Source organism: Neomonachus schauinslandi, chromosome 7, assembly GCF_002201575.2.
Source record: "Neomonachus schauinslandi chromosome 7, ASM220157v2, whole genome shotgun sequence".
Classification (NCBI taxonomy): domain Eukaryota; kingdom Metazoa; phylum Chordata; class Mammalia; order Carnivora; family Phocidae; genus Neomonachus; species Neomonachus schauinslandi.
Window position 1 is genome coordinate 49,954,182 of NC_058409.1, and position 72,089 is coordinate 50,026,270.

Genomic DNA, 72,089 nt, shown 5'->3' on the forward strand with positions numbered 1-72,089 from the left:
GTCTGCTTCTCCTTCTCCCTCTGCCCCCCCTTCCCATTTGTGCTCTGTCTCTCACTCACTCTCTCTCTCTATTGTATGGTGACTAACATAATAAAATTAATTAATTAATTAATTAAGATAAAATTAAAAATTTGATAAGCCACAAAAAAAATCAAATGAATAAATAAAATCTTTAAAAAAAAGAAACATAACATAATATTTTTGACGATGGTGGGTTTTGGAAGACTCAGGCATTTCTTGGTTGGTCAGAATTAATGTCCTTTCCTGTTATGGTACCAATTCCCAGCTATCCCCTGAAACATCTCTCTTCACAGCCCAAGAGTCCAATGGTTCACCGTAGAACCAATATACACCCAACTATAACAACAACCACAAAATATTAGCAGTGGCTGATTATTTGCTAACAAGTCATGTGCTGAAGCAGTGACAGCCAGTGGCCACTTAGAAATGTATCTAAATGTCAAGAAAGCAAAAAAAAGAAGCCCTCTACTCAAGCCTGCTTTTGATTAGTTGAGCACCATTTGTGTGAACAGGAGAGGCAACAATAATTTTGAGGAGGGTGAGAAAGGCAGGCAGGGAGGAAGAAACCAAACACGAATTGAAAGCAGATGACACAAAGGCCCTGGCTCATGTAGTTCCACAAGAATGAGCATTAAGTTTCTTGCAGAAGGGCGACTATCAGAAAGGGAAAAAAACGGTTGTAATAAATCCTGACAAGAGCCAACAAAAGAAAATGTTGGACAATTTGCTGGACAAATATTCAGTAAGGCTGATCCACCTCACTGCGTTGTTGTAAAGAACAGCTAATAAAAAAAATTGTCAAGGACACTACAAGCATAGAAGAACTAACCAATAATAAGAACATTAATAATAAGGGAGGGCCTAGGAATGAAACCAGTTCCATCAAGACCAAAGATGTTGAGCAACCCACACAGAAATAAAGAAAACAGATATGACCACCTGGAGGTGGTCCAAACAAACAAGAACCAAAATATTTTTTGCTCTTAATTTTTAAAAAGAAGACAAGTTTACAGGGTATAAGACTATAAATAAACATTGGCCAATGGGCTCTTGCTTTTCCCCGGAGGCAGCTCCCTTTGAAATGACTTCCTGGACAGAGGGCATGAGGGAGTTGAAGGCTCCTACTCTCCTCCCTAGAGCTCATGGTCCAGGACAGGAAGGCTTTCCTCCCTAGTCTCGACGATTTGGGATTGGAAAAAACACTGGAAGGAATCCAAAACTGTGGTTCATTTCATTCTTTCATTTCCTGCCTTTGCCAAATGCTAACAATTACAAACAAATGTTGTCTTCACAAATACTTTCTTCTAGATGAACATTCTGCTCATTTTGGTTGCTTATGTGTATGTGACTTGAGAAACACTTTCTAAATCCCCAAGGTGACAGGATTTCCACGTAATGATAATGATTATTTAATGTCATCATCACAATGGGCTGCCTGGGCAAATGAAATGCTTGCTGGGTCTAAAGCATTCACTCAAGTGAAGTAAATTTAACACTTTCCAGGGTACCAGATTTCCCATTGGGACCCTAAAGAAGGTAATTCATTATCCAGGCATTCTCCATCCTCAACACAAATTCTTCATTTGCTTAACAGACTTCTCAGCCAGGGTGGGGACGTCCAAGAGAGATAAGAATATGCTGAGAAGGTCCGGACTGGGTGGATATTTTTAGTCATCTGAAGATAGTCCAGGGTGATAATAATCCTCCTAATATAACCCACATGAATGTGGCCCATCTTACTCAAAGCACTTTGGTGGCATAAATCACCCCCTTTGATCCTCACAATAATCCCTGAGGTATGCAAAGCAGGTATTATTATAGTCAGCACCTGGCCATGGCAGCAACAAGGGCATAGACAAATGGCATACAGTAAGCCGAGAAGACACAGGGAATCGAGAAAGGGTATACTGGGAAGAGGGGCTAAACCCAAAAACCAAAAGCCTCAAAAGCATTGAGTGTCTGGGACCAGGGGCCAGGTAGAATGAGGACACACATTGGCACCTGCGTGGAGAAATGTGAAGAGGCTCAGGTGTCCAATTGGGCAGCCGAGGTTTAAAAGACTACTGTTTGTAAGACCAAAATTAAGAAAGATGGTAACTAAAAAGAACCAAGAGTCTGCTATTTGCCAGGTGTTTTTCCATAAGATATTAATAGATTTAATCTTCACAACTAATCTATGCAACATAGATATTATGAACCCATTCTTTCCAGATGAGAAAACTGAGGCTCAAAACAGTGATGTTATTTGCCCAAGGGGCCACATTTGCTAACAGAGAAGATGAGGTTCAGGGTCCAGGAGAAGGAGACAGCAACTGCTCTGGCCAGGAATGACCAGCGATATGTTTAGGGCAGCAACAATCAGAGTATCAAGAAGAAGGAACAAAGGCTTCGGGAGCCCTGGATTCTCTGTGTACTTCCCACCCTGGAGGTTTATCAGAGGCTGGGCTCACTGTGCCTGCTAAGGTGGGAGAGCTGGGGTAACAAGCGAGATGACTCCTGGCAATTATCCCCCTTTTGCAGATGAGGAAACTAAGTCCCACAGAGGAAAGGTCACAAAGAAGCTGGGGAGAAGTTGCTTTTTTTCTGTAGGACCAAGAGGAAGGGACAATGTCTGAAAACACAGAAGTCTGGGAGGATCACAGAAGCTGGCAAGAAGTCTGCTGCCGGTGAAAGCTCCGGACGATGGAGGGAAGTAAAACAGGCAGAGCCCAAGGAACAAAAAAGGGACTTGGGGTAGTGGAAAGGAATATTCTCTCACTTCTTTGCTGCAGCACATTGGACAAGATACTTCTCTGACTTTCACCTGTGAAATGGAGTGATTCTGTGAGGATTAAACACTTATAAAAGTCTGAATGCTATTTTTAAGCATTTGAAAGAAGTTTTGATGTTGAGAGAGATAGGATGGTCTCTGGGGACAGTAATGCAACAGACAAGAATAGCATTTGGATTGGGAATGATCCCCTTCTTTGCATTTCATAAGATATTTTTATTCAAAACCTACGTTCTCCAATCCTCATGAATTCACCCTATGTCATAGGCAAGACTTTCGATTCTAGGAAGCACACAGAAAGCCATTTCAGTGACCTTTTACTTCTGTAAGACTTATATAACATGTTTCTTCTGACAAACCATGAACCATTCTGCTTTAAACAAAGAAGATTCCTCCTGGAGGGAGAATTACTCAAGGGCAATAACATTCTCCCTGAACCTTATTACCACATAAGGGGTCACATCCAGTAATAGTGCATGAAGACTTCAACCAAACTGCCTAAAGCCCCTCTAAAATTGATTTGCCCAAGAGGGCCCATATGCGTTCATCTCTGCAGTGACTCCAGGCAGCCAAGAGAGCCATTTCCAAGGAGGAGTTGTGCCCAGTTGTGGGCAGTGTCACTGGGAGAATGACCTGCACAGGTGCTTAGAAGTTTTCACCTGACAAGGCTGGGATAATTCAGAGAATCTTCAAGTTAGCAAGAACCTTGCAGGCCCCTGGTCTAACTCCCAACTCTAACCCCCCTGGTCAGTGTCCTCCCAGAGCTAACAGGACTTCTTTATACAGATCTGGGTTTGGGTAAATTATTTCAAGAAGTGCCCACAGGACTCTTGGATATAAATTCAATAGTACCAGGAGCCACTAAATGACTCATGCAAAACGTCTTCAACTTCTCTAATCCTCCTATTCTATTATTATTTTTGAATGCCCATATTTTATAATAATGTGTTCTTATACACACCATGTGCCAGCACCACCACAAGCCACTTAGCCTCCTGAATAGTCACTGGGCTGCGCATCCTCTTCTCCATCTTCCTCTCCCACAGGCCCCCTCCACAGGCCACAGCACTGGCTCACCTTCCACACACAGACCCAGTGTGGGCTGAGGACACTGGCCACAGAGATGACCTCTCCTCCTGGCCCTCCCCACTTGCCAAGTGAAGACAGGGCAGGGCTGAAGTCTAAAATCAGACCAGCTAGACCTGCACTTAGCCCTGGCCCTGCCCGTCAGCCTCAAACCCATCTGGCAGCATTGCTCCATCACAGGGCATAACAAGTGGACATTAGTTTACTTTAGATTTGCAATGGAAGGTCCCCACCAGCTGGGGACAAAAGGAAGACCCCAACAGTTATAACCAGGCTGCAGCAAAGCCCAAGAACCTGAAAGGGGCTCCGAAATGAAACTTCTGACCTCCCCACTTTGCAGTTGCCTGTGTGATGCGTGGTGCTTCCGTCATGGAGTTAGGTGGGTCTCCATGCTGCTGTTAAAGTGGGAAGCAGACCATGTGCTCTGACTCCATCTCATAGGTTGGCCAGGAAAAGGTCACTAAAAACATACAGATTTGTCTTAGCATTTCAGGTCAGGGGCGCCTGGGTGGCTCAGTCAGTTAAGCGTCTGACTCTTGATTTCTGCTCTGGTCATGATCTCAGGGTCGTGAGTTCAAGCCCTGCATCAGGCTCCACACTCAGCGGGGAGTCCACTTGGGATTCTCTCTCTCCCTCTGCTCCTCTCCCCCCAACCCTGCTCACTCTCGCTGTCTCTCAAATAAATAAATAAATCTTTAAGAAAAAAAAAAGGTTCCAGGTCAGCACAAGCTATTAAAATCAAACAAAGCCGGGCGCCTGGGTGGCTCAGTCATTAGGCGTCTGCCTTCAGCTCAGGTCATGATCCCGGGGTCCTGGCATCGAGCCCCGCATCAGGCTTCCTGCTCCATGGGAGGCCTGCTTCTCCCTCTCCCACTCCCCTTGGTTGTGTTCCATCTCTCACTGTGTCTCTCTCTGTCACATAAATAAATAAAATCTTTGAAAAAAAAAAAAATGAAACAAAGCCAGAGCTTGCTCCTCAGTGAGTTTTCTCTTTCTGTATCTCAGAATTAGAATAAGTCTTAGTTAACATTTGCTTCAGGTGACTTAGTTGTCATTAAAGTGGAGAAGGGGGGAAACTTGGGGGTTATCTCTGCCTAAATGCCCCCAAAGCAGCCATTGTTTGGCTGGGCTTAACTGACAACTGGAACAGTGTTTTTCTTCCTTTCAGGAGGAGTGGTTCTCCACACGAGAAACGGGGAGAAAGGCCCAGAGAGGCTGGGGCCGCGGGAGCTGAGAGAGCCCAGCAGCAGAGACCATCCTCCTTGGTTTTACCGCAAACAAGAGGTAGTTTTCAGAACACAACCTTAGAATAAGCTGTATCAGATCTCCAGGTTGCAGGGAACTGGAAGGCCTGGCTGGAACTCTCCCCAGCAGAATGAGCAGCTGGCTAAGTTGGTAACCTGCAGTTCTCTCCTGCCCCCCAGTGCCCTTGGCTGCCCAAAGTCCCCACTGTGCCCCAGACTCCAGATCTTTCCTCCAAGTCACCTTCTTCTGTGTCCTATTCCCTCAGGGCAAAGCACTGTATTTTCCAAGGTAACACCTAGCTAATCTAATATAATCTAATCTGAAAGAGTTAGTGAGTATTATTGGATTAATGTGCTATTACTCCTAGAAAATACAATTTGCATTCTGGAGACACACAGCCTTAAACTGAAGGAGTGGGAATTCCCATCACCCTGGCAGGCTAGGAAGGTAGGCAATTTTGCAAGGGCTGGGAATTTGAACACCAAATTTAAAAATGTGAAACAGCCTTGCCTATTCCTATAGCTGGGAAGGTTTTGAGTTCCATTGTTTAAAAACTACCAACCCTTGGCTCCACGTACTCTTTTTTAACTTTTCCCCACCTCCTCAGTATTGATGTTCAGAGGCCCCAGGCTTTCTTTTGACCTCAGATCATAACAGTGTTTGGTAATGCCTAGACTGTACTTCATTAGTGGGGACTTCAGTACTTCTTTAAAAGAAGAAAAAATACTACCTCCCCAATTATTTAAAGTAATCATGCCTTATATTTAATTCTTTTTATTTTGTTCTATTTTTGGTCAAAATAAGCCTCTTCAGAGATATACAAGAACTCTTAAAAAAAAGAGCTGTGTAGGAGCACCTGGGTGGCTCAGTCGTTAAGCGTCTGCCTTCGGCTCAGGTCATGATCCCAGGGTCCTGGGATCGAGTCCCACATCGGGCTCCCTGCTCCGCGGGAAGCCTGCTTCTCCTCTCCCACTCCCCCTGCTTGTGTTCCCTCTCTCGCTGTGTCTCTCTCTGTCAAAATAAATAAATAAAATCTTTAAAAAAAAAAAAAAGAGCTGTATATATACTACATGTCTGTATAATATAGTATATGTTCCACACATCTGTGTATATATGCTACCTGTGTATATATGTTCTAAACCAATTAGACACATTGTCTCACTCCTCATCACAACCCTATGAATTAGAAGCTATTATCCCCATTTTTTTCAAATGAGAAAACTGAGGCACTAAGTCCAATAAATTAGCCAAAATAACATAGTTGAAAGTGTTGGAGGAAGAATCCAAACACAATTCCAGGCCAAAGCTCTCCCTCTTAATCACTACCTTCTCCTACCAGATATGGGAAGGAGGAGGTAGGTGAGAAGCAACAATATTTCTACCATCTTGAGCTTTCCCATCTTGCAGGGCAGAGTCATTAATTCTAAAAGTATGCTCCCCAGACCAGCAGCATCAGCATCCCCCAAGAAACTTGTTAAAAATTGCCAAATCTGGAGCCTACTCCAGACTTAAAGAATCAGAAACTCAGGGCACCAGGATGGATCAGTTGGTTGAGTGTCTGATTCTTGATCTCAACTCAAGTCTCGATCTCAGGGTTGTGAGTTCAAGGCCCATGTTGGGCTCCACACCGGGCGTGGAGCCTACATTAAAAAAAAAAAAAAATTAGAAACTCTGGGGGCAGGGCCCAGCAATTTAACAAGCATTTGCACATCATTTAGATGCACACTCAAGCTTGAGAACCACTGGACTAAGCCACCACTGTAGAATCTTGAAGTTTGAGGAATGGGTCAGCAGTAACTGCTTTTTAATATATAATCCTTGAATCATTCCTTTTTGTTAGAAATGTGCACATAATTGTATTGTAACTCTAGAGAGATGTGAACAAATAAACATTATTGGCCCGTGCTTGACAGGTGTGTAATACCGTGAACGGAAATGAGGTAATCAATGCAAAAAGTTTCTCAAAATCTATAAGGTAGTCTAATAAGATGGAGTTTAAAAGCAGTGTAAAGAGTACTCTTACGTTTAGAAAGGGGGAAAGGTTTATCTAAATTGGCTACACCAAATTGGCTCCCATGAGTTTGCTCCCTGCTTGTACAAAATTACCAACACCAAGAAAAGCACCTCTAGAGTTCATTTGACTAACATCTATAAACAGCTTGCCTCACCCTTTCTTTTCATTCTGTGCTGCTGATTTCTTTTTTTTTTTAAGATTTTATTTATTTATTTGTCAGAGAGAGTGAGAGAGCACAAACAGGGGGGAGCGGCAGGCAGAGGGAGAAGCAGACTCTCCGCTGAGCAGGGAGCCCGATATGGGGCTCGATCCCAGGACCCTGAGATCATGACCTGAGCCGAAGGCAGACGCTTAACCGACTGAGCCACCCAGGTGCCCCTGTGCTGCTGATTTCTTAAACCAAAATAAGACAGAGAGGCCAGCTTCGGTCTGGGAAAGCCCGCCAGTCTGAGGCCTCCCCACTGCCTGTAGCTGGAAAGCCTCTGCCAGTAGGACAGGAACAGCCGAGCACGCAAGTGCCCCATGCACACCAGCGCTTAATGACTCGGGGCTCAGAAGAGGCCATTCTTGGGGAAGCAAGTTCTAGACTCAGTTTCTCAGATCCCAGGAGTCTTCTGTTTTCTCAGAGCTTATTCAGTATTAGCCTAGGTATGCCCTAAATAAAATAGGAAATGCGGGGACATCAGTATATCTGAACAAGAGAAATTATTTGGATCTGTTCTCAAACTGGGCCAGAAGTCAGCTGTAGAGGGGAAATTTCCACCCCGGGACTGACTCCATGACCCCAGCCTTCTCAGACTGGGGTTAAACCATTCACACCCTGCAGGGACGGCGCTGTTCTGGTAGAAAACAAAGTTTGGAGTCTGTAATGACTGGCAGTGCAATTCCAGCTGGGGAACCTGTTAGCTCCTAAGCAGTCGTTCCTACCTGTGTGACTTTGGCCCTGTACTTCACCTTCTGGAGTCTCAGTTTCCAGAACTGCTTTTTTTTTGTTTATTTTGGGGGGGGTGATTATATGGCCAACAAGAATAATTTCTACCAGGCAAAAATGAAGAGAAATAGGGCATAGTGGCCTCTACTGCCAGGCCTACCTCAGGAGATGCTAAATTAACGTCAGCTCTTTGCCTCTTCCGCTTTAAAGTGCTGAGGTGGATTTTCACCGGACTCCATGGGAGCATTAGCCTCAAAGAGCAGTCACGGGTTATATAAACAGGGCTTTCTAAACAGGGGTTAAGTGCCCTGTTAACAGGTCTCACAAGCATATCCCAGGGAACCTGGTATAGGAGTGAGTGGTTTCTCGTCTAGAAATAGAGAACAAGGCTGGGATGCCTCACATCCTAGAGAGGAAAACTATAATCCCCTAGTGTGGGTCAGATCACAGACCTTCCCCGAAAGCCCCTGGGGAACCCACTTCCTCTCCACAACTCCTCACAATTAAACACACCCAAAAAAGTAACAAAGGCAGCACTAAGTTAATCCCTAAATATTCGGGGAAATGACACATCACCCAACTACACAGAAGGGAAACACCACACTCCGTGTCTGGGTGTTCAGTTGAAAACCTTTCCCAGAGACCTTTTTATTTTTCCCGACAGGAGGGAGCCCTCTACTGGCAAGTTAACACTCTGCTAGGAAAGGGCTTGATTCTGGGAGAGTCCACGGCCGTCAGTCCTTAGAGGTGGTTTCTTCCCTTTAGGTCAGCAAATCTATAAGTTATTACCAAATAGCTAAGTTTGCATCCATGGTATCAACAGATGCAGGTATGAATTAACGATGGCTGACGTATAAAACCCAAATCCCATACGTAAAACTCTCAGCCAACTTGATTACGGTTTACCATAGAAACAGGGGATAAAGAGGTATAAGAACCTTCTGTCCTCTCCTTCCTGGTACATGGATAATTTTCTAGAAGTGGTACATGGCTCTGCCCAGTATTTGGGCTGTAAAGACATCATAACAGTTTGGAAGACACTGCAAACAATCTACATGGCCACAAGAAAAAAAGAAAAGAAAAGAAAAGAAATAAATAAATGGCCACCAAGAGCAGATGAGAAAACAGGTTATCGTCCATTAAAACAATGGAATATTATGCAGCTTAAAAAAAAAAAATGAGGAAGCTCATTCTATACCCCAATGGAAAGATTTCTGTATCTTTATTTTTTTCTCACATCTTTAAGTTTAAAAATAAAAGTCAAAGCATAGAAACAATATATATAATATGCTATCATCTGTGCAAAAGGTATCTATTTGTATTTGCTTCCACATGCATAAAGTAAAATATTTCTAGAAGTTTGAACAAGAAACTAACAACAGTGGTTACATTTTGCAGGGATATGAGACCTATAGGAATGGTGAACAGGAGTGAGGAGAAACTTTCACTTTGTTATACATTTTGACCTTTTTTGTTTTGTTTTGTTTTTTAAAATTTGACAGAGAGAGACAGCCAGAGAGGGAACACAAGCAGGGGGAGTGGGAGAGGGAGAAGCAGGCTTCCCGCAGAGCAGGGAGCCCGATGCGGGGCTCGATCCCAGGACTCTGGGATCATGACCCGAGCCCAAGGCAGACGCTCAACGACTGAGCCACCCAGGCACCCCTACATTTTGACCTTTGATGTGAAAGTAAATAGTTTTCCAAATGCCAGCCTGGGCGGGCATAAGGTTTTCCCTTACTCAACACTTTTGTAATGGTTAACTTTTAGTTATCACCTATTAGGTGCCAGGCGCTGTGCTAAGTCTTACATGTACTCACTCATTCATTTAACCTTCCCAACCGCTCCTTGCGATCGGAAGTGTTCCTGTGATCCACATTCTAGAGACAAGGAAACTAAGGGGCAGAGCGGCTAAGTTTCTTGCCCAAGCTGACACAGACAAGGCTTCCAGGCAGGCAGGTTGCAGAGTTCCTGCACTCAACAGTGGCTGTGCGGCTGCCCCAGGGAAAGTTTCTCCAACACAGTCAAGCTGGTAGCAGGGAGCATTGTTGGTTAAAAATCCAGGAAACATCATTAAAGGTTTGGAGAAGGCCTTTACTTGTGCTCTCAAATATGAGATTTCCTTTGACTGGACAAACACATACACCGTTACTCCCACATCTACACTCATATAGTCTCACGCTTAACACACCCACGACCACAGCCTCATACTCCCATAGTCACTCCCATGTGCATGTGTGACCATTCTCACACGCATACATTCTCACACACTCACGTACACTCTTACATGCTCAAACGCACTCCCACGCATACATTCTCACACACTCATAAGCTCATACGTTTTCTCACACATTTGCACACTCACTCACACTGACACGCATACAGCAATGGCCTTCCCTGGCTCCAGCCTAACCTCTCCTCAGTTGCCTGGCGCAGCCCCAGAATGCTGGTACGCTCCAGTCCAGGCTTTTCTGGACCTCTCCCTTGCCAATTCTCAGGACCTTCTGTCTGCATAAGCCTTTCCCAAATAAAATATGGGGACCCCTTGTTCTATCTCACCCAACCCATTTATAGTCCTGAAGATGCTCCATGCTGTCCAACTCAATTTTTCACTTAGGCCCCCCCCACAAGGAGGATTTCCTCTTCCTCAAGACCTTAAGAAGGAAAGATTGTTTTTCCATTCTACTTAGGCTTCCTCCAGCTCTCCTGCTTGCCCAGTGAGTGAAGAATTTCATACAATTTGATTTTTGACAAGAAAGAGGTACACCCCTCCATCTATCTTAGGAGAGTATGCATCCTCCTAGGACGAGCGTAAGCACATTTCTTCACCAACCCTGGAGGACACACAGCCATGGCAAGACCAATATTTTGTGCTGCCAACAAGCCATTTAGTGTCCCTGGAGCACTGACCTGCAAATGTTCTAGATGCAAAACCATTTCAAAAGGAGAATGAGATACAGCATTTGACATGTACTCTTTTAATTCCTTTTTGGGTTTGCTCCCACTTTAAAGCATAAGTTTTTAAACATTTTACTGCTGCCCCAAAACTCCTTGTTACCCTGCTGTTTCAAATATTGGAGGGCAAGATACTTTCTGTCTATGTGATACATCATCTTACTATACAGTGACTAAAATGATATCCCAATTCCAGGCACCCTTCTGAAATTTTTCCCTTTATAATAATTAATAACATTAGAAAGTCCTTCACAGTCATTATTCCACTTAATCCTCTGTGACAGTGATATTATTCCCACTCTGCAGATAAGAAAGCTGGGATCGCAAGTGGGAAAGTAAGTGGTCCAAGTTCATATTGCTGGTAATTAGTAATATGAACTAGGAGCTGAAGCCAGATTTGTCTCACTATAAATCCACACCACATTTTTTTTGTAGTTTTTAATTTTATTATATTATGTTAGTCACCATACAATACATCATTAGTTTTTGATGCAGTGATCCACGATCCACTGTTTTCATATAACACCCAGTGCTCCATGCAGTACGTGCCCTCCTTAGTACCCATCACCGGGCTAACCAATCCCCCCTCCCCCCTCCCCTCTAAAACCCTGTTTGTTTCTCAGAGTCCATAGTCTCTCATGGTTCATCTCTCCCTCCAATCCCCCCCGCCCATTTTTCCCTTCCTTCTCCTAATGTCCTCCATGCTATTCCTTATGTTCCACAAATAAGTGAAACCATATGATAACTGACTTTCTCTGCTTGACTTATTTCACTTAGCATAATCTCCTCCAGTTCCATCCATGTTGATGTAAAAGTTGGGTATTCATCTTTTCTGATGGCTGAGTAATATTCCATTGTATATATGGACCACATCTTCTTTATCCATTCGTCTGTTGAAGGGCATCTCGGCTCTTTCCACAGTTTGGCTATTGCGGACATTGCTACTATGAACATTGGGGTGCATATGGCCCTTCTTTTCACTACATCTGGGTCTTTGGGGTATATACCCAGGAGTGCAATTGCTGGGTCATAGGGTAGCTCTATTTTTAAATTTTTGAGGCACCTCCACACTGTTTTCCAAAGTGGCTGTACCAACTTGCATTCCCACCAACAGTGTAAGAGGGTTCCCCTTTCTCCACAACCTCTCCACATTTGTTGTTTCTTTCTCTGTCCATTTTGGCCATTCTAATTGGTGTAAGGTGGTATCTCAGTGTGGTTCTGATTTGGATTTCCCTGATGGCTAATGATGATGAACATTTTTTCATGTGTCTGTTAGCCATTTGTATGTCTTCTTCAGAGAAGTGTCTTTTCATATCTTCTGCCCACTTTTTGACTTGATTATTTGTTTTTTGGATGTTGAGTTTGAGAAGTTCTTTATAGATTTTGGATACCAGCCCTTTATCTGTAGTGTCATTTGCAAATATCTTCTTCCCATTCTGTGGGTTGCCTCTTTGTTTTGTTGACTGTTTCCTTTGCTATGCAGAAGCTTTTTATCTTGATGAAGTCCCAAAAGTTCATTTTTGCTTTTGTTTCACTAGCTTTTGGAGATGTGTCTTGAAAGAAGTTGCTGTGGGCGATGTCAAAGAGGTTACTGCCTATGTTCTCCTCTAGGATTTTGATGGATTCCTGTCTCACATTGAGGTCTTTCATCCACTTTGAGTTTATCTTTGTGAGTGGTGTTAGAGAATGGTCGAGTTTCATTCTTCTGCATGTGGCTGTCCAATTTTCCCAGCACCATTTATTGAAGAGACGGTCTTTTTTCCATTGCATGTTTTTTCCTGCTTTGTCAAAGATTATTTGACCATAGAGTTGACGGTCCATATCTGGGTTCTCTATTCTGTTCCATTGGTCTGTATGTCTGTTTTTGTGCCAGTACCATGCTGTCTTGGTGATCACTGATTTGTAATATAGCTTGAAATCGGGCAACGTGATGCCCCCAGCTTTGTTTTTCTTTTTCAACATCTCCTTGGCGATTCGGGGTCTTTTCTGATTCCATGCAAATGTTAGAATTGTTTGTTCCAGCATTTGGAAAAATGTCATTGGAATTTTGATCGGGATGGCATTGAAGGTATAGATTGCTCTGGGTAGCATAGACATTTTAACAATGTTTATTCTTCTGATCCATGAGCATGGAATATTTTTCCATCTTTTTGCGTCTTCTTCAATTTCTTTCATGAGTGTTTTGTAGTTCCTAGAGTATAGATCCTTTACCTCTTTGGTTAGGTTTATTCCGAGGTATCTTATGGTTTTTGGTGCTATTGTAAATGGAATCATTTCTTTAATTTCTCTTTCTACAGTTGTGTTGTTAGTGTATAAGAAAGCAACTGATTTCTGTGCATTGATTTTGTATCCTGCCACATTACTGAATTGCTGGATGAGTTCTAGTAATTTGGGGGTGGAGTCGTTTGGGTTTTCCACATAAAGTATCATGTCATCTGCGAAAAGAGAGAGTTTGACTTCTTCTTTGCCAATTTGAATACCTTTTATTTCTTTTTGTTGTCTGATTGCTATTGCTAGGACTTCTAGTACTATGTTGAACAACAGTGGTCAGAGTGGGCACCCTTGACGTGTTCCTGATCTTAAGGGAAGGCTCTCAGCTTTTCCCCATTGAGGATGATATTCACTGTGGGTTTTTCATAGATGGATTTTATGAGCTTGAGGAATGTTCCCTCTATCCATATACTCTGGAGAGTTTTAATCAGGAAAAGATGTTGTATTTTTGTCAAATGCTTTTTCTGCATCAATTGAGAGGACCATATGGTTCTTCTCCCTCCTCTTATTAATGTGTTCTATCACACTGATTGATTTGCGAATGTTGAACCACCCTTGCATCCCGGGGATAAATCCCACTTGGTCGTGGTAGATGATCCTTTTAATGTATTGTTGGATCCTATTAGCTAGGATTTTGTTGAGGATTTTGGAATCCATATTCATCAGGGATATCGGTCTGAAATTCTCCTTTTTGATGGGGTCTTTGCCTGGTTTGGGGATTAAGGTAATGCTGGCCTCATAGAATGAGTTTGGAAGTTTTCCTTCTGTTTCTATTTTTTGAAACAACTTCAGTAGAATAGGTATTATTTCTTCTTTGAAAGTTTGGTAGAATTCCCCAGGGAATCCATCAGGCCCTGGACTCTTGTGTTTTGGGAGGTTTTTGATCACTGCTTCAATCTCGTTACTGGTTATTGGCCTATTCAGGTTGTCAATTTCTTCCTGTTTCAGTCTTGGCAGCTTATAGGTTTCCAGGAAGGCCTCCATTTCATCCGGATTGCTCAGTTTATTGGCATATAGTTGTTGATAATAATTTCTAATAACTGTTTCTATTTCCTTGGTGTTAGTCGTGATCTCTCCCCTTTCATTCATAATTTTATTAATTTGGGTCCTTTCTCTCTTCTTTTGGATAAGTCTGGCCAGTGGTTTATCGATCTTATTAATTCTTTCAAAGAACCAACTTCTAGTTTCATTGATCTGATCTACTGTGTTTCTGGTTTCTAATTCATTGATTTCTGCTCTAATTTTAATTATTTCTCTTCTAATGCGTGGCTTAGGCATCGTTTGTTGCTTTTTCTCTAGTTCTTTAAGGTGTAGAGTTAGTTGGTGAATTCGGGATTTTTCTATTTTTTTGAGTGAGGTTTGGATGGCTAAGTATTTCCCCCTTAGGACCACCTTTGCAGTATCCCATAGGTTTTGGACCGATGTGTTTTCATTCTCATTGATTTCCATGAATTGTTTAAGTTCTTCTTTGATTTCTTGGTTGACCCAAACATTCTTGAGCAGAGTGGTCTTTAGCTTCCAAGTGTATGAATTTCTGCCAAATTTTTTCTTGTGATTGAGTTCCAGTTTTAGAGCATTGTGGTCTGAGAATATGCAGGGAATAATCTCAATCTTTTGGTATCGGTTGAGACCTGATTTGTGACCCAATATATGGTCTATTCTGGAGAAAGTTCCATGTGCACTCGAGAAGAATGAATATTCTGTTGTTTTAGGGTGGAATGTTCTGTAAATATCTATGAGGTCCATCTGGTCCAATGTATCATTCAAAGCTCTTGTTTCCTTGTTGATTTACTGTTTAGATGATCTGTCCATTGCTGAGAGTGGAGTATTGAGGTCTCCTACAATTAATGTATTGTTATCAATATGACTCTTTATTTTGGTTAACAGTTGGCTTATGTATATGGCTGCTCCCATGTTGGGGGCATAGATATTTACAATTGTTAGATCTTCTTGTTGGATAGACCCTTTAAGAATGATATAGTGTCCTTCTATGTCTCTTATTACAGACTTTAGCTTAAAATCTAATTTGTCTGATATAAGAATTGCTACCCCAGCTTTCTTTTGAGGTCCGCTGGCATGGAAGATGGATCTCCATCCCTTCACTTTCAGTCTGGATGTATCTTTAGGTTCAAAATGAGTCTCTTGTAGACAGCATATGGATGGGTCCTGTCTTTTTATCCAATCTGCAACCCTGTACCGTTTTATGGGAGCATTTAGGCCATTCACATTGAGAGTGATTATTGAAAGATATGAATTAATTGTCATCATGTTGCCTGTGAAGACCTTGTTTTTATAGATTGTCCCTGTAAGTTTCTGTTGTAGATCAATCTTGGGGTCGTTCTCCTTTTATAGAACCCCCCTTAATATTTCTTGCAGGGCCGGCTTAGTGGTCACATATTCTTTCAACTTCTGCCGGTCGTGGAAGCTCTGCATCTCTCCATCCATTCTAAATGAAAGCCTTGCCGGATAAAGTATTCTTGGCTGCAGTGTTCTTCTCATTTAGTACTCTGAATATGTCTTGCCAGGCCTTTCTGGCTTGCCAGGTCTCTGTGGATAGGTCTGACGTTATTCTGATGTTCCTCCCTCTGTACGTAAGGAATCTCTTCCCCCTAACTGCCCTTAAGATGGTTTCCTTGGTTCTAAGATTTGCAAGTTTTACTATTACGTGCTGGGGTGTTGGCCTGTTTTCCTTGATCTTAGGACGGGTCCTCTCTGCCTCTAGGACTCGAATGTTTGTTTCATTCCCCAGATTAGGGAAGTTCTCAGCTACGATTTGCTCAAATACATCTTCTAGTCCTCTCTCTCTCTCCACTCCCTCCGGGATTCCAATTATTCTGCTATTGGAACGCCTCATGGTGTCACTTATTTCTCTGATTCTATTTTCATGGATTCTGAGTTGTTTTTCCCTGGCCTCCTCTCTTCCCTTTTTATTTATTATACTGTCTTCCAGATCACTTATTCTCTCTTCTGTCTCAGTTACCCTAGCTGTTAGATTATCTAGATTGGATTGGATCTCATTGATAGCATTTTTAAGTTCTGCCAATTCACCTTTTATTTCTGCCCTTAGAGACTCTATGTTGCCATTAATTGATTTCTCCATTCTAGCCATTGTCTTCACAATTGCTAGCCTGAATTCCATCTCTGACATCTTGGTTATGTCTGCATCCATTTGTAAATCTGCAGCATAAGTCATAATCTCTGAGTCTTTTCTGTTTTGGGGGCTCCTCCTCCTAGTCATTCTGTTGATGGGTGTTTGAGAGAATGTACAGAGTCCAAATTATTGACCAGAACCCAAGCAAGATGCACCTGTTTTCTTGGGACCTTAGGGTTGCTGGCCTCTTGTTTTCCCAGCCTGTCTTCTGCGGGATGGGCCTGCCGCGCTGTTACTGAGACAACCATTTGGGCAGAGTTTCCCTGCACCCATGTGGCGGGGGATGGGCTCAGGGGGAAACAGTCTTTGGGGCTTTTGTTCTCTGGCACCTCTCCCTGGCGGCTTTCCGTGTCTCTTCCGCGAGTCAGAGCAGAAGAGACGGTTTCCAACCCTCTGCCTCCAAGCAGAGAGATCGCAGTCTGTTCTTCAGTGAGCTCTCCAGGCCACACTGTCTCCGTTTCTGTCCGTGCTGCTATAAACTGCAGCAGCCTGGATTGTGCGCCCCTCTGCAGCGCTCCCAGTCCTGCCTCCAGGTTGGGGCATGTCTCTGCCCTTTGTGCTTCTAAAACCGCCAGCGGCTCCCAGTTGGCTCATGGGCGACTCCACAGCTTGGGGTTTCCACCCCGGGGGGTTGCAGTTCACCAGCACGACCCCGGAGCATCGGGTTTCCGTCGCAACTGTCGCTCCGGCTTCTGTTGGGGTGGGGGGAGGGCTGCAGTTCATGTGCGCGTGACCCCGCCGGTCTGGTTTTCCACCCCCAGGGGCTGCCCTAAAGTTCTTTCCCAACGCTACCGGTCTGCAAGTCTGTGCCCTGTCCGCAGCGCAGGAGGCTGTCACTCACCGGCAGTGTAGGATCCCCACGGCCAGGCACCCTCCCGCCGCCATTTATCCTCCGATATCTGCCCGTGGAATCACGGCTCTCCGCTTCGTACCTCAAAACCAACCGCCTGCGATATTCTGTTTGTAGAGATCCAGATCTTCTTACATCTCAGGCTGGTTTCGTGGGTGCTCAGAGTGGTCTGGTAGTTATCCAGCTCAATTCCGGGGACCAGTTGAAATAGGGTCCCCTACTCCTCCGCCATCTTTCCCCTCCTCCAATCCACACCACACTTAACTGTCCTTTGGGGCCCATCTCAAGTTCTCCATTCTCAGTGGTTCGAACTCTCAGCTCTTGCAAACCAAAACAAAGCAAGCAACATTTTGGAGTATCAGCTCTCTGCACAGCATGACCTTATGTGCTGCTGTTCATTTCATGCCTTTGGGATTTATTTTTGCCTTGTGTTATTACTTCATGTATACTCTAAGTATTAACCAAATGGTTAACTCTTTACGTTCAGAGAGTATGTCTTTTCCATCTCTGGGCCCCCATACTGAGAAGGGTCTTTTGCACATTTCAGGTGATTTCTAGATGCTCGTTGATGGTGACTTGTATCTCTCTAGGATTTCCAAACAATCTCTGCATGAATCAGGCCTCTTTTTCTCTAAAGATGTGTGGACAAACATGTTTCTCACAGCATCCCTTACAAGAGCAGATAGGAAGCAACCCAAATATCTCATAAGGGAAGAGTGGTTAAATAAACTATCTGCACAAGGAAAAGTCACACAACTATTTAAAATCATGTTTTAAGAGACTATTGAATAACATAAGAAAACATTTACCAAACATTATGATATTTTTCACCAAGAGCAAAGAAAAAAACCTTAAAGAAAATACATCAAAAATGTCAGCTTTTGTGGTGATCTTTGGGACCACTCATTTCAATCCTGTGAGCTTCATTTTTATCTATAAAATAGGAGCAACATTGGTTTTCCTCACAAGGCTCTCATAAACAGTTTAAGCTTTTCCAATAAGAAGTGCTTTGTAAATTAATAACAATGGTACTAAATTATGCAATAAATGCTTATGTGATCTTTATGCAGTTTTCATAAAAAAGACTTCAGAGGGAATAATGCCTTGTCAACTAAAAGTTGAAATTTTAGTAGAATTTGTATCTGCTAAAACTCTTCTTTCTTTTAAAACTAAGCCTGTACTTACCTTATATTCAATGAATTATTATGAAATGATTCTCCATCGATGGCTCGAGGAAAGAAGAAACCCATCTACATCAATAACCTAAATAATTCAGCTCTCTTTTCTTTTTCTTTTCTTATTTTTAGTGAATAGGAACTAGACTTATCAGAACAATAGCCTCAGGGCTCCTCTTACTTTGCTATTCACCCAGTCACTGTGGCCCAGAAGGATCAGGCATGGCAAGGAATTCCTCATCAACATGCTGAAGTACCACAGCAGGCTTAGTACAGGGTAGGGGTAGGCCATACAGGCATGGCGACAAGGTCAGCCAGTCGTCTTACCTGGTGGGAGCACCTCCAGGATCCAAACGCCACACAAAACAGCCCTTACACACACAGCATTGGCTATCACAAGCAGGTTCCATTTCAGGAGCCCTTAACTTGGAACCTGGTCCTGCCCAAGCTCCCCAGGCTGACGTACCCCTCTCCGTCCCTCTCCTCTTTCAACCATCCTCCATCATATTCAGCTCCAGGGGTGACCGCCAAAACACCAGGTGAGAGTCAGCCTTCAAAGAAGCTCCCTTCAATTCTACACATATGCAATTCAGCAACTATACTGTGCCCAGCATCATCTGTGCCCAGCATCTCCACACTTTCCTTCAAACTCGGGTCATTTTTACAACGGCTTTCCCCCCCTCCCCACTTCATCTCCTTTCCATCCAAGCCAGTCAAATAGATAACTTCATTGGTAAGTGACCAATATCCACATTTTCCACCAAACACTTAGTTGTTTAAGCTTTATAAACCAGGAGGAAAAGAACCAATCTCAGTCACCTGGTAACACATTAGCCACGCCGAAGCCTTTGGGAAAAGACAAACTTCACAGATGACTACCAGTCCTACTCCTTAAAGAATCAAAATTTTTATGACAGTTTTCAGTGGAAATCCTTCTCCCTATAGTCTACACACTCTGCTTTCTTAAACAGATTACACTGAATTTTTACCATCTTATTGATGGCTCATCCTCATGCACATCAGTGACTGCCTCCACGGAGGCTGTACTTTGGGTAAGACTCTTTATCCATAAGTTTGTGAGCCCCACACTGCTGTCTTCTGAGGTTTTAGTTTTTCTGTTCTTTTCCTTTGGGAAGCTCAGTTTCTGCTTCTCTCCAGCCTTCCCAGCTCCCTTTCCTAACCTACAGCTAATAATCTGTTATGTGTTCAGAATCTACTAATAAAGCTTGTTGGTTTCAGGGCATCTAAGAGTGGGTTCTGGGGGCCTCTCCCACACCTCAGTTCATCAACTTGATGCTGCCTGTTCTGACTGCTCTGGGCCCTTGGGCCACTACCCGATTCTGACCACGTTCTAGGTAGGTGATTCAAGACAGACATTTCCAAGAGTTGAAGCTTTCACAGCATTGTGGTCCACACCTGGGACCTATACTTAAAGTAATAACTCTGCCAGGACCGCTTGAGAAATGAGAGCATGACTTGAGAGGTGAAGACTAGAAATTTTAAAAACAAAAACAAAAAAAAAGCAGAGCAAGAGGAAGATTTTTATATTTACTTTTCTTTTTTTTTTTTTAAGATTTTATTTATTTATTTGAGAGAGAGAGAGAGAGCAGGAGAGGGGGGAGGGTCAGAGGGAGAAGCAGACTCCCTGCCGAGCAGGGAGCCCGATGCGGGACTCGATCCCGGGACTCCGTCCTGGGACTCCAGGATCATGACCTGAGCCGAAGGCAGTCACTTAACCAACTGAGCCACCCAGGCGCCCTTACTTTTCTTTCCTAGGTGACCAGTTGCTCCAAATTTTAAAATATTTACCTCCTCCCTTCAACCCTGGTCCATAACCTCAATCGGAGGGCAAAAAAAGACCACCAAAGTACATGATGGAAAATTGGAAAAGTTCATTTAGAGCTAATGTAATAAAGGGAGATAAAGATGACTCCAGACATAAGAGCGGGCATAATGTATTCTGAACTCATTCAATCATAAAAATAAAATTTTATTTTGTTTCAGGACTAAACCGGCTGAAAGGGCAAGACGTGTTGCTAGGAAACATACCTCCAGGTTTTCAGGCTTCACGAAAACCCTTCTTGAGGGACGCAGGGCTGTGTTTCTCAGTTGTCTCCTCAGACTCTTCAGAGCTATTTGCGTGTTCATCATGCTACCAAAACGCCTGGCGCCAACCCTGACACCTTGTCCGTCTGATAACATTTCCCCAGGTCCTGCTGCGTGCCTGGCTCTCCCCAGGGTATGGTCACCGCAATCCTCCCCCCGGGCTTTCTGTTTCCCCCTGAGTAAAGATAACCAGGGGGTCTCTAGAACTCTGTTGTTACAACTCTTCCTAACTGCAGGTTCGCAAACTGGCCCTCGGCCCCGGGGGCTGGGGAGAGACGGAAGAGAGCGGCCACCACGGCAGGGTGGTAGGTGAGCGGCGTCGCCTCGCCGAGCGAGCTTACTTCCGTGGCCGGTTGGAAGCCGCCGCAAGACCAGGAGCTCTCCGCACCTGCGCACTAGAAGCTCTCAGATTTACATAGAGGACTTCACTGGGTTCGGTCACTTCATATCACCCAAATGGTCTCAGCAACACCTTCCTCTCTCAAGGCCATGTCCTTGAAAAGGGCTCCCACTGTGGGAACGGTGGGGAACATACATTCCAAGGACAGGGGAGGGTGTGGGGAGCCTCCCATTGCCTGGATCCAGGTCTCGGGTCAACCCACGGTCACGTCCTCTCCATGACCTCCAACACTAACAAATGAACAAAAAATACATGTATAAGCTTCTTCACTTCAGTATTGTTTAAAATAGCAGGACTCTGGAAAGAATCTAAATGGTTTAAAACAGAATATTGATACAAAAAAATACGATGTGGATTCCATAGCTACTGACCCAGGAGTATATTTAGTTTATTTTAATAAATGAGAAAAATATATTTTTTAACAGACCAGTAACTACAGCCTAATTTATAGTGAGATATTATTTATAAACATATAAATGCATTCTCAGGCCTACAAGAATATACACCAAAAAAGGTGATAGAATTGTGAATGACTTTTCTTTCAATTTTTGCTCATCTCTGAACAAAAGAAGTAACTGTCTTGTCAGTCACTATAAACCTTCCTGAAGTTTGAAAGAGCCTCTTCCTAAAAGCAACCATAGTTATTGACCCAGGAGTATATTTAGTTTATTTTAATAAATGAGAAAAAAATATATTTTTTAACAGACCAGCAGCTACAGCATAATCATTTTTATAGTGAGATATTATTTATAAACATATAAATGCATTTTCAGGCCTACAAGAATATACACCAAAAAAGGTGATAGAACTGTGAATCAATTTTCTTTCAATTTTTGCTCATCTCTGAGCAAAACCTCTTCCTAAAACCAACCGCATTAAATCCAAGAGACAGAGACAGAGGTCCCTATAAACCAAAAGTCTGTCCCTCTAACCTCTATGCATACTCTCATATAAAACATGAACTGTTGAGGTGTCATGCTACCCAGACTGAAACAATGGAAAGGCTTTTGGAGTATAATTGCAAATGCTACTAGAGAGCAGATTATGAATGCATTGAGTGTACCCTTGAGAGACTTGGCCATAAATTTCCAGCTGCAGAACAATGGGACCTCAAAAGCCCAGAACCTCTCAGAGAAGATGGCACTAACTAAAAAGGATCTACATTATTTAGAAACCTCAGAAATGCCAAGGTAGAAAGTAAAGCACAGATACCCAACTGAATGTAATTGACGTCTATCAGCTGGATATTCCTGTATTATGTCTTATATAAGTATTATAAGTCTCAAATAGGATATAAGTTAAGAAAAAAAAAGACATTAGAATGGGGGCACCTGTGTGGCTCAGTTGGTTAAGTGACTGACTCTTGATTTGGCTCGGATCATGATCTCAGGGTTGTGAAATCGAGCCCCCTGCCGGATTCCGCGCTCAGCACAGTCAGCTTGGGATTCTCTCCCTTGCCCTCTGCCCCTCCCACTCCGCTTACACACACACACACACACACACACACACACACACGCATGCACACATGAGCACGTGCCCTCTTTCTCTTGCTCTGGGGGGAAAAAAGACACTAGAATGGTTGGTAAATAAAATAATAAATATTGACTTCCAGTCAAGATGGTGCAACGAGTTCATGCTTTGATTACCCCCTTTATGCTCCAAATATATGGTAATATGTGGTTAAATATGAAAAGAGAAAAGGTTTCTAGATTTGAAAACAAGATAAACATCTCCGTGGAACAGAAATGCAAAACTGAGAGGTAGGCCGAAGCTATGGCTATGCTGGCCAGAAATTCATCTCTTCAGGAGTCAAAGAGTTTTAAAAGCTCCACAGATGATGAGGAAGAAGGCTCACTACTTAAGGAAGTACACTGAACAAAACATAGCTGACTTCTGTCTTGAGCTATAGTAATGTTTTTCAACTTTTTTCATTATTATCCCCCTAAGAAGAAAAATTTAACTTTTCCCAAAAGAGAGAAATTAAATGCTAAGGAATAAGATTTTTATGGATAAGGTTGAGCTTTGAAGGGCCACTGTAATATCTAAGATTTTTAGGCTTCCAAGAATCAATTTTCACCTTATTGGGGGCAATACTGCCCCTGTTAAAAATACATAAGCTATCTCTTTAAAACCCACAGCCTTGATAAGAACTGAGCCAAAACTGCCGACTGGCCATTTGGCTGGTTCTTTGGTACTCATCCATCACTATAGGACAGAAACCCCAAACAGCGATTTAAAGTCTAATTACAGATTAGGGACCTGGAGAATCGTTGGTGGGAAGGGTACCACAAAAATGCTGGACAGAGAGGCAGATGGTGTGAGTGGGAGAAAGAAAGAGGAATAAGAAACAAAAAAGTCTTATCTAAAATTACTGGTAAACCCAAATTCCAAAAACAATAATTGGTTGCTAAGAAAGAAAACTAACAAAATTAACAATCATGCATCCACTCTGGAAAATTAATTTTATAGAACAGCTTAACAAAGACTTTAAATTAGAAAGATGGGATAGTTGCAAAAAAAGAGAGTGCAGTATAACCTCCACTTAAAAAGGATACAAAATTTTTCAACAAAGACAGGCAAAAATGAAACAAGAATAGGTGGATATTTAATAGAAGCAAGTAGAAATTAAGAAAGGAAATATACAGTGATTGAATTTAAAAATACAATAAACAGGACTGGGTTGTTCTCCCTTCTAGACAGAGATAGATGATAGATTGGTATATAGAGAGATAAGTTTATTTAAATGAGCTGTTAAGAAACATAGAAGTAGAGGGGCGGGGGCACCTGGGTGGCTCAGTTGTTAAGCGTCTGCCTTTGGCTCAGGTCATGATTTCAGGGTTCTGGGATCGAGTCCCACTTCGGGCTCCTTACTCAGCAGGGAACCTGCTTCTCCCTCTGCCTGTTGCTCCCCCCTGCTTGTGCTCTCTCTCTCTCTCTGACAAATAAATAAAATCTTTTTAAAAAAGAAGAAGAAGAAGAAGAAGTAGAGGGGCACCTGGGTGGCTCAGTTGGTTAAGCGTCTGACTTGGCTCAAGTCATGATCCCAGCGTCCTGGGATCAAGCCCCACATCAGGCTCCACCCTCAGTGCAGAGTCTGCTTCTCCTTCTGCCGCACCCCCTGCAAGGCAAGGAAAGCCTAGAATAAATATTATGTTAGTCTAGAAGTTAAGTGTTCATATTGGTGGGAATGAAAACTGGCATAGCCACTATGGAAAACAATATGGAGATTCCTCAAAAAATTAACAAGAGAATTACCATATGACCCCGCAATCCCACTTCTGGGTACATATCTAAAGGAAATGAAATCAGTATCTCAAAGAGATATTTACACTCCCATGTTCACTGCAACATTATTTCCAATAGCCAAAATATGGAAACAACCTAAATGTCCATCTATAGTGGAATATTATTCAGCCATTAAAAAGAAGGAAATCCTGCCATTTGCAACAATGTGGATGAACCTGGAGGGCATTACGCTGAGTGAAATAAGCCAGACAGAAAAATACAAATAGTATGGTCTCACTTATAAGTGGAATCTAAAAACATCAAACTCATAGGAACAGAGAGTAGAATGGTGTTTGCCAGGGCCTGGGAGAAGAGGGAAGGTGTGGGCAGGGTGGAAGAAATGGGGAGATCTAGGTCAAAGTGTACAAACTTTCAGTTTAAGAGGAATAAGTTCTTGGAATCTTATGTACAATATGGTGACTATAAAGTACTGCATTCTATACCTACAATTTACTAAGACTAAATCTTATGTGTTCTCACCAAAAAAAAAAAAAAATGGTAGCTATGTGAGGTGTTGGATGTTTTAATTAACTTGATTGTGGTAATTCTCACAATGTATGGAAATATCAAATGATAATGTTGGACACCTTAAATATATACAATTTTAGTTGTCAGTTAGACCTCAGAAAAAGCTAGGAAAAAAATAACAAAATAAAGGCAAAACTACCAGCAAAGAAATCTTAAACATTACCTATATATTTTAATAAAAATATAGGTATGGTATTTTGGAAACAAATATATCACTATAAAAGGCTTTCTATGTAAGAAAAAATAAATGCAATTATAACACCAAAGAATTTAAATAAAACACTAAAGCCTAAAAGAAAGCACTAAAAAATGATGGAAGGGAAAGGAAAATAGTCTCTTCAACAAATGGTGCTAAGAGACCTGGATATCTGCATGGCAAAGAATGACATTGGACCCCTACATCATACTATATATAAAAAATCAACTTGAAATGTATCAACGATTTGATAGCACTAAATGTGAGAGCAGAAACTACAAAACTCTTAGAAGAAAACAAAGGAGTAAATTTTCATGACAGTGGCAATGGTTTTTTAGATATGACACCAAAAACACAGCAATAAAAAAAAAACAGACAAATTAGACTTGATCAAAATTTAAAACATTTTGGGCATCAAAGAGAGTATCTATCAAAACTAAAAATACAACTTGCAGAATGGGACAAGATATTTGCAAGTCATATATCTGGTAAGGGTCTAGTCTTCAGAATATATAAAGAACTCCTACAATTTAACAATAAAAAGCAAACGACCCAATTTTTAAAATGGGTTTAACAGTCATTTCTCCAAAGAAGATATATAAAGGACCAAACAAACACATGAAAAGATGTTCAATCATTAGTCATTAGGGAAATGCAAATCAAAAACTGCAATTAGATACCACTTCACACTTACTAGGATGGCTATAATTGAAAAAGGAAAATGAGCGTTGGCGAAGATGTGAAGAAAATGGAACCCTCATATACTGCTGATAGAAATGTAAAATGGAGCAGCCACTGTGGAAAACAGTTTGGAGGTTGCTCAACATCATGTTAAACATAAAATTACCATATGACCCAGCAATTCTACTTCTGGGTATATACCTAAAATAATTGAAAATAAGTGTTCAAACAAAAACTTGCATATGCATTTTTATAGCAGCACTATTCATAATAGCCAAAAGGTGCAAGCAACCTGAATGTTCATCAACAGATGGATGAATAAACAAAATGTGGTATATCCATACAACACAACCACTAAAAAATGAAGTACTGATACATGCTACAACATGGATGAATCTTGAAGACATTACGCTAAGTGAAAGTAGCCAGACATAAAAGACTGGCTATTGTATGATTCCATTTCTATGAAATATCCAGAATAGCCAAATCTATTGAGATAGAGAGCAGATTTGTGGTTACCAAGGGCTAGAGGGACAGGGGAATTGGGAACAAATGTCTAATGGGCACGGGGTTTCCACGTCAGGTGATAAAAAAATGTCTGGAACTAGGTGGTGGGGGTAGTTGCACAACATTGTGAATGTACTTAATGCCACTGAATGACACACTTCAAAAAGGTTAAAATGGTAAATTCTACACTTTCTATACTTTGCCACAATATAAAAATTAAATAAGAAAACATTTGCAACCACTTGGATGCATCTAGAAAGTATAATGCTAAGTGAAATAAGTCAGAGAAAGACAGATACCATATGATTTCACTCATGTGGAACTGAAGAAACAAAACAGATGAACAAAGGAATAGAGAGAGAGAGACAGAGACCAAAAAACAGACTCTTAACTATGGAGAACTAATGGTTACCAGAGGGGAGCTATGTAGAGAGATGGCAGAGATAGGTGAAGGGGATTGAGAGCACACTTATGATGAGCCCTGAGTAATGTGTGGAACTGTTGAATCACTATGTTGTACACCTGAAACTACTATAGTACTGTATGCTAACTGCACTGGAATTTTTTATTATTTTTTAAAGATTTTATTTATCTATTTGACAGAGAGAGAGATAGCGAGAGCAGGAACACAAGCAGGGGGGTGGGAGAGGGAGAAGCAGGCTTCCCGCGGAGCGGAGAGCCCAGTGTGGGGCTCGATCCCAGGACCCTGGGATCATGACCTGAGCCGAAGGCAGATGCTTAACTACTGAGCCACCCAGGTGCCCCTGCACTGGAATTTTTTAAAAATTAAATGAGAAAAATAAAATGATGGAGATGCGTCTAAAGGGCACAGGAACCGGCTTGAAGCACCTCCCACTGGCCTATCTGGGACAAATTGAACATGAAAATAAGTAGTAATAGAAATAGATTATACACTTTTGAATAAAAAGGAAATCCATGAGGCCAAACCAATATATGAGCCCAAATGGGGAAAAAAACAAATTAGTTGGCATTTCATTTCCTTACAGCAAAATGCCAACTAATCTTTGCAGAAGGAATGATAGAATTGGAAAAATCACCATGTTGTAACCATCATAGCAATAATTAATTCACACAAGAAACATCAATGGGTAATAGCCAGTAAAATTTGATGAGGAAGGAGATATATACAAAGTCTTAAAGTACCTCCCCACAAAACACTTAATAACTACAAAAGGAAAATGAATAACTTTATAGTGGAAAAACTTGATACCACATTTACCAAATGATCAAAGTTAACATCACCAGTAATGAGACAAGCCAAAATCATGTGCCTCCTGATAGGACGCAGTGAGAACACAGCACCTCTGTCATCAGCTAGGTGGATAAAGTTGGCCAAATGACTCACCTCTTTAGAACTCTGTTCCTTCATCTTAAACAAAGGAAGTAGACTAGATAATATCTAACTTCATTCCCATTCTAAATTCCTACTCTTCTAACACTTAATGCACTGATCTAAATATATGTCATCATGTTCGGAACTTGGGGAGGTAGAAACTCTTCTCTCAGTTTAAGTGGCTGACGTTCTTATATAAGCAAATCAGGCAAATGTGCACAAAATGACATACACAGTAAAACTTATGACCTTGGGCTAGTTTCATAGGGAGTACTGGAAAAGTAAAAATTAGAGAGTTTTTAAAACCATAATATTAATTCCTTTTAAGGACATACCTGAGTTCAAAATATGTAAGTGAGTGCTTTTATAAATCAAATGCTTGAAAAGATTTCTTTTTCCCTTAAGAAAGTTGAACATGGCTCCTCCCACTTTGTGAACACCAATCCAGGATCGTAGCAAAACCTCTGAGCTATAGAAAATTCTGCAGATCTTTCAGGCATGGCCCTCACACATTCCAATCACTAAGAGCATCTTTGGGTACAGGACAGAAATCTCTACTTGGCCACAAGGCACTGCTTTCAGAGGGGTAAGATTAATGTCATTTAGTTAAGCAGGGGAGAATGGTTCTGTAAAAATAACTCAGGCCCTCACAGGGCAATTCAAATTACCCAGCAACCTCATAAATAAATGCAATCATATCAATATTCAACTGGCAAACCATCAAAAAGTGAAGTCTGAACTGATCTTATTAGACCATTTGGCTTCAGCTATCAGCTTTTATGCAAACAGAAACACATTAATTGGTTAATTCATAATCTTTTAAGGTTGGGATAGACAATTTGCTATAATTATTTTTACTATCCCTTCAATATACAGAACCAACTATGTAAATTCAAACTATCAGAGTTACTAAAGGTCCTGGTAAAAAATGAGTTACTAGGGGCACCTGGGTGGCTCAGTCGTTAAGCGTCTGCCTTCGGCTCAGGTCATGATCCCAGAGTCCTGGGATCGAGCCCCACATCGGGCTCCTTGCTCAGCAGGAAGCCTGCTTCTCCCTCTAGTTCCATCCACGTCGTTGCAAATGGCAACATTTCGTTTTTTTGTTTTCTTTTTTTAAAGATTTTATTTATTTATTTGACAGAGAGAGACACAGTGAGAGAGGGAACACAAGCAGGGGGAGTGGGAGAGAGAGAAGCAGGCTTCCTGCTGAGCAAGGAGCCCGATGTGGGGCTTGATCTCAGGACCTGGGATCATGACCTGAGCTGAAAGCAGACGCTTAACGACTGAGCCACACAGGTACCCCAAGATTTCGTTGTTTTTTTTTTTTGATGGCTGCATAATATTTCATTGTGTATATATACCACATCTTCTTTATCCATTCATCTGTTGATAGACATCTACGTTCTTTCCATAGTTTGGCTATTGTGGACATTGCTGCTATAAACATTGGGGTGCACATACCCCTTCAGATCACTACATTTGTATCTTTGGAGTAACTACCCAGTAGTGCAATTGCTTCTCCCTCTCCCACTCTCACTCTTTGCAGATGATATGATACTTTATGTGGAAAACCCAAAAGACTCCACCCCAAAACTGCTAGGACTCATACAGGAATTCAGTCAAGTGGCAGGATATAAAATCAATGCACAGAAATCAGTGGCATTTCTATACACCAACAACAAGACAGAAGAAAGAGAAATTAAGGAGTCGATCCCATTTACAACTGCACCCAAAACCATAAGATACCTAGGAATAAGTCTAACCAAAGAGGCAAACAACCTGTACTCAGAAAACTATAAAATACTCATGAAAGAAATTGAGGAAGACACAAAGAAATGGAAAAATGTTCCATGTTCATGGATTGGAAGAAAAAATATTGTGAAAATGTCAATGCTACCTAGAGCAATCTACACATTTAATGCAATCCTTATCAAAATACCATCAACTTTTTTCACAGAAATGGAACAAATAATCCTAAAATTTGTATGGAACCAGAAAAGACCCCGAATAGCCAGAGGAATGTTGAAAAAGAAAAGCAAAGCCTGTGGCATCACAATTCCGGACTTCCAGCTCTATTACAAAGCTGTCATCATCAAGACAATATGGTACTAGCACAAAACAGACACATAGATCCATGGAACAGAATAGAGAGCCCAGAAATGGACCCTCAACTCTGTGGTCAACTAATCTTCCACAAAGCAGGAAAGAATGTCCAATGGAAAAAAGACAGTCTCTTCAACAAATGGTGTTGGGAGAATTGGACAGCCACATGCAGAAGAATGAAACTGGACCATTTCCTTACACCACACACAAAAATAGACTCAAAATGGATGAAAGACCTAAATATGAGACAGGAGTCCATCAAAATCCTAGAAGAGAACACAGGTAGCAATATTTTTTACCTCAGCCGCAGCAACTTATTCCTAGAAACATCGCCAAAGGCAAGGGAAGCAAGGGCAAAAATGAACTATTGGGACTTCATCAAGATAAAAAGCTTGTGCACAACAAAGGAAACAGTCAACAAAACCAAAAGACAACCAACAGAATGGGAGAAGATATTTGCAGATGACATATCAGATAAAGGGCTAGTATCCAAAATCTATAAAGAACTTATCAAACTGAACACCGAAAGAACAACTAATCTAATCAAGAAAGGGCAGAAGACATGAACAGACATTTCTGCAAAGAAGATATCCAAATGGCCAACAGACACATGAGAAAGTGCTCAACATCACTCGGCATCAGGGAAATCCAAATCAAAACCTCAATGAGATACCAGCTCACACCAGTCAGAATGGCTAAAATTAACAAGTCAAGAAATGACAGATGTTGGCAAGGATGTGCAGAAAGGGGAACCTTCCTACACTGTTGGTGGGAATGCAAGCTGGTGCAGTCACTCTGGAAAACAGTATGGAGGATCCTCAAAAAGTTGAAAATAGAGCTACCCTACCACCCAGCAATTGCACTACTGGGTAGTTACTCCAAAGATACAAATGTAGTGATCCGAAGGGGTATGTGCACCCCATTGTTTATAGCAGCAATGTCCACAATAGCCAAACTATGGAAAGAACGTAGATGTCTATCAACAGATGAATGGATAAAGAAGATGTGGTATATATACACAATGAAATATTATGCAGCCATCAAAAAAAAAAAAAAAACAACGAAATCTTGGGGTACCTGTGTGGCTCAGTCGTTAAGCGTCTGCTTTCAGCTCAGGTCATGATCCCAGGTCCTGAGATCAAGCCCCACATCGGGCTCCTTGCTCAGCAGGAAGCCTGCTTCTCTCTCTCCCACTCCCCCTGCTTGTGTTCCCTCTCTCACTGTGTCTCTCTCTGTCAAATAAATAAATAAAATCTTTAAAAAAAGAAAACAAAAAAACGAAATGTTGCCATTTGCAACGACGTGGATGGAACTAGAGGGTATTATGCTAAGTGAAATAAGTCAATCAGAGAAAGACAAGTATCATGATCTCACTGATATGAGGAATTCTTAATCTCAGGAAACAAACTGAGGGTTGCTGGAGTGGTGGGGGGTGGTGGGAGGGATGGGGTGGCTGGGTGATGGACATTGGGGAGGGTATGTGCTATGGTGAGCGCTGTGAATTGTGTAAGACTGATGAATCACAGACCTGTACCTCTGAAACAAATAATACATTATATGTTAAAAAGAAGAAGAAGAAAGTAGGAAGGGAAAAATGAAGCGGGGGAATTGGAGGGGGAGATGAGTCATGAGAGACTATGGACCCTGAGAAACAAACTGAGGGTTCTAGAGGGGAGGGGGTGTGGGGGATGGGTTAGCCTGGTGGTGGGTATTAAAGAGGGCACGTTCTGCATGGAGCACTGGGTGTTATACACAAACAATGAATCATGGAACACTACATCAAAAACTAATGATGTAATGAATGGTGACTAACATAACATAATAAAATAAAATTGTTTTAAAAAGTAATTTATCAATGTAAAAAAAAAAAACCAGTACCCTCGAATCCCTTGGGCCTCTTTTCTCTCCTTCATCATCTATATCTAGTCAGTCACAAAATCCTGCCAATCCTTTCTTTTCACATATCTCTAGAATCCAATCTTCCCATGACCACCAGTGCAGGTCAGGCCCTCATCACCCCATACTTGGTTTAGCACAACAGGCATGGATCATCTACTCTGGCTCCCCATGTTTTTCAAAACCTACTAATCAACCTGATGTGGTAACTATCTCTCCATCTTTGTATCCGTGCAAACCTGCCCAAATTCTTTCTACTCAAGAGGTTTTTTTAACCAGGCTCATGAGACAGGGGCAAGACCCGAGGTACCGTCCTACAGCCCTTCAAGTTCCCACTAATCTGTTTTTGACACTATTTTGGTGCACACAGTCCTATCCCACCTACCTGTACTGCTATCCAGCCCATATTATTCCATATCCCATTCGTCCCTTATGAATGATTCTATTAAATTACTTGCAGAAACTCTAGAAACCCGTGTCTTTAGAAGGTCCCCCACTAATAACTCCCAGGTCTCACTTTGCTGGCAGCCTTTCCCCTGCTAGCCTTCTAAAAAATGGAGCACTCTGAACTCAGCCCTCAGCATCCTTCTCCTTTCTATTTTCATTCCATCTCGAGATGATCTCATCCAGTCCCATAATATCATTATACCAACAACTCCTGAATTTGTACCTTCAGCCTTGCTCCTTCCTGAGTTCCCGATTCAAATATTCAACTGTACACTCAGAATTTTCCCTGGGAAATCATATAAAGCATGCCCAAAATCCTACCCCATCTCAGTAAATGGTTATCACCATCCATCTAATTACTCAAGTCAAGAACTCTGAATTCACTTGCCTCCCAACATCCAATCCAACAACATATCTCTCTATCTCTCTGAAATATATCTCAAATCCAACGTCTAGAACCACCCTATTGCTGCCACCCTAGTCTGAGTCATTAACATTTCTCACCTGGATTATTGCCGTAGACTCCCAGCTCGTGATGAGGCCCTGTCACTTATTCCAATATTCATTCAGAGTAACAGACCTCATGGAAAAATAAAGAAGATTATGGGGCACCTGGGTGGCTCAGTCAGTTAAGCATCCAACTCTTGGTTTCAGCTCAGGTCATGATCTCAGGGTCATGAGATCGAGCCCTGTGTCAAGCTCCATGCTCAGCACAGAGTCTGCTTGAGATTCTCTCCCTTTTCCTCTCCCTTCCACTCTGTCCCTCTCCCTGCTGACATGTGCTCTCTCTCCCTCTCTCCCTCTCTCTAAAATAAATAAATAAAATTCATAAAAAGAAAAAGTAAAGGACATTAGCTTGACATGATGTACGTTTGATGAAACCCTATTGCTGTTAGAAATGACCACTTTCTTATTTTCTTGTTCTTTCTCTGTCCTTTCTTCTTTCAATAAGTATCTCCCTCCCTCTTTCAGACTCCTTTTCCTTCTCTCTCCTTCTTCTCAATTTCCTTTCTCTCTTCCTCTCCCTATTATTTTTCTGAACAACTAGACACATAGTATAGCAGGAAAATGCTAGGAGTTGGAAGTAAAGGTTTTATTCCTGTGGTCTGTCATGGTGAAGGAAAGTAATTATGACGAAGTCAGTTTATATTTCTGGCCCTCAGCTGTCTTATCTATTAAATAAAGAGATTATAGTGGATGGTCTCTGAGGTCCCTTAAAGTTCTAGAAATCTATTCAAGGTATTTATTGAGTAAAGTGCTATGTTCCTTGTTCTTTAAAGTAGGTAAATTCAATATTTTATATTTCCCTGAGGGGAAAAAAGCAAATTAGTTTTTTTTACAAGGCCTTCAATTGATCCTTCTCTACCAGGGGTCAGTGGCTCTCAATAGAAAAATGTACCTCTCCCTGGGTATAGTCTAAATGTTCAATATTTCTGTAGTTATTTCTGTCTTTGGGCCCTCCTTGGGACAAGCAGTTTCCAAGAAGAAGCCAATAGGCCACTTAATATGAAGACTATTAAGTTGTGTTCCAGACTCTGTGCTAAGCTTTTTTTTTTTTTTAATCCATGAAACAAGTCTACATAAGGTAGATATTATATTATCATTCCACTTTTACAGAAGAGGAAACTAAGGTGCATAGAGGTTAAAAAATTTGTCTAAGGGCACACAGCTCATGGATGGTGGAGCCAAACTTTGGACCCAGATCTATCTGACTTGAGAGCCCATGCTCTGCAAGATTACCTATTCTAGGGGCGCCTGGGTGGCTCAGTCGTTAAGTGTCTGCCTTCGGCTTGGGTCATGATCCCAGGGTCCTGGGATCGAGCCCCGCATCAGGCTCCCTGCTCCGTGGGAAGCCTGCTTCTCCCTCTCTCACTCCCACTGCTTGTGTTCCCTCTCTCACTGTGTCTCTCTCTGTCAAATAAATAAATAAAATCTTTAAAAAAAAATTTATAAAAAAAATTTTTAAAAAAAGATTACCTATTCTACTTCCTTCCAGAGATACTGTCAGAAGTCTATCCTTGCAGGTGTCTATCTTCTCTTGGACCGACAAAACATGTAGCCTCTGTTGTCCTGGAAACCACACCCTACCCTCTACCTGACCCAATAGGATCAACCACACTGCAGGAGTTTTAAGAGCAAAGACTTGTAATTTCTTATGGTACTAGTACCAGCCCTGTCAGCATTCAGTAAATGCTGTTGACTGAGAAGCCATGGTAAGAAGTAACTTACCATCTAGGACTGCCTAATGTAAATTCTAGCAGTGTAAAGGAAAAGGTTAGGATGAGGGAGGGAAAGATTGTGCAAGGATGGAGATACAGTCAGACCTCCCAGAAAGTCTCATTTCTATGACCTCATTATCATTTGCAGAAAAAACAGAGCGACTGATACCCCTAGAGAATTACGTTAGAAAATGATTGAAAAAATGTTTTAATTAAGACTCTAGGTATTTAAGTGAAGTATCAGATCAGCACATTTGTGGAAGAATTTCCCTTTTAAAAAGGCTTCAAGGGCACCTGGGTGGCTCAGTCGTTAAGCGTCTGCCTTCGGCTCAGATCATGATCCCAGGGTCCTGGGATCGGGCCCTAAGTCAGGCTCCCTGCTCTGTGGGAAGCCTGCTTCTCCCTCTGCCACTCCCCCTGCTTGTGTTCCCTCTCTGGCTGTCTCTCTCTCTGTCAAATAAATAAAATCTTTAAAAATAAAATAAAATAAAATAAAATAAAAAGGCTTCAAAAGGTCTTCAGAAGTAGGATTTAATTTGCATGACCATCTCCTGAGCAACATCAGAGCAGAATCAACTCTCAGGGAGTCTTTTGTACCTAAGGAATGTATGGGTTTTCTGGCCAAGAAGACCAAATCGGCAGAATCTCTAAAATTCTGCTCAGCCCCTGTCACTAAGAGAACTGTTTGGGGGAAGATAGAAGACCCTTGCTGAAGTAGGAGGCTAATGAAGCACCAAGATGTCTTCCTGGGGCACTGGTTTGGTGCAGATACAAAGGCAAAATTTGTAGCTTTGTGTGTTGTGATTCAAATGTCCACAACCCATCCTTGGGATTGGTTGTCTAAATCTCCTTAAAATGAAGAGTTTTAGATGCACAAAGAGATCCAGACTACCCTTTGGGATGTTCTCCACTTAGAGAAATGTAACACTGCTGAGGCAACAGAGTGAGAGGCATCAGTAGACAGGAATAACAGGGTCACCAAGGTGGTGGGCAGGAACTCCCAATGGAGGCCAACCAGCCCCAAAACAAAGACCAGCACTGGCAATAGCAGAACAGATAGATGTTTGAGAAGTTGAGAGTCTCAGTGGAGAACATGTGTGTCAACCAGGACCAGGTCAAAAAAGGGAGAGAGCTTGAAGGTAAGTGGAAAAGGTAGGGAAAGGTTCACCTCCCAGTGGTTTTGCCTGGTAAGTGCGCAAGGTGAAATTTCTTATGCCCATCACCCTCAGCTTAATTTTGCGAGCCAGTCACCCTCATTCCAAGTGGCATGACTTGGAAAAAGAGAGTTAGAAATAAGTAATAATACTACATCTGCAGATGAAATACTGATTCTGGATATTTCTTCCCTTCCTTATGCTTCCATGGTAAGAACATTTTCCCAGCTTGTCTAAGAGATGACACCAATCCAGCCTCTTTCTAATTTATAGACATACTTTGTTTTATTGTGCTTCACTTTATTGCACTTCACGGATATTGTGTTTTTTACAGATTGAAGGTTTATGGCAACACTGCATTGAACAAGACTATCAGCACCATTTCTCCAACACCATTTGCTCACTTTGTGTTTCTGTGTCACATTGTGGTAATTCTCACAATATTTCAAACATTTTTATTGTTATTATATTTGTTATGGTGATCTGTGATCAGTGATCTTTTATGTTACTATTGTAATTGCTTTGAGGTGCCACAAACCACACCCATATATGATGGCAAACTTAATAAATGTTGCGTGTGTTCTGACTGCTCCATCCACCAGCCAATCTCCCATCTCTCTCCTTCTCCTCAGGGCTCCCTATTCTCAGAGACACAACAATATTGAAAGTAAGCCAGTTAATTATCCTACAATGGCCTCTAAGTGTTCAAGTGAAAAGAAGTGTTACACGTCTCTCACTTAAGTCAAAAGCTAGAAAAGATTAAGCTTAGTGAGGAAAGCATGTCAAAAGCCAAGATAGGTTGAAAGCTAGGCCTAGGCCTTCTGTATGAAACAGTTAGCCAAGCTGTGAATGCAAAGGAAAAGTTCCTGAAGGAAATTAAGTGCTACTGCAATGAACATATGAAAGATAAGAAGGCTAAACAGCCTTATTGCTGATACAAAGAAACTTTTAGCGGTTTGGATAGAAGATCAAACCAGCCACAACATTCCTTTTAGCCAAGCCCTCGTCCAGAGGAAGGCCCTAACTCTCTTCAAATCTGTAAAGGCTGAGAGAGGTGAAGAAACTACAAAAGAAAAGGTTGAAGCTAGCAGAATCTGGTTCACGAGTTTTAAGGAAGGACGCATCTCCATAAAATAGAAGTACAAGGTGAAGCAACAAGTGGTGTTTTAGACACTGCACCAAGTTATCCAGAAGATCTAGCTAAGATGATTAATGAATATGGCTACACTAAACAGCAGATTTTCAATGTAGACCAAACAGCCTTTTATTGGAATAAGATGCCATCTAGGACTGTCATAGCTAGAGAGGAGAAGTCAATGCCCAGCTTCAAAGATTCAAAGCACAGGCTGACTCTCCTGTTAGGGGCTTATATAGCTGGTGACTTTAAGCTGAAGCCATTTCTCAACCATTCCAAAAATCCTAGGGCCCTTAAGAACTATGCTAAATCTACTCTGCCTATGCTCTATACATGGAACAACAAAACCTGGATGATAGCCCATGTGTTTACTAGTTTACAGGTTTACTGAATTTTTTTTATAGATTTATTTATTTATTTGAAGGGGGGAAGGGCAGCAGGAGAGAATATCCAAGCAGACTCCCGCTGAGCGTAGAGCCTGATGCGGGACTCGATCTCATGACCCATGAGATCATAACCTGAGCCAAAACCAAGAGTCGGATGCTTAACTGACTGAACCACCCAGGCACCCCAGTTTACTGAATATTTTAACCCCACTATTGAGACCTATTGCTCAAAAGAAAAGATTCCTTTCAAAATATGACTGCTCATTGACAATATACCTTGTCACCCAAGAGCTCTGATGGAGATGGACAATGAGATGAATGTCATTTTTATGCCTGCTAACACAACAGCCATTCTGCAGCCCATGGATCAAGAAGTCACTTTTACTTTCAAGTCTTACTATTTAAGAAATACATTTTGTAAGGCTATAGTTGCCGTGGACAGTGATTCCTGTGATGGATCTGGGCAGTCAGCCAAAAACCTTCTGGAAAGGATTCACCATTCTAGATGGCATTATGAACCTTCGTGATTCATGGGAAGAGGTCAAAATATCAACATTAACAAGAGTTTGAAAGGAGTTGATTCCAGCCCTCACAGATGACTTGGAGGGATTCAAGACTTCAGTGGAGTGAGTAACTGCCGATGTGGTAGAAACAGCAAGAGAACTAGAATTAGAAGTGAGCCTGAAGATGGGACTGAATTGCTGCAATCTCATGGTAAAATTTGAATAGATGAGGAACTGTTTCATATGGATGAGCAAAGAAAGTGGTTTCATGAGATGGAAACTACTCCAGATAAAGATGTTGTGAAGACTGTTGAAATGACAACAAAGGATTTAGAATATCATACAAATTTAATTGATTAAGCCTCAAGTGTGAGAGGATTGGCCCCAATTTTGACAGAAGTTCTATTGTGGGTAAAGTGCTACTGAACAACTTCTCATGCTACAGATTAATTGTTCGTGAAAGGAAGAGACCATCCATGTGCAAACTTCATTGTTGTCTCATTTTAAGAAATTACCATAGCCTTCAGTGATCATGACCCTGATCAGTCAGCAGCTATCAACATCGAGGCAAGACCTTCCACCGGCAAAAAAGATTATGACTCACAGGGGCGCCTGGGTGGCTCAGTCAGTTAAGTGTCTACCTTCAGCTCAGGTCATGATCTCAGGGTCCTGGAATTGAGCCCCACATCTGGCTCTCTGCTCAGCAGGGAGTCTGCTTCTCCCTCTTCCTCCCACTGGTTCTCTCTCTCTCTCTCTCTCTCTCAAATAAATAAATAAAATCTTTTTTAAAAAAGATTATGACTCACTGAAACTCAGAGAATGGTTTTTTTTTTATTTAAATTCAAGTTAGTTAACATATAGTATATTACTAGTTTCAGGGTAGAATTTAGTGATTCATTAGTTGCATATAACACCCAGTACTCATTACATCAAGTGCCTTCCTTAGTGCCCATCACTCAGTTACCCCATCCCCCCACCAACCTCCCCTCCAGCAACCCTCAGTTTGTTCCCTATAGTCAAGAACCTCTTATGGTTTGCCTCTTTGTCTGTTTTATTCTATTTTATTTACCCTATGTTCATCTGTTTTGTTTCTTAAATTCCACATATGAATGAAATCATATGGTATTTGTCTTTCTCTGATTGACTTATTTCATTTAGAATAATACACTCTAGTTCCATCCACATTATTGCAAATGGGAAGATTCCATTCTTTTTTATGGCTGAGTAATATTCCAGCATATTCCAAATATGCTGCAGTTCCATCATATATATATACATATATATACTACATCAGAGGATTTTTTTTATTTTTTTAAGGTTTTATTTATTTATATGAGAGAGAGAGCATGAGCAGGGGAAGGGGCAGAAGGAGAGGGAGAAGCAGAGCCCATTGCAGGGCTCAATCCAGGACCCTGCGATCATGACTTGAGCTGAAGTCAAATGTGCTTAACCAACTGAGCCATCCCAGTGTCCCAAAGGATGGTTTTTTTAATTAAGGTATGTACATTTTGTTTTTAGACATAATGCTATTGCACAGTTTATAGACTACAATATAGTGTAAACATAACTTTCACATGTACTGGGAAACCAAAGAATTCATTTGACTCAGTTCATTGCCATATTTGCTTTATTGCGGTGGTCTGGAACACAGCCCACAGTATCTCCAAGGTATGCCTGTATGTTCTCTAGTCAACTCTAACACACAACGAAAAGAGAAGAACTCAACCAATAATAATAATAATAATGACAACTGACAAGAAATTCAGGTAAACAAACATAGTCTTTCTTTCTCTTAACTCAAGAAAGGTAACATTATTGGCTCTACCTACCAAAAGAACATTAAGCACTTTATCCATCCCACAAGACTCTCATTTTTTTCTGCCTTCTTTTCAAAACTAACTTTTAAATTCCAATTTTCTTGAAAGTATATCGAGACGTGACATTCTAAGCAATCACTGAGAAGTGTAAAGGAGAGTATAATAGCTGCAATTAACTCTGTTTATATACCAGACAGACTTACATTTCACTATAAATATTCCACATGAAAATCTTTGAAAGAGGGCCAATTATGCTGAGAGGTTTATCTGTATGGCATTTGTCAAAAGAAAAAAAATATGCTGCAATTCCTATTTGAAAAAAATTATTTCCTGGCATAATGCAAGATTGTACACTTACCAAAGGGGAAAATGAGGAGGAGTCTTGAGCTAGAATGATAATGTGCATCTACTTTTAGCTGTAGGCCTCTGCACCTGCCCCCTGACCCGTCCTGTCATAAAAACAGAGCACATGTAAAAGGGTGCTAGTTCTTATCTTCTTAATTCCAACCCTAGCACGGGTCACTGAGGGAACATCAGTGGAAACAGAAAATTTCCCTATCATATGTGCTCTGATATAAAAAAAACAATCCAGGGGCACCTGGGTGGCTCAGTCGGTTAAGCGTCTGCCTTCAGCTCGGGTCGTGATCCCGGGGTTCTGGGATTGAGCTCCACATTGGGCTCCCTGCTCGGCGGGAAGCCTGCTTCTCCCTCTCCCACTCCCCCTGCTTGTGTTCCCTCTCTCGCTGTCTCTCTGTCAAATAAATAAAATCTTTAAAAATAATAATAATAAATGAATAAAAAACAATCCATTCTGTTTCTAACCTTATAGCTCAAAATGAAATGACCATTTGAAACTAAAGACTTTTTGCCCTTATCATTCTTAGAATGTGTTAACATTCCTTTTGAACTTCCTCCCCAGCTGGTCACATACTGTTTATCTTAGTTTTCAGTGGGGGGAAAACAAAACTTTTTGGTGTCCCTGTTTGCTTTTCTGTCCTTTTTGCCCCCAAGGCTCTTGATTACAAATGTGGCCTTCAGTCTAATTTAGCAGAAGAGTTTGCAAACATTTTTCAGTACTAGCTACAACTTTTTTTTTTTTTTACAATTTTTTTAAGTAGGCTCCACGCCCAACATGGGGTTTGAACTCACAACCCTGAGATCAAGAGTCACATGCTCCACTGACTGAGCCAGCCAGGTGCCCCACTAGTTATAACTTCTGTGATCTGGTCCTTTTAGAGCCCTGCAATCCCACTAATCTAATCTGGAAAATCAGTCTCCTTGACCAAAGTATTTCTGAGAAAGGCATCCATACATACAGCCAGATAGTCCTTGGCAATAGGAAACAGGATTTTATTCATTGGCCAGGCCCTACCAGTTGTCTCCAGTCAGCAACTGTTCTGAGAGGTTACAACTTCTCTGCTGGCTGGTCAGTGACCGAGCCATCTCAGCTGCTAAATATTAACACCCTGAATAGGAGTCAAAGAAAATCTTGATCAAATTCGGCTTTGAAATCCTTCAAGAATAAAACATACCAACCAGATAACTGAATTCATTAGCTCCGGGGTTAACTTCAGTGGAGCTTCCTTAATAGTCTGACAACCTAACTCCTCTACTTAAGAAATGAGGGCACCTGGGTGGCTCAGTTGGTTAAGCGACTGCCTTCGGCTCAGGTCATGATCCTGGAGTCCCTGGATCGAGTCCCGCATCGGGCTCCCTGCTCGGCGGGGAGTCAGCTTCTCCCTCTGACCCTCCCCCCTCTCATGCGCTCTCTCTCATTCTCTCTCTCTCAAATAAATAAAATCTTAAAAAAAAAAAAAAGAAATGAATGGTGGTTTTCCCATCAAAACTTCACAGCAAAGCTTTGGGCAAGTCTTGTCTACAGGTACTACCTTTACCACCTCACCTTCCATTCCATCTTCCAACCAAATCCCCCACCACGGCATCTTGTCTCCCACTAGCATCTCCTCCCACTGCAGCCATGAAAGCGCTCTCGGGGAGGCCGCCCATAAGCTCCACATTGCTCACTCAGTGGGTCTTTTCTGTCTTGATCTCAGTTGATTTCCCTGCAGTATTTCCGCTGTTGACTCCTTCCTCCTTCCTGAAACTCTCTCCTCCCTGTCTGCTACGAAATTTTCTCTTGATCTTTCTCATATCTCTGTTTCTCGGCCTTATAACCTTCCCCTTTCTCCACAAACCCCTAAAGCACTGACATTCCCCAGATCTTTGCTCTGTCTACACCCTCACTTGTGATCACATTCATTTCTGCCTCTCTATCAATACGCATTATTGTAAATGTACAAGACTGAACTCAACTTTTCCTTTAAATCTGGTACTCAGCCTACATCTCCTAGTTCAGCAAGGACTCCCCCAACCAACCAGTCACCCAAAACAAAAGCCTGGCCATTATTCCTGACTTCTAATTCCCCTCTAATCCCCATATTCAATAACTCAGCCAGTAATTCCAGTCTATTTTCCCTTCTTAGTATATCCTGAATCTTGCACACCTATCCTCTCTCCACTTACACAACTTCATTGCAACCCCTCATACTTCTCCCATTTCTCCACCATAGAAACACAGATTGGCTTCCTAACTGGTCTCTTTGTTTCCTCTTTAGTCTCCAAACTGATGCCAGAATCCTCGTTCAGAAATGACGACACACACACACACGTACATATAAGGATTTGCTTTCATTTACAAACGTTCATAGCTCTCTGTGCATAGCATTATGCTAACACTATCGTACTATACTCTAATATATTGAGAGTTATTTGTCTGTTTTCCCAACTAGACTATCAGCCAGTTGAGGGCAGCTTCTAAGTCTTAGTGAGATTTGCTGATACCATGCCTAATATAGTAGGTGCTCAATTAATGGTTGTTGAAAGAATGAACTGGAAAACCCTACTGATACTCCATAAAGAGAATTTAAGAAATGAAAGGGTTAAGTTTGGAAAGGGGTATGGAAACAAGGTTGCCTCTCTAGGATTTCCTGATGGAAGGAAAAACAGAGAATATAACTAACACAGGGCTTCTTAACCTTTGCTGGACTATGCATCCTTTTGAAAATGTGATGAAAATTAAGGGCTCACTCTACAGGAAAAAAAAATGCCTATACACATATACAAAATTCTGCATACAACTTCAGGGATTCTCTCTACAGATGTCCTAAGGATCCATAAATCCAAGGTGTCATAGGAAAACATGTGGGACAGTTCAGGTGGGTGCAAACGGAATGAGAATTTGTTCCAGGAAGTAAGAAAACTTTCCCTACCTCACACATTGCACAAAACTATATATCAGATTCATTAAAGGGCCAAATAATTTTTTAACTACAAGATATTAGGGAAAATATTTTTATAATCCTGAAGCAGGTACAAAATTATTAAGCCATAGGGGAAAGGACTGACAGATTTGACTACATAAACTTCTGAACAAAATAAGGCACCATGGGTGAAGAAAAAAGACAAATGTCAAAATATATAAAGTATGTGAAATATACAAATAAGTATATATAAGTATGTCCAGAAAATACGTAAGGAGTGACTCCATGGCAATAAATACCACAATACAAAAAAAATGGACAATGGACAAGAATAGATATTCCACAGAAGAACAAATGAAATCACCAACTTTTGGAAATGCTCAACTTTTATCAATCAACAGAATACAAATTAAAACAACTAAATCATTCTTTTTCATCCACAATTTTGGCAAAAATTAACAAGACTGATAATATCCAGAGTTGTCAAGGATAGGGAAAAAAATGGGTACTATCACATACACCGATGGTGGGAATGAAAATCAGTATTCTTTTAGAAAGACAATTTGGCAACATCTGTCAATATTGTAAATACCCATACAGTTTTACCCAGAAATTGCACCAGCAAAGCCTCTATTCTAGAGAAATGTTTGCACTTGTGCATAAAGAAGCATTAAATAAGGATATTCACTGCAGTGTTGTTTATAGTATAGAAAGCTTAATGTCCACCTAGAGGAGAGCCAAACTACAATTTAAAAGAATGCAGTTGACCTATCTATATTCTCTAAGACATTGATAAATGACAAGAAAATGTGTATGTGTACAATGCCATCCCAATGCATTTTTTAAAACCTGCACACTTGAATATACATATAGTTGGGTGTGAAAGGTCTGCATGTAAAGAAAACACCAAACAGTTATTATCTCTGGGGAAGGTAGTGAAATTCAAGAGGGATGAGAAGACAGTATGCTTACTCTTTATTCTGTATTCTCAGATTGTCTGACCATTTTGCAACCAGGACAAATGGGAACAGGGCAAATTTTTTAGAGAGACATTCTGTCATATTGCCCAAGTCCTTTGTTCTTTCTGGCCTCTGGAACATATCACAATTTTGCCTCCTTTCTGTTGTTCACTGACATTTCATTTAATCCACAAATTGTATGCTCTCTCCTAGTACACACTAGGACCTGGTTCCTGTGGGTGGCTGTCACCAGCCTCTCCTTAAGGGGGGTGGGGAGCCACATTACTCACCAACTGCAAATTCATGACAACATCATATAGAAACTGGAGATGTTGACCTTGTGTTCTGTTATGCCATTTATTCTGTTCTCTTCGAGAATTTTGCAGACAAAATCATGATTCTGTATAAATGGGTAGTGTTCAATGACAGGTCTATATTTGGTTGTAAGTTAAATGACATTGCTTTCAGAATTTAGCATGTGGGCTGTGAAATATGTAAGTTTATGAAAATGTTCTCATAACCAAATGGGAAATAGAAAAGATAAACCAAATTGCTTCTAGTAGAGATCACCGTGGTAATCTGCTATTAATCCCTCTTCATCCCAGGAATTAAGTATTCATTTCCCCTCTGGATTTCCTCAAGATAATCATGTTCTAATCCATAAGAGTTCTTTCACCTCTCACCTCCAGTTGCCAGGTTGAGTTTGTGACTCTTGAGATAGATTTTACCTCCACCCCCCACACTGGTCCACCCCACCCACTATTCTGTTAAAACTGTGGTCTCTTAATAAATTTAAATATATACAGGTAAGTGTTCCAAAGCTACTTTTCAATCAGATTTCCCCAAATATCATATTCTTCCACTAAGGAAATCTGATTTAAATCTTTATTATTTTCAAAAACTAAATCTATTTCATGTAAACAAGAAGTATTACAATAATATATGTGGGGGTTATGTCTCAGCATTAAAGGGAATGTCAGTATTAGCATTTCCATTTATGAGGAAAGGACAGAAACATGGAAAGGCTTAAGTTCCTGGAATTCACAGCAAAATCTGAACCTGGAAATGTTACCAGGTTCATTTTTTCCTTTCTTATGTACAAAACTAATGCCCATACATGGCTCTAGCACATTCCCTTAGTAATCACCCCAGACAGCCCCCAGTCTCAAGGTAGTCCCTGCACTGGGGCTCAGGTGCTCATTGAAATAGCCTCTGTGTTCTGGCCAAGTACAGCTGACGGCGCCGGGAAGCATGAACATCGAACTCCAGGCCTTTCACCTTTGATTCTCCTCCTGGACCTGAGCCTTTTCAGGGTGGGACACTGGAGGCAGTGCATTAACATAAAGCAAACAGAAATATTCCTTTCTCCATATTTAATGCCAGTTGGATGATTCACTTTCCTAGGCTACCCCACAATCGTAGCTAAAATGTGCCCTGCCAAGAGGCACGTGTGAGGAAGATGCGCTCTCTGCATCATCTAGCTCATCCTAGCTCATGTTCATCCACGGTGCTCAGACTACAGAGCGATTTCTATGAATTGGGATCCATTTTGCAGAGTGCAGCTTCATGCGTGCCTCATTTAAATAGGCCACTCTGTGCAGTATATGTTATTATAAGTAATGCTCCCACACACCACGGATTTTAATGCATCCTAGAAAGCAAGTTACTGTCAGTGATAAGTTATATGACATTCCTGACCAAATTAGTTGGTTATTCATCTGAAGACCAACAAACTCAGCCTCCATTGAACTGTGAAGGAAGGGGGAAAGCATCAAATGATTATATAGACATTCTATAATTAGGGGTTGGGACATGACTCCATTGGAATCCTTGCCTCAGCATGGGTAAACTGCAACAGGTCTGGAGAGGTCAATTAGCTCCTGCCTCAGCCTGCTGCGGACTCCAGGGATCCATTAGCATAGTCCAACAGAAAGGAAAAGATATAGACCAAGAAAATGAGCGTCTTGTTGCACATTTGACAGCTACATTTTTCCTAGGGCTACTCCACTGGAAGTAGAACAAGATGTCAAGAATAACTTAGGAGAAGTTAAAAAAAAAGTCCTAGGGATATGTAAGAAAGTTGCCTCTGACAGGAATAAATGAAGCAGGAAAAAGACGGAAGGGCAGCATTCAATGAGCTCAGATCACCCATCACCTGGTGGATACAGGCTACTCACCAGCTGATTCCAATGCAGCGGCTGGCAGACGAAGGAGAAAACAGGGTTTGGGAGCTATACTTTTTTTTTATCTCCATGCTTCTAATTGTTCTTAATCCACACTCCCTAGATGGCTTAAGCATTAATAGGCTGAAGCTATGCTCTAGCATAACACTGGGTTAATTATCCTCTTTGGGTTGCAAAGGACAGAAATACTTTCACTTAGGCTACCTCAGGTAACGAGGGTTCACTGTTCAGTTATACGGGGTAATTAATGCATGTGGCTTCTCCTTTCTCTACCTGTCCACACCGACTCTCCCCATTTCCTAAGCCCCCTGACCCCAATCCAGCTGGCTGATCCTCTCTATATTTTCACTTCAAAGTCCAGAGATTGTCTGTTTACCAATGTAATTACTCCCACTGGTCAGAGCTTTTCCTGTTAGTCCATGCTACAAGCTACCTACCAGCCTATGAGCTGGCTTCCCCTGGGGTGAGGTGTCTACTTCCAGTCCAATCAGATACCCACTGAACAAGGTGGGTGGCTTCTTTAGCAAGAGGTTGGGAATAAAAGTAGCTTTCCTTAGAAAAGATGGTGAATGTCTCAAGCGCATGTTTATGTCAAACTGCCACGGAATACTTAAGTAGAAATAAACCATTTGGAGGCAAGAATATTTATAGGAGCAGGACGGTCTTCATGAGCTTATGATCTGTGCAATTGCACAGGACCCCTGGGCTTAGAAGGACCCACACTCAGCTTAGGGCGCCTGGGTGACTCAGTTGGTTAAGCGACTGCCTTCGGCTCAGGTCATGATCCTGCAGTCCCGGGATCGAGTCCCGCATCGGGCTCTCTGCTCGGCAGGGAGTCTGCTTCTCCCTCTGACCCTCCCCCCTCTCATGCTCTCTCTATCTCATTCTCTCTCAAATGAATAAATAAAATCTTTAAAAAAAAAAAAAAGAAGGACCCACACTCAGCTTAATGCTTCACTGTGGCCATCTCGACATTCCTTTTTTTTTTTAATGTTATGTTAATCACCATACATTACATTATTAGTTTTTGATGTAGTGTTCCATGATTCATTGTTTGTGCATAACACCGAGTGCTCCATTCAGTACATGCCCTCTTTAATACCCATCACCAGGCTAACCCATCCCCCCACCCCCCTCCCCTCTAGAACCCTCAGTTTGTTTCTCAGAGTCCATAGTCTCTCATGGTTTGTCTCTCCCTCCAATTCCCCCCCCTTCCTTTTTCCCTTCCTACTATCTTCTTTTTTATTTTAACATATAATGTATTATTTGTTTCAGAGATACAGGTCTGTGATTCAACAGTCTTGCACAATTCACAGCACTCACCATAGCACATACCCTCCCCAATGTCTATCACCCACCCACCTCATCCCTCCCACCCACCTCATCCCTCCCACCCCCCACCACTCCAGCAACCCTCAGTTTCCTGAGATTAAGAATTCCTCATATCAGTGAGATCATATGATACATATCTTTCTCTGATCGACTTATTTCGCTTAGCATAATACCCTCTAGTACCATCCATGTCATTGCAAATGGCAAGATTTCATTTTTTGATGGCTGCATAATATTCCATTGTGTATATATACCACATCTTCTTTATCCATTCATCTGTTGATGGACATCTTGGCTCTTTCCATAGTTTGGCTATTGTGGACATTGCTGCTATAAACATCGGGGTGCACATACCCCTTCAGATCACTACATTTGTATCTTTGGCGTAAATACCCAGTCATCTCGACATTCTTAATAATTTTTTAGCGAGGGCCCTACATTTTCATTTTGCATGGGGTCTTGCAAATTATTTAGCTCTTCCTAATAGGAGTTTTTATTATAAAAAGTGAAGGGAGTTTCATAGAATCAAATAATTTTGGATCCAAGGGTTCTTCTGAGATCATTTACTCCAAATACTCATTTGACAGATAAGACAACCCAGGTCAAAGAAAGGATAATTGGCTTAATCAAGATCCCACAGTGAGTACTGACAGTGTCAGACTGGAAACAGATTCTTATCACTCTGCGTCCAATCTTTTCATTCCTCCCTGTGGCGGGCTTCCCAGCAGAGAGGACTGCCTGACACTTAATCTATTTTGCCAAAATATTTGGTAAGCTACTTAGAATTCTCATAAAATGAGGCTGATGTAAAAACATAAATGTCAATCTTTCCTTGTTCAGTCTTACAGTTTATTTCTTCACCTATGACCTCCTCAGAATAAATTCCACTGAGAATCCCCAAAATCCAAAACGAAACCTGGGTGGTCTAATAAAAACTCTGTGGAGGATCATTTGGTAATAGATCTCAAAATTACACTGTTCAAACCCTTTGACCCAGCAATTCCATTTCTACTCATAGTCTCACATATGCACAAGGACTACAGCATGCCGAGACTACTCATTGCAGTGTTGATTGTAATAGCAAAAGATTGGAAACAACCTAAATATCCATCAACAGGAGACTGGTTGGAAAAAAAAAAAGAAGAAGAAGATACTACATTCATGCAACAGGATATTATGTAGCTCTTAGGAAAGAAGAAGCTAATCTGTATCTACTAATATAGAACAAGGCCAAAATATTATTTCATGAAAAGCAAGGTACAAAACAGTATACAACATGCTTCTTTTTGTGGGGGGAAAGTTATTTCATTATATATCCTGTAGTTACACATAGACACGTGTTGGAGGGATTTGTATACGCATGGAGTTTGTCTGGAACATATACAAAAAAAGAATGACTGCCTCTGAGCAAGGGACACAGGGGACTCAGGGATAGGAATGTGGGGGAGATTTTTATTCTCTGCGCTTTGTTCCCTCAAAACTGTACTATGTGCACATACTATGTTTTCAAAAACTAATCAGTGGGGCTTGGGTGGCTCAGTTGGTTGAGCGACTGCCTTCGGCTCAGGTCATGATCCTGGAGTCCCGGGATCGAGTCCCGCATTGGGCTCCCTGCTCGGCGGGGAGTCTGCTTCTCCCTCTGACCCTCCCCCCTCTCATGTACTCGCTCTCTGTCAAATAAATAAATAAAATCTTAAAAAAAAAAAGATGTTGATATGATCAACAGCTTAGAAAGATAGAGACAGTGTCTCCCTCTGGATTAAAAGGTAGGTTTGCTTATAACCCTGGAAGATAATGTCTCTCTCCAGAGCAACCAGCAGGCATGCTTACTGCCCCTTATAAAACACATGCGTGGGCGCCTGGGTGGCTCAGTTGGTTAAGCGACTGCCTTCGGCTCAGGTCATGATCCTGGAGTCCCGGGATCGAGTCCCACATCAGGCTCCCTGCTCAGCAGGGAGTCTGCTTCTCCCTCTGACCCTCCTCCCTCTCATGCTCTCTGTCTCTCATTCTCTCTCTCGCAAATAAATAAAATCTTAAAAAAAAAAAAATCAAAAACTCATTAGTTAAACTAAATGAGTGTCTGAAGAAGGACCCCATGACATCACCACTACTATACCACACCCACCACAATGAAAAACATACTCTTGCTATCATTTCTACTAAGCCCTTTTCTGGGCTCTTGTATTGAACTCACAGACAAAGGAAATTATACGTAGTCAAATGAGTCTGAAAAATAATTCTCTCTCCTTTGCCTCCTCTGCTCTGCATAAAAAGAAAAACCTGAAACGATTTCAAAACCTGTAGAATCCATGACTTGTTTAGTCATTGGCACGACTGCAACACAGTGGAGAAAAGGAGGAATGCTCCCAATCTTCCTTTGGAAACTGGCCAACATCATCTCGAAAGGGTCCTTCGGACGTTACCCGCTTATATGTTCTCAGTGCACCCACCATCTGGGTTCCAACACACTTTAACAAGAGTTTTATTTTGAACCAAAAGCACAAAGGGGGACTGAAACCTCAATACTGCCGTGGTTTTAGCAGAAGCACGTTTTCCTCAGATGAGAGCAGAAGAGGTGAGCTTAGTCCTCTCGATAAAGCCACTTCCCTTGGGAAAACTGGGGTTCTTAGTTAGGAAGCAAACACAAGGGCATGTTTTTCCCCCTCATATGCTCTTTGCTGGTCCACTTCCGCATAGCCTACATATATACAACCCACATGTGGTGGATCAAAGATGGCCACGAAGTCTTTGACACTCCTCTTCTTGGAAAGTGAGGTCTGTTTCCATTCTTTGGTTCTGGGCTGCCCTGTGACTGCTTTGACCAATGGAATAGGGCAGAATTGGTGCAATGCCAATTCCAAGAGCAGTTTTGAAAAGAACTGGCAGCTTCCTCCTTGTTTTCTTAGAGCCCTAAGCAAGGCACTGTATAAAAGTCCAATTGCTCTCCTAGAAAGAGCATGTGGAGATGTCCTAGGATGACATGGAGATGGAAAGGGGCCTCAAGTCACTCCCATCAGACATCAGACTGTGGGTGGAACCATCTTGGACACTTCAGCCCATACCAGCCACCCGCTGAAGAGCACCAAGTGACCCAGTCAATGCCATGTGGAACAGAAGAATCACCCAGCCAAGCACAGCCCAAATTCCTGACCCACAAAATTATGGGATATAATTAAATGCTGTTTTAAGACACTAAGTTTGGGGGGGGTAGTATCTTATGCAGAAATAGATACTCAGGATGCCACCCCATCACTATGAAACACTGACATCTTCAAACCTTTCATACTCAGAATTCAGTCTTTCCTAATTTGCTTTAGAATCATGATAGAAGGATCTCATGCCAGGCAGCCATAGCTCCTGGGAGAAGGGGCCAGCTCCAAGCTGAAACAACAAAAGAATTTCCTCCCCCCAACACCTACTCTCCACAGTGCTGGAGATAAGTCTACCTGGCCAAGTTGAAGCACCATCCCTGCCACTAAGGACTCCAGAGATCACGGGCCACAGAACTTGGAGTTTGCCAGTTCATATAGGACCCCCATCCCTTTGGATGTCCTTTGACCAGCCCCGACCACTCCAATGCTCCACCAAACCCATGTCCACCAACCCCCTGTCTACCACCTCATGGGGGTCACGTGTGTTTATTCTTGGATGTGAGGTAAGAACCAGACCCTCTTACTCCAGCTCTCGCCCTTTCAGGCTGGGCTGAGAGAAGGAAAGCTGAGACTTGGAAGGAGAGATTTCTGGATCAACTTCCCTGGGCCACCATGACTAGCAGTTGCCACCCAGTCCAGCCCACGTGCCTGTTCTCACCCACCCACAGGGTTACCAAGGCCTCAGAGAGATGGCACTGTCAGAAACCATAATTAGGGTTTTCATCATCTACTTTAGCTCCCTGAGAACACATTCTTCCTTACAGCATGCAAATCTATTGTTCAACTTTCAAACATCCCACTAACTTTCAAACACATTGTTGGGAACTCACTAAGTACAAAAGTAAGACATTGCCTCTTCTGAATTGTAGACGTGGCCTTGAAATTCAGAAAAGGGCATTTTCACGGTTGGACAAAGATGGAAGATTCAGAAATCACACAATGAAGGAGGACAACGAGACTGGCGGACAGGCTTAGCAAGGCCCAGGTTGCACAGAGGTGCGCATGAGCAGAGAAACTGCCGGAGGACAAAGAGGAGGAGCAAAGCCGGCCCCTCCCTCCTGCTGCCTGGCTTCCAAGGAGTGAAGTCCCATTCAGGGTTACTGAAGGCCTTTCTCCATGGTCCATATAGACAAACTAGAGAGGTGGGTTGACCGTCCGATCTATTTTGATAGATCGGAAGAGTCTGGATATTATCAGGGGAAAAAGGTGTTGGTTTGAGAGAAAGCTTTTTCTCACAAGTCAAAGGAAGAAATTTTAGAATCTTCCCGAATTATCTCAACAATTTTCTCAATCTCTCACTTCAGACAAAATATTTAAGGAAAAACTATTTCCAGAGCATTCTTGGGTCACGTCTTACAGAAGCAGAGAAGACAAGAGGGAAGGGTAGAGCCACCCAGATTACCTGTCTGGTTGCTTAGACTGGTCCAATTTCACTAAGAATCACACAAACCTCTTCATTCCTTCTGCCGTGTTCACCTGACCGTTTTCAATTTCTTTTTCTTTTTTCCATTACCTTAGGGGAGTAATCTAGACACTCTGGCTTTCTTTGCATGCAAAATGTAACAGTTCTTTCTTTCTTCTTTCAGATAAAAGCAGTCTTGGGGAAAGGAAAAGAAAAGCGCCTGGCTTCTTCAAATTAGCTCTGAAATAAAAGTCACTGCCAGATGTTATATAAAAGGTGACGTAATCCTAAACTACTTCATTACATATGCAGCTCTGCTCTTCAGCCCAGGAGGAGTTTATTACATTTTGTCGATCCCATTTTCTATACCCACATCATTTTTACATAATTTTTTCTGCCTGACAGACATCTTCACATTTTCACAGCAACCCGTCAGGATAGCATTGCAGCAGTTCAGGGAACCTGGTTAGCAGTTTACAAATAACGGTGCTCAGAAGCCAGATTTGTCCCTGAGATACAAATTACGGGTAAGCGGTCTAACCGTGCATGTGAGAAGCACATCTATTTTAGAATAATAGGGAAGAAAGCAGAGCTCCATTCCGGCTGACACCATGCTCTTTCAGAACATGCACCAAATCTATTCCACAAGTAGGAAAACGGGGAAATGCCAATCTAAACTTATTCCCATGATTCTCTTTGTTTTCCTAATAAATTCCTGGCTCATAGTGAAATAGATAGCCATGGCAAATATATTAAGATCAAACTTCCTGCCTTTTGGGATTGGCACAAAATTTAGAAGACAACGCACCATTTGTACCAACGCGATGTCTAAGCTCCTGAGATGCTTTCTGCGCAAACACCGCGAGACACTTCCTCCCACTCCCCAGGTGCTAAGCAGCTTTCCCCCTCCTTCCCAGACACTTGCGGCCCCACTGCCCTCTGATGGTGAAAAGCAGCAGTGCAGGCTGGAAGTATATTCCTCCGGAAGGAGGAGGGATGGAGGGAACGGCCGGGAGAGCATCTGCTATAAGATCAATGTAAGAGGCCAGGTACACTCAGCAATTAGCTACTTAACAGAGATGAACCTATCTGACTTAGAATTCCAGTGGGGAAAAGAAAGTACCCTGCAACTACCACCCCAAGGAAACATATATGCCATTCATCTTGAGAACCTCTTTAAGCTTTAAGGAAAGACCCCTATTAAAATGAACTTTATGGTTTTAAAGTATAATAACGAACTTAGGGTAACAGAGGTCCTCCTTCGAGAAGAGCAGGATGTGAAGGTGGGACAAAGGGAGATATGAAGGCTTTATAGAACTCTGACCCTCCCCTGTACCCTCCTCCCCAACTACCAAGGAAACAGATACAGATCTGTGGATAACTAGCCCCCAAAATGAATTTATTCTATTTCCTTTTTGTGTCCAAGGGCAGCACATTCCTTAGTTCTACAAGTAATTTCCTTCATACGTTCAAAAATCCTTTTCCTTTCTTAAGTAGTTTTCTTTATATGAAGGTTTTCATGCACATAGTGTAAAGAGTCAAATAATTCTACAAATTTCATTCCAAAAACAAGGCAGTCCCAGCCATCCTCACCTTCTGTTTTTAGCTGAATCACTTGCTATGTATGTCCATATTTCTAAATAACCTATTTATGTTGCTGCTTCTAGATATTTGAGTTTAGGCACCTTATATTGACTTTGCACTATAGGAAGATGATTTCATACACACACACACACACACACACAGCTCCACCACACATACATACTTCCCAGTATATATAATTTGGATAAGGCTAATAATCAATATTTATAATACTATGAGTAGCAAAGTCTTGACAACTAAGTCATGCAGTATACCATATTTACCCTTTCTTGCCTGAACAAGTTTTTAATTTTCCTTGGAGTTAAAAAATAAAATCCTTTTGGGGCGCCTGGGTGGCTCAGTCGGTTAAGTGTTGGACTCTTGATCTCAGCTCAGGTCTCAATCTCAGGGTCGTGAGTTTCAGCCCCGCATTGGGATCCATGCTGGGCGTGGAGCCTACTAAGAAAGAAAGAAAGTTTTTTTTCTCATATGCTAAGTTTTTTGGATACTCATTATATTAGTCTTGTAGGGCTGCTGTAACAACCTGGTGTGGCTTTAAACAACAGAATATTATTATCTCACTGTTCTGGAAGCTAGAAGTCTGAAATCAAGGTGTCTGCAAGACCATGCTCTCTCTGAAGTCTATAGAGAAGGATCCTTCTTTGCCCCTCTCTAGCTCCAGGGAAGATCTCTGCTCTGATAGTCACATGGCCCTTTTCCCTGTGTATATCTGTGTCTTCGTGTGGCATTCTTCTCACCTGGTATGTCTCTCTGTATCGTTTCTCCTCTTGTTATCAGGACATCAGTCTTCTGAAATTAAGTGCCTGCCCTACTCCTTACGACCTCCCCTTAACTTACATCTTAATTACATCTGCAAAGACCTTATTTCCGAATAAGGTGACATTCTCAGGTACCAAGAGTTAGGACTTCAACGTATCTTTTGGGGCTCACTCTTCTTCCCAGAACATTTATCTTCACTAATTTATCTCAAACTCTGTCCAATTATCTAAATCTCCTCTGAGTATACTGAAACATTTTCTGTTTCCCATCAGGTTTCAGCTCCTGTGTTGGTTTACATTCAGATGGACTTTTCCTTTATGATTGGCTGCAGCTGCAGCCCATGTACCTTCAGGTTCAAGTGCAGACACAGTGAATGTTTCTTTCTCAACAGTCCCATTGGCTGGAGAGGGTCACAGGCCAATCTCACAGTTCCAGGCAGGAGAATACCGTGAGCTCATTGGCTTAGGCCTGGGTCATACACTCCATTCCTGGACCTGGGAGTGGGGCAGCTTCATTTAACTACCTGATGGGAGCATGGGAATAGGAGATTACACAAAGGGTGAATAGATGTTGAGCACCAAAAATAACTCAATGTCCACTATAGCTTGTTAACAAGCACTTTAAGAGAGGTCATTTTCCCCCAAGGCCAGAACACGGATTTTGGCCAGCTAGAGAATTTTATGATAATCCACTCTGGGAAGGTTAAGAAAACAGAAAAGGAATTGAACAAAAATACATTTAGATCCACACTTTATCCTTTTTCTGTTATTATAGGAATTCGTTTGGTAATATCTAAGGGAAAAATACTTGTCACTTTAATACATTTTTACGTCCTAAAATGTGTGAGGAGAAGGTATTATCTCACATACAAAACGTCCTACAAATGGAAGGAAATATCCTGTGGTCAATCCCTATGATTTCAAATAGAATGATGCAAAAAATAAAAAATTCCAACCAGGCAGGCAATAACCATCCTGTTGATAAAAATGTTCTCCTGCTGAGATGCCACAGAAGTTTTCTTCAAATGAGTTTTCACACCACACTCCAGTTGTCCAACATCATCTCTTCCCATCTACGAGGAAGAGAACAACAGCTTCGTTCCCCACCCCCCTCACAGCATCTGCTTCTGTGAAGGAGCAGAAAATATTTAACTTTAGGTTTCCTTTTCATTGGTTCCCCTATTAATTTTTTCTACTTTTGACTGAATCTTTTATAGTTTTGAACTACAGATCACAAACTTCAACAGTCACTTTCTTCACTGAAACTAAATATTGGAGCCTAAGAATTAACAGTCTTCCAGCATGAGCAGCTCTGTCAAGGCAAACAAAATCTTAAAGACTGTAAGACCTAAGACAACAAAATCAAAAAGAAAAACTAGGGATATAGGAGAAGATGGTATGGTCATTAAATTGATGTGTCAGTTTGACTGGGCCATGGGATGCCCAGATATCTGGTTAGACATTTCTGGGTATGTCTGTGAGGGTGTTTCAAAGAGATTAGCATTTGAATTGGTGGATTGAATAAAGCAGATTGCCCTCCCCAGTGTAGGTGGGCCTCATCCAATCCTTTGAGGGCATAAAGAGAACAAAATGGCAGAGAACGTTGAGTCCTCTCTGCCTGACTGCTTGAAGTGGGACATCAATCTTCTCCTCCCTTGGCACTCCCGGTTCTCAGGCCTTCAGACCCAGACTGAAATCTCCAGCTCTCAGAGCTTCAAACTACATCTCTGGCTGGCCTGTGCCTCCAGCTTGCAGATGGCGGGATCGTGAGACTTCGCAGCCTCCGTGTCACGTGACCCAATACCTTATAACAAACCCTTTTATATATATATGTATACACATATATATACATGTATATATGCATATACTATGAGTTCTATTCCCTGGAGAACCCTGATACAGATGGAGTCAGAGGGGAGCTACGAAAAAAAGGAAGAGAGAGAGAAATCCAGGAAAACAGTGAGAAAACGGAGAAACTATGTAAGATAGGAAAAGCCCTAACTTCGGTATGAGGGGACCTGCACCATAGACTCAGGTGCTTCCTCACTCACTGCCTACCCTGTCACCTCTCTAGGTTTACGTCTCTGGGCCTCAGCCTAGCCCCTGAGAGGAGTGACCCAACACATCTCCTGGGTCTCTCCAGTTCTAGAACACTGTCATCATGATTCCTCCATGGGTACCACCCACACAGTCAACACTCACCTGATGGGCGCCTCCTTTGTGAGGGAATGACAGTCAAGGAGCTCACTGCAGGAACTACATTTAAATGCTGGCTTTGCCAATACAGCCATCTTCAGAATTCTGAGATCAGAGGGAGGATCCCAGTGGGATGGGCGGCAAAGTGCTGGATATGAAGCTGCCAAACCATCAGGCCCAAGGCAGGTGCTCTAAGCAGATCATTTCCTAAAAACTCGGCATTTAAAAGGACACATCCTGACGTGCCATTCCCAGAACTATCATCTCGCCTCCTATGCGGGTTTAATGGTTGAAAAAACAATGAGCTCTCTATTCCAGGTGATATTAGCAAAAGACCTATTTCCCAGATCAATGCCCTCAACCAAATGACCAAAGCAAATATAAATTCTTTTATGTTTTATTCACCCTTCTACTCGTAGCTGCTCTACACATGTAAGGATATGAGATTTTATAGAGTGATTCGTATTGAGAAATTTGGGCCAGCAGTGATCTTCAACCCGGGGACATTAAATCACCTAGAGAACTTTTTTTTTTTTAATATGGTTGTATGGGCCTCTTTCCTAAAACTTTTCATTTAATTGGGCCGGTGAGGAGACCCAAGCATCAGTCTCTTTTTAACCGCTCCCCAGGCGATTCTACTGTGAGGCCAGGATAAGAACCACTAGGCTGAGGGACTGCAGTGTTTCCAGAGGGCTCAGAGCAGCCGGGCACACCTCTGACACACGTACTTTATGTTCCCAGTGTTTTTGGCCAAGAATTCTTAACAGAAGAGAAGTTCTGCCCAGAACAGCACTAGATGCTGTGTATTTTGGTCTAGCTTTTCTCTTTCCCCTATAGAGCTTGCAGCTGGTATAGACATTCCCCAAGCAAGCAAAGGTCCTACCAAGGGTAAGAAAACCACCAGATTTTCTGCCAAGCTTTTAAACTTGGGGCTTACACTGCAATTTCAGAATTCACTTTAATAATCTAGTATCTCCATCTAAGGGAATGTGTTCCAATGCCAAGTCCTTGTAGTTCTGTGATAAACTCCTCAACAAAGCCATATCTTGGATGGTGGAGAAGGTAGAGTCAATGCCCATATGTTCCTGAATATTAAACTTTCTCCAGCATTATGAAAAGTCTGTCTCTCCATGGACTTTAAAAGAGCTATACCCATTTCTCCTGGGCACTATCACACAGTTTGTTGTGGACTTTTAAAGAGAATTATCTGGTTTCCGTGGATTTTTATCACATTTGGAAATTTGGTGATAATAATCCTCCCTATAACCTGCCATATATTCAGTCCTTAAAATATCAGTCACCATATCAGGCACTAAAATACAGTATCTCTAATCCACAGGACAGCCATGTGAAACAAGCACTATTTGTCCAAGTTTACAGATGAGAGACTTCATAGCTAGTGACTGTTCGAGCTGGGATTCAGATTCAGGTCTGTCTGGCTCCAAAAATAACAACCTTTTCACAATGCTCTATTGCCCACAGAAAATCTGTGGGAAGGTCAGTAACTGTAACAAAACAATAAAAGTAGATATTTGTATAGCAAATGTTTTCTCCTAACTCCCTGAGCCATGGGAAGGCATTCCTAGGTCAGAGCTTCCACATCCTCAACTACAGTAAAGAAAAGTCTTTAGAGATTCCAGTCCTTTGAGAATGGAAATACTTTCTTTTTTTTTTTTAAAGATTTTATTTATTTATTTGAGAGAGAGAGTGAGAGAGAGAGCACAAGAGAGGGGGAGCGGGAGAGGGAGAAGCAGACTCCCTGCTGAGCAGGGAGCCCGATGCGGGACTCGATCCGGGGACTCCAGGATCATGACCTGAGCCGAAGGCAGTCGCTTAACCAACTGAGCCACCCAGGCGCCCCGAGAATGGAAATACTTTCTGATTAACTTGTGTGATGTGTTATAAAGTCACTTCTAAATGATATATAATCAGGTCCCGTAGATGATTAATCAGTATGGTTAGCAGAGTAGGAAACAGAGGTCCAAGAGACAGATGGACAGCTTTTTGAGTCAACAAGGAGAAACACTTTCCTAACAAGGCATCCGAGTTCTTATGCTAGTGGGGCTTCTTTGTGTAGATGCAGGGAACATTGACTCAACCACATTCAAAGCCCAATGGTGAAGAAAAAGCACAGATGCACTCAGTCCCTACCCTCACGAAGCTTTCAGTCTAATGGTGGGGAGACAGGTATTAATCAAATAATCCCACCAACACCATCATGTGTAAAGTACCATGAAGGAAAAGCATGGGGTTCTTTGACAGCACATAGATCAGGGGACCTGATCTAATTGGGGGCAGGAAGGAGCCATGTAGAGTAAGAAAGACTTCCCTGAGGACTTTCTATTTTCCCAGTGAGAGTTCATTGTTCCCAAGTTAGCTGATGGCACACTCTGTTTTATGCAACGAAGACAGCTAGGTATGGTCTCCTCTCCAACCTCCATTTCAAAGCCACCAACCAAGCCCATGAGGTGATAGATGTTGGCACTTGCCAGTTTTCTTGGTCCCCTGTTCTTCCAGGGTTTGAATTTCTAGGTTTTAGGTTTGCCAGCATAGACCCAATTGCCTCTCTTTCCCTGACCCTTCTGTTCTTCTCTTCCCCACTCTTTACTCCCGACCTAACAGTTGTATATCCATGGGATGATGGTAATTCTCCCCTATCTTCAAAGACAAGGAAATTAGGATTCCTGCCAGGCTTTTTAGAACCAAGAAAGATCCCCCCAGCACCCTACTAGCTAACTGAATTGACTAGAGCCTATAATATTTGGTCAGTTACATTCCACCCAAGGCTGTCTTAAGGAAACCAGGAAGAGCAGGGCCCTAATAGACAAGCCCCTACCTCACTCAGTAGGTCATGCAAAAGTTGGAAGAATGTTATAGTTTGAATATTTAGATCCCCGCAGAGTTGGCCCTTCTCACAGAGATGATCTAGTCTTAAAGAAAGACTGTCCCCACTTCTTTATTAGTAGGCAGGGGCTGCCTCACGATCCCCTCCAGAGTCAGGAAAGGCTATTATCTATCTCTTGGATTTAGTGAACCAAACAGAAGTTTGATTTCATTTCAGATAAAAGAGATGATGCAAATGAGAATTTTATCTTGCATGGAGGAGTGACAAAGTAGGAGAATGAATCCTACTTGATTACAATCTTCCATCATTCTGATTTTATAATTACTGAATGGAATCAATCAGCTTTCAATTGTTACCTTGGTGAAAGATTAAAACATCATTACTTGTCCTACATATTTCACACTTTAGCAAATTTTAATAAACTGAATGCATGAGAAATGGTCATATTATCTTTCATGATATTGGGATGCTAATGACATTTCTATTGATTTTAATTCACATTTGTTGGTCAAAAAGAGTCAGATTCCAATGAGGCATGGCATCCGCATCCTATAATCAACACTAACAAATGAAGACCACTGAACACTGCAATGGTCCAAATGAAATCATTAATCAGAAATATCATAAAATAATTACCAAAAAACTAGGGAGGTCTTATCTTCCTAATGAACATCTTTTATGGTATATTGATTCATTTATAACTCTTACACATTGGTGATTTCTCTATTAAAATATTTTTCAGTAAGTATAGGAAAAGCACTCTGAAAAGGCAAAATCAGAAAAGCACCAATTTATCAGTAAAGGGGATCATAGACACCTCCCCCTAAAAAGTGAAAAAGACTCCTGAAGATCATACAGTAGATGCAACTCCTCCTTAAAACCATTCACAACTGAAAAATTCTTAGCCCAGTAGCAGGAAAGATTATATAGAATTATCAATAACATAGAACAGAATAATAGTTAAAAGTGAAGGTTCTGCAGTTAAACATCATAGCTTCAAATAACTTTGTCTACTTCACTTCTTTGTGCCTCAGTCACTTCATCTATAAAATGGGGGCATAATAATAGTACTCATTTCATTGTCCTTGTCACAGGATGAAATGAGATACTGTGTATAAAGCATATTTCAGCATATTCCAGTCAGACTGCATTTCCATGGTTAAAAATGGCATTAAATTTCATATATGTGAAGATGTTGCTCTGATTCTCTTCAGTGCTTTCTCGGTTTAAATTTTTTCCATTACTTATCTTCTCTAGCTGGTCAATGGGACTATGCCTCCTAGGGGGCTAATCAAGTCTGGGAGGGTCTGGTATCTGGAGTTCAGTCTTGCAAGAGGTAAAGAGTGAGGGGTGAAGAGGAGGCAAGAGAGAACAGGCTCTTAAATGCTCTACCATGTGAACCTTTCCCCCCAGCTTCAGTCTTTAATAGACCTATAAAAATCATGATAAATGTCCTCTGTGGGATTCAATTTCTTGTAAAAGCGGAAAAGGCAATGCTTTTCTCCAAGAGAATGTAGAAGGTAAAACATAGATGGCCCTGGAAAGACATACAAGTGAAGACTAGGGAGCCCAGCCTTATAACAACAAGGACAAGCGAAGAATTATAGGAAGGGTGTTGGTTGGGCCTGAGCCTAGTTTACTTGAATCTCCAAAAGGTGGGAGGTGGAGGAATGGAAATGGGGATCCCAGGTGACACCACTGGGGATTTCAATATAAAGTCAACTCTTCAAAGACCCCATTTCCTCTATTTAAGATTCAGTGGACTTCCTTTCCATTGAGTTTTTCGAGAACCTCAGGACACCAATTCAGTATATCAGATTCCAGTTAAATTCATTCTGCTACCTTTTTTAATCGGCTTTTTATTATCCCACATCTTCCTTTAAGGTTTTTTGAAATGTTACAAAAATGTGAAACTAAGATTTTTTTTTAATCAAAGCACCAGGTCAAAAACACTCCTGTAGCTGCTGTGGAAAAAAATTACATAAGCCATCTGTACCTGGACAACAAAAATGACAACAGTAAGTTGTTGTTTGTTTATGGAGTGCTTACTGTAAACCAAACCAGGTATCATACTAATTGCTTTACTGGCATTAATGTATTTAACCCATACAACAGCCCAGTGAAGTAGGTTCAATTATTACAGATGAGAAACCTGAAGTCAAGAGAAGCCACTTGTCAGAGGGGAGGTGGGTGGGGGGATGGGTGAAATAGGTGAAGGGGATTAAGTGTAGACTTAACTTGATGAGCACTAAGAACTACATAGAAGGACGGAATCACTACATTGTACACCTGAAACTAATATAATACTGTATGTTAACTATACTGGAATTTTAAAACAGAGGGAAAGAGACAGGTCACTTGTCCAAGGTCATAGAAGTTGGTAGGGAAACCAGGATTAGTTCATTCTTTCAGCAGCTATCCATTAGGGGTAAAATATATCAAATAAACCACATTTTGTAAATCTAGATTAAAGAAAAGAGAGGCACTGTTGTTTTTTAAGTATATTTATTCACAAGAGCCGTAAAAGCAAACACAAATCACAAATAGAGAGTTTTACTTCAAGGATTTTGTTGCAGGTTTCATTTTTCAAAACTAGCCGCAACAATAACTCCCATCCTACGTGTCCTCGATGTGATTTTAACTTTCCTCACATCAAGATAAGGGAATCAAGGTTCCCTCCTTGAACATCAGGAGGGTTTATGACTAACAGTGGAAGCGACACTATGTACTTCCGAAACAAGTTCATAGGAAGTTCACAGCTTCTGCCTGGCTCTGTTGGAATGCTTGCTTTTGGAACCCACATGCCATGCTAGGGGAAGATCCAAGTACAAAGAAGAAAGCTCTAGATATTCCAGCCAAGTTTCCAGCCGAGGCCTCGGCTAATAGTGAACATCACCCTATAGACACACGAGTGAAAAAACCTTTGGATGATTTCAGACCATCATCAAATTGGCCCCTATTCTCCCAGCATTCCCAGCTGAGGCCCCAGACATCATGGTGCAGAATAAGCTGGCCCATCGTGCTAATCATATGCGTTCTGAATTCTGGACCCACAGGTCCCTGAACGTAATAAAATGGCCGCTGCTTTGCAGCAGGTTTGGGATGATCAATTATGCAGCAATAGCAACTGGAACAGCTTTCAACAAACATCAGTAGTTTTTGCTAATTAAGCACCAAAGCACAGAAACATAAAATTGCAGGTAACCTGGTCAAATCGCATGTTGACCTTTTCCTCAACTTTAGTCGGGTTATTCTTCAATTCTTCCAAAAAGAAGAACCTCCATAGCTTAACAGAGGATTTCTGAAGTATTCGTTAAAAAGTTCATGGCCCTGGGGCGCCTGGGTAGTTCAGTCAGTTAAGTGTCAGCCTTTGGCTCAGGTAATGATCTTGGGGTCCTGGGATGAAGCCCCGCATCAGGCTCCACGCTCAGCAGGGAGTCTGCTTCTCCCTCTGACTCTGTTCCCCCCTCCCCTTCCCCCACCTGTGCTCACACTCACACTCTCTCACTCTCTCTTCTCTCTCTCTAGTAAATAAATAAATAAATAAAATCTTTAAAATTAAAAAAAAAAAGATCACAGCAAAGGCACCTGACTGGCTCAGTTGGAAGAGCATTTGACTCTAAATCTCAGGGTTTGAACCCCATGTTGGGGGTGGAGATTAGTAAATAAATAAAAACTTAAAAAATAAAATTAAAATGATCACAGCAGATATGTACTGCATTAAAACAAGGAAAGGCTTCTAGTATGATATTAAATGGAAAGAAAGCAGAATACCAATTTTTATATATGTTATGAGTACCCTGTGTAAAGATTCTTCATGCAAATGGAAAAACGTCTAGAAGGCACTCTGGAAATATTAAAATAATTGACCTGGTATTTTGGTAAAGTCTCTTGAATTTTTTTTCACAATTGATACATGATGTGTAAATGATATATGATAGATACATGCTTGAGATATGATATACAGATAAAAATAAAATAAAATCATCAGAGAAAGAAATTAGGCCAATTTCCACTCCCCTCCTAGGAGCTCACTCACATGAATGGCAACATTTCCTTCATTACATAATCTCTGTGTCTCACTTTTCTTTCCTACGAAATGGGAATAATAACACTTATTTCATAGGGTTGTTATGAGAAGTAAATGAGTGAGTTAATTTGGTAAGGCCTTAGACAGTGCTTGACACATAGAGAGTAACATATGCTATTATCTCATCCAACTCCTAATGTTGTAGATGCAGATCATCTCTGTTAATCCTGCCTTTAATTCCCAAACTCTGCCCCTAACAAGCACCAGAGGACTGAACTAGGAACGAGGCCATCTGTGTCCCAGCATCAGCTAAGGAAATGAGCTATGTGATCTTGGCCAAGCTGCTTAGCCTTCATTTCCTCGTGGGGACGATGAAGTGGATGCCTACCTTTCTGGGTTTTCTGTTGAAAATCAACTGACATAGTGCACTGAAAGGATTTGACCAAGGCCCAAAACAAATGCCATTTCTCTACCTTCTTATTTTACCAATGTTATTAGTTTGCTAGGGCTGTTATAACCAAGTACTACATACTGAGTGACTTAGACAACAGAAGTTTATCATCACACAGTTCTGGAGGCTAGAAGTCCTAGGTCTAGGTGTCAGCAGGGTTGGTTCTAACCGTGAGGAAAAATCTGTTCCAGTCCTCTCCCCTGGCTTCTGGTAGTTTGCAGGCAATCTTTGGCATTCCTTGGCTTATAGACACATCCACCTTATCTCTGCCTTGATGTTCATATATGTTCTCCCTATGTGCATATCTCTGTACCCAAATTCCCCCTTTCATAAAAACACCAGTCATACTGGGGTGGGACCCACCCTAAAGAACTCATTTAACTTGATTACCTCTGTAAAATCCTATCTCCAAACAAGGTCACATTCTGAGGTCGTGGGGGTCAGAACTTCAACATATGAGTGGAGGGGGGTGGTGACACAATTCAACCCATAACACTGATGAAGAAATGAAAACCTAGAATGGGTAGTCCAGTATTTAGGAAGAGTAGGACATAAATCCAGCAGACGTTGACAACTTTTTTGATGTGTATTGAAAGAAATGTACAAAACACTTCTTTTGAAATTCCAGACTAAAGCAACTCTGGCTGAGTCCTTTTTGAACCTCAAATTCAGCCCAGATTCATAAATCCTTGAAGAAAACCCGAGCCAATTTTGGAGTTTCCAACAAGATTCAGAGGCTGAATGGATCAGACAGAATTTCATTTGGCATTTAGGATTATTGAATCTAACCTGAAACTTAATGCAAATTCATGGAACACAAACTCCTTACAAACTGAATAGAAGCAAATACTAAGGGCTCTCGAGCCATCTGGAATGTACATGCTGAATGTTGAGGTTTTCCCATCACAATAACACGGTGGGGAGGGGAAAACGCGGTGGGGAGGGGAAGGCACGGCTGGCAAGTTCTCACCATCACCAACCCTATAACCTAGTGTATTTGAATCTCATGTGCATTTGAATGATTTCAAATAGTGCAACACACAGATAATAATAAAGTCTCACTTTGTGAGCAAAATTTTAAACAATATGAACTCTCCTTAAATGTAAAAATTTGTCAAAGCTTGCAAAATTTCAAGATGGGCAGGCTGAGTGACTTGTAAACTATGTATTGGTTAATGTCATAGGAAGGTGTCACTTGAACTGGTTAACAGAAACACCTGCAATCTTTGATCAGCAGAAACTATCACTCATGTACATCCAAACATCCACCAGTGATTTCAGTAGCCGTTGTGCTCTCACTTTAAATGTGACAGTTGTTAAGAATTAGAATCTTTCGGGGGCACCTGGGTGGCTCAGTCATTAAGCGTCTGCCTTCAGCTCAGGTTCATGATCCCAGGGTCCTGGGATCGAGCCCCGCATCAGGCTCCCTGCTCAGCGGGAGGCCTGCTTCTCCCTCTCCCACTCCCCCTGCTTGTGTTCCCTCTCTCGCTGTCTGTCAAAAAATAAATTAAAAAAAAAAGAATTAAAATCTTTTGGGGCACCTGGGAGGCTTGGTTGGTTAAGGGTCCAACTCTTGATTTTGGCTCAGGTCTTGATTTCAGGGTCCTGAGATGGAGCCCCAAGTTGGGCTCCGCACTCAGTGGGGAGTCTACTAGAGATTTCTCTCTCTCCATCTCCCTCTGTCCCTCCTCCTGCTTGCGTGCTTTCTTTCTCTCTCTCTCTCAAAATAAATAAATAAATCTTTTTTAAAAAAGAATTAAAATCTTTTGAATAGTCTTTAACGGTGCCACACAGGTGTTTACTTAAGTGATGGCCCTAGGACTGAAAAACTCACTGGAAAATCAGTCACTGAAACTAGACTAACTTCCAGTCCAAAAAACTAGGGAAGAAGTCCAGATACCAACCTCAACATACCTTATTGTTAAATTAGGAGAGAGTATTATGTGAAAGATGTAAGGCTAAGAAAACAAAAGCACTGGGGGCGCCTGGGTGGCTCAGTTGGTTAGGGGACTGCCTTCGGCTCAGGTCATGATCCTGGAGTCCGGGGATGGAGTCCCGCATCAGGCTCCCTGCTCGGCAGGGAGTCTGCTTCTCCCTCTGACCCTCCCCCCTCTCATGCTCTCTCTATCTCATTCTCTCTCAAATGAATAAATAAAATCTTTAAAAAAAAAAAAAAGAAAACAAAAGCACTTCAAGCAAAAATAGCCAAAATAGGTGTGGGATCTTACACTTTGTGAATACATCCCCTCCACTACCCTTCAACTGTCAACATCTTAATTATGCAAAGCCTCCAGGAACATGTTGCTTGAATTAAAGACCACCCTTCTGCATTTTCTTAACAATTTCATTGACTTATAATTTATAGATCACGAGATTCACTCCTCCTAAGTGTACAATGCAGTTATTTTCAATAAATTTCCTGAATTATGTAGCCATCACCATAATCTAGTTTCAGGGCATTTTTATCACCCCAGTAGGATTTCTCATGCCCATTTAGCAATTAATCCCCATTCCTACCTCCAGGATCCCACTAACCTACTTTTCGTCTCCTTAGAGGTGCCTTTTCTGGATATGTCATACAAATGGAATCATACAATACGTGGGCTTTTGTGTCTGGCTTCTTCTACTTGGCATAATGTTTTTGAGTAGATCCGTGGTGTAGCACGTATCAGTATTTCATTCCTCTTTATTTCTGAATGGTATTCCATTGCATGGATCCTGTAGTTGTTTTTAGGCTTAAATTTAGAAGACCCAAAGGGCTCGCCACTTCTTACTGTGTGTCAGATATAACTATAAGTAAGTATGGTAGAAAGTACCCAAATATGGCCTCCAGCAATTCTTCCCTTCCCTCTGCACACTCCTGACACTGAGAGGTAGAGTCTACTTTCCTTCCTTCGCTCTAGAATCTGGACTGGCCCTATCCCTTGGCTTATCCAATAGAGGTAGCCACACTGATGTTCTGACACTTCTGAGCTCACTTAAGAGAACTGACAGCTTCTGCTTCTCTTGGAAGGCAGCCATCATCCTGCAAAGGAGTGATGGCCAGACTACTGGTCGATGAGACGTCACAAGGAGAGAAACTTTCAACCGTAAGAGGCCTTCTCAGGCGTTCCAGCCCCAGTTGAGCTCCCAGCTGAATGCAGCTCTGTGAGTGACTGCAGTTACACCAAATGGAGCTGAGAAACCAGCCAGCTTAGCCCAGGCCACCGTGTAATGAGAAATAATAAATGACTGTTGTTTTAAGCCATTCTGTTTTGGAGCAATTTGTTATGTAGCAATAGGCAACCAAAACATCACAATTTAACCAGTCTTCCTCTTCCATTTTAATTCTTGTTGATTTTGTTCTTTTTGAGTTCTTACAGTTGTATGTCTTCTCTTACAAGAGATTTCTAATGGGTGTTGACTTCAACATCACTTCCTTGGCTGTTTGTGATACACTGAAGAGTTATATGTCAGTCAACCGGCTTTCTGATATTTATATGCTGAAATCTTGAGGCCAATTTTTTAAATGCTCTGAAGAGAATCACCTGGAAAGCTTTATAAAAATGGATTCTCCATCCTCCCTTCCCCTCCTTCACCATAATGGATAAGGAATCAGTATGCAGCTGCTCCAGAGCAATGTGCAAGTTAATTTAATAATCTCACCAGCAAAACTATTTCAATAACTCAATTAAGTATCTCTTGAATTTTGATTAAAGGAAAATGAGCATGCTAAACACTGTGCACAAAGACCCAAAAACTATCAAAATATAACCCTTACCCTCAAAAAGTTTAGAATCCAGTTGCTAATATATATATATACATATATATATATATCATATCAATATTGGATTAACATTCAACCTACACTAGAGATACAAAATTAGGTAATTTTAACTTATACAATGTTATCTATCAATTATAGCTCAATAAAACTTGGGTGAGTGCCTCTCTTCACCTGTGGAAAGCCATCCGGCCCCCTCTCCATACATTCAGGCTGGGAGTTATTATCTACAGTCTGGTAAATCAGAGGAGAGCATCCTTCTGGGCGACAGTGATAGGTTCATGGATGAACATGTGACCCAATCACAGCCAATGAGACACAATCACTAGACTTTTGCTGGGACTGTGAGAAAAAGGTACTCTTTTTCTTCTTCTTTTTTTTTCCCAACTTGATTTAGAGCTATTAACAACCATCTTGCCACCTCAGGAGGAAAGCCTGTCTTAGAAGAAAACTATATTTTAGGAAAACAGAACTGGGAGCCGTCTAGAGAAATTGGCCCCTGATGGTATCACTGAACCACTGAAAGCTGGTTCCTGCTCTGGGCTTTTCAATTCTGTGAGCCAAACACACACACACACACACACACACACACACACACGGAAAGACACATACCTTTTATTGCTTAGGCCAGTTTGAGTTGAATTTTCTGTCACTTGTAAAACAACTTTCTTAGAAGCATGTTTCTCATCAGTAAAATGAGGATAATACTGCTACCAGGCTTTGGTGGGGTCTGAGTATTTTGGAAAGTATAAAGCCTATTCAAATATCAGGTATTTTCCTACTTACTTCCTCTTTTCTGCTTCTGCCTATTCCTAGCATAATCATGCTTTTAAAGCATAAACATAATGCTAGACCAAAAGAACATTTTCATTACCAGACATGCCTGTTCTGTGCTCAGGGACTTCTGAACCCCTGTGTTCCACAGAATTCTTCATATCCTAGAATTCTTTGAAACCAAATCAGCAAAGTTCTGTTTCAATGAGCCATTTCTTCCTTAGGCCACAAAAAATAGCTTCTGCAAATAAAATCCTATGTTAAAAATGGTGTTTGTGGAAAACATTTTACCTGTGATACATGCGAATGTGCTTTGGAAATGAAATTGCCTAGGAAATTCGTTGTTGATGTTTGCTACATTTTCATTACTACTAATTAGTTCAACTCTAAGTTCCTTCTTCTTCTTGCGACTTGCTGCTCAAAAAAGACACAACCATGTGGGGAGCCAACGATGAAAGCTCTTCAGTCTTTATTCAAACAGCAGAAGATTTTCTTTTCAATAACCAACTGCTCATTTTACTTCTAAAAGTCTCTTTGTCCTTCATTTCTGCTTCTCCCTCCTTTTCATGACTCCTTTATCCAGCCTGGAAACCTGATGTTTTTATTTGATCCATCTGCAGGGTTTATTCCTCATAGCCTCTATCAATGCCTTTGCAGAAATTCATCATCCAACGCCAGTGGACATTAGAGGACAGGAATATAAAAAATTAGCAAACAGGACCAATATTTCGGTATGTGAATTCTATCTCAATAAAGCTGTTACCTAAAAAGAAAAAAAAAGGCAATGAGTAAATACTGATCCAGCCCTCCAAGAACCAATAGAGAGTCATATCCTGCTCCTCCCCAGAAACAAACCATGTCCGGGGTTCATCAGCATGTAGGATGGTGATATTCTTCTCTCAATATCCAAATAAAACCCAGCAAACCCTCCTTCAAGTGTTACCAGTGAGGCATGTGGGATCACAGTGAGTGGATTGAACTGATAAAGGCATTTTATCTGCCAGCATTTAAATGTGCCCTTTAAAGACTAAAATCAATTCCAACGTCCCTATTTATACTCCGGTGGTACCCATGTGTATATATAGCAAAACAGCCATTAGGAAAGAAGCTTTGCATCTTTCCACATAATCCGAAATGATGGCAAATTTTGACGTGGTAATTAAATCAGAACCATACATAAGAAAAAATATATTGTGGGCTGGATCTATTCAAAGCTACCTTCTTTTTAAATTTAATTTTCCATTCCATTTTTTATGTTTCATCCCGCCTTGCCCGTGTACTCTCCCTGTAATTCATTCTCTAGCTCAGCTGGACTTATTGCTACTTAGACTGGCAGATACAACAGTGAAAAGATGATGTCACCCCTTAGCCAAATTGCACTATTATTATAGAACCGCATGTACTCTCATTCATTTATCTCTGCTGACATCGCTCCATGGGAAGATTTTCCAGGGCAGATGTGAACTCCCTTGGCAACAAAAATGGTGGAGAGTGCACATTCATTTTAAAATACTGACAGGTGGAATTTAGTAAATCTTGACTCTTTGGAAGTATATTGTGAATAAAGGAGACATCTAATGTCCTCAAATGTGGTCTGATTAAAAACCTCCATCTTGAGCATAAAACAATCCCTCCCCCAGATTTATTCTCATCACGGAAATACGCTCTCCATTTAAAGGCATGCTTTTGACCCACAAAAATCGTGCAGGCTAAAGTGGTTTGTTTGGCAAGTATAGGTATATATGCTAAGAAATGACGTCACACTTTAGTTATCATTTGATTAGGAGTTGGGCAAAAATTAGTAAAAGATAATTATGTAGGTTCCATCCAAGTGTGCAAAAACAGCTTCAAAATTGCATACAAGCATTAGAGAGACAGATTTGGACTTTTTGAAGAGGAAAGCAAGCAATCGGAGAAGTGGTATAAAACAGAAAAGGCACCCCAGGCAATGAGAGTGAAAAGAAAACCCAGGAACAATCAGGTTCGTTTGAGGGATACTTTCCCTCGTATCTGCTCTTCCTCCTTCTTTCCTCCTAGTTCTTCGGAGAAGTAGGTAACTTTTTAAAATACATTTTCTTTCTTTTTTCTCTTATCTTTTTAAAATATAATTAATGGGAGCGCCTGGGTGGCTCAGTTGGTTAAGCCGCTGCCTTCGGCTCAGGTCATGGTCCTGGAGTCCCGGGATCGAGTCCCGCATCGGGCTCCCTGCCCGGCGGGGAGCCTGCTTCGCCCTCTGACCCTCCCCCCTCTCATGCTCTCTCTCTCTATCTCATTCTGTCTCTCAAAATAAATAAATAAAATCTTTTAAAAAAATAAATAAAAAATAAAATAAAATATAATATAATTAATGCACAGAGCGAAAATTCCAATAGTACAAAAGCGTATACAAAGAATGAGAAGTCTCCCTCCCACTCCTGAGCCCCGCCCCCTAAGTATCCACCTCGGCCTCACCCAGCAAAAATGAGCACTGTTACTGCCTTCTTGCATCTCTTTATCCTTGGGCGTGCACCACGCGCTCATTAGCTGTCTGATGGAGCCTAGGGATAATGTCTGAAAATACGTAAAATAAAATACAGAGGATTAAAAAGAAACCAATTATATTGAAATATGGTTCTATCTCTGAAGCACTTAGGGTTCCATGGGGTCCAGGATAAGAGCCTCCGCTCTTAGTCCCCATATGCGCAAGCCTATTTATATGCATTTCTACCCTGTCCCACAAACGGCAGCACCTCTTCCACAGCAGGTACTGCTGGAGCTCTACTCAGATGTCCTGGAGAGCCAGCGCACCCATCGCCTGGCTGCCATGAGCGAGGGCTACCTGTGGTTCACACTTGCCCTCTTCCGCAGAGAATCCTCCACCCACCCTCCAGCCCGGGACGCACTGCAGCCAACACGGGGTAAGACCTTGGACAACCCTGTGGTACAATTCGGGCCCCTGTGCTCCCGCGGGATCAGGCGAAAGCTGACGTGCACGGAGGCCTTGCTTAGCTTTTTTCCCTTGCCCTGCCCCACTCCCCAGCTCCCCTTCTCCTGGGAGCAACCCCTCCTCAAAGCACAAGAATCCCTGTCTCACTCTTTGCTTCTAGAAAACCTGATGCCAGACACTTAGTTACCGCCCCTTACCTTGACGTTTCCATTTATTGATTTCTTGGAAAAGATTCCATATCTGTACATACGGATCTGCGCATTCTTTTAACAGCCACATACTCTTCCATTAAATAGATTTACCATCATTGATTTAGCACATTTCCAGCACAGTCATTTCCAAAAGTTCCTCTCCGGGAACTTAAGCATCTAATTTTTACACATTGAAATGTGATGACGGCCTTGCCATATTTTAAGGATCTAGTTAGTTGCTGAGGAGCCTTTTCTTCAGCTTCACCACCTATAAAACTTTAGTCCTTTGCTATCTTTTTGGAATAAAGCTTTATTCTCAAAGCAACTTATCTCCAAATTTGACAAGCTGTAAAGACTCAGCTGGCCCCCCGCCCTGGCATCTGTCAGTCCCCACAACCAGAACACCTTAGCACCCGATCAAGGACCTTTCTCCAAGCTAAACAGCAGAAAAAGTAGGAACTGCAAATGCTCGCCTAATGAACAAATGTCCAAACGAACTTGGACCCTGGAACGCTGGGCCTCACTGCCTTCCTCCTGTCCAGCGAGAGGAGCAGACGCCTCTTGAGTCTGGTAGGGACCCCGGAGCCCCTTGCTGTGTCTCACACATGACTCCCAACAGCAAACCCCCATTCCCAACAGCACAGTCTAAACCCACAAGAGGGCAAGAAGCACTTCCCTCTCTGCATCCCCAATCGAAAGGTGGATCTGGGCGCCTGGCTGGCTCAGGCAGTGGAGTAACATGACTCATAATCTCAGGATCGTGAGTTCAAGGCCCACGTTGGGCACGGAGCCTACTTTAAAAAAAAAAAAAAAGGAGGGGGTGGATTTGCTTCCCCACTCCCACCCCGGGTAGCGCTTGTCTTGGCATTTCTTTGAGGCTGAACCGCACCTTCTGAAGAGCCTCCCCGGGTGCAGGAATTTCCCATGGTCTCAGTTCCACTTTGCCAAGATTGAAACCAGAACTCACTTTTCCCACCTAGCAGCTGCTCACAGCGTGCGCGGTGATTAAACCCAGAGCGGAGCAGCCCGAGGAAGCAGGTGCTGCTCAGAATCCATTTTCTGGGTAGGAGGGAGGAGACTGG